At 40.1% G+C, this 52300-nt stretch overlaps 3 protein-coding genes across 3 annotated transcripts; 2 read left to right on the forward strand and 1 right to left on the reverse strand.

Annotated features, from left to right (window-relative positions):
- The first annotated feature begins 1906 nt into the window (after positions 1-1906).
- Positions 1907-22543, forward strand: LOC124132894 (V-type proton ATPase catalytic subunit A). The gene is made up of 15 exons (XM_046497049.2): positions 1907-1984; positions 7874-7967; positions 8947-9075; positions 10344-10433; positions 10745-10866; positions 11431-11568; positions 11991-12142; positions 12673-12835; positions 14319-14427; positions 15351-15588; positions 16288-16495; positions 16754-16813; positions 17809-17903; positions 18615-18786; positions 20023-22543. The coding sequence occupies exons 1-15, from the start codon at positions 1982-1984 to the stop codon at positions 20113-20115; spliced, it is 1866 nt and encodes a 621-aa protein (XP_046353005.1). The 5' UTR covers positions 1907-1981; the 3' UTR covers positions 20116-22543.
- Positions 22544-23564: 1021 nt separating this feature from the next.
- On the reverse strand, positions 23565-45720 carry LOC124132886 (etoposide-induced protein 2.4 homolog). The gene is made up of 10 exons (XM_046497038.2): positions 45616-45720; positions 42508-42797; positions 39973-40033; positions 37562-37628; positions 36046-36170; positions 34527-34643; positions 33690-33801; positions 33023-33134; positions 30244-30318; positions 23565-29142 (listed from the first exon to the last, which is right to left on the reverse strand). Exons 2-10 carry the CDS (start codon positions 42702-42704, stop codon positions 28995-28997), a joined length of 1014 nt encoding a protein of 337 aa, XP_046352994.1. The 5' UTR covers positions 42705-42797; positions 45616-45720; the 3' UTR covers positions 23565-28994.
- Positions 45721-45890: 170 nt separating this feature from the next.
- Positions 45891-51075, forward strand: LOC124132887 (40S ribosomal protein S25-like). The gene is made up of 4 exons (XM_046497039.2): positions 45891-45952; positions 47996-48085; positions 48678-48861; positions 50966-51075. The coding sequence occupies exons 1-4, from the start codon at positions 45950-45952 to the stop codon at positions 51040-51042; spliced, it is 354 nt and encodes a 117-aa protein (XP_046352995.1). The 5' UTR covers positions 45891-45949; the 3' UTR covers positions 51043-51075.
- The last annotated feature ends 1225 nt before the right edge of the window (positions 51076-52300 follow it).

Here is a 52300-nt window from a genome sequence, read left to right on the forward strand (position 1 = left end):
GCAACACACACTTATCAAAATCTTACTGAATGAAAAGTTAATTAATGTAGGCCAATTTGAACAATATGTTCGTGATACCAGGTCGTGTCAGCTAATGTGGAAGGACAGCGCAAAGTGTCACAGGTCGTATGTTACTAATTTACAGAAACTATCAGACTGGTGCTGACAGACCAAGTTTCATAATCAGGTTATTCTGGGATTCAAACCTCCATCAGCGGATCCTGGCACTACCGTCCGTCAACTGAACCGAGTCAAGTCGAACTCCATTAACCATTGGGTGTCTGTGATGTCCAACAGCTACCTGTCCGTCAACTGAACCGAGTCAAGTCGAACTCCATTAACCATTGAGTGTCTGTGATGTCCAACAGCTGGTTATGTTGGCACAGTGTGTGACGCCGGGATTCCGAGTCTGTTGTCGTTTGAGTCCGAACACACAATGGACTGAACATTTCACTTCAAATGGAGTTAGTAAGCATCAGATGTCTATGAGCGAAGATTCGGGCTTTTTTTTATCAACATACGATGTGAAATGGGGTTTAACGTGGCGTTCAAGATTATTGCATTTATGTATATACGAAAACACGCGCGCGCGCGTGTGTGTGTGTGTGTGTGTGTGTGTGTGTGTGTGTGTGTGTGTGTGTGTCTGCTTGTACTAGTCCAGAATATGCCAGTTTTCTAGTTCTAGCCCACTGAGACACCATACCCCACTCAGACGCAGTGCTAAACTTGGCCGAGGCGACCAGTCAACGTCTCTCCTAATACAGCATGAGAGCCATGCAGGCAGGGTAATAATAAATACGTCTTTCGGCATGATTTGTTTGTTTGTTGTTTTACACAGCACTCGGCAATATTCCAAGCCGCGGCCGGGGATCGAACCACTAACCTTCCGTCCTCGAGGCAGATGCTCTAACCACGAGTCACGGAGCCAGTCCTCTGTGAACGGAGTATACGGTATATATATCATTGATTAAAATAATCCCCACGCGCTTGAGGTTTCACACCTTGAATTTAGTCTTTTTGTCATTTTACCAAACAATCTGAAATGACCTCCTTCATCTGTTCGCCTCATCTTTACACAAGAACCACAGTTAAAGGGAGCAGTTCAATTCATTGTCGGGTGAAAAAAAGGTCCCTTAAGTTTGCAAACACACCACCATTTTCATCCTGTGATAGATGCTGTTCGTTTTCATAGAACATTTATGACGATAAAAGGTTTGTTTATTTATTTTATTACTTGAACTGTAAACCCTTGACAGCTTGATTTTGTCGATGGAAAACGTGCAGACCTGTGGAATTATATGTGTTTAACGTCGAGTTCAAGATTATTGCACTTACATAGCCCACCTAGATACCATGCTTCAGTTTAACACGGATACCACACCTAGACACAGTATACTGACTCCAAGCCAACAAGGCTTTGTTTTAGCCCCTTAATGCCGAGCACCAGGCAGGGTAACAACAAACACCATCTTTTAACGTCTATGACGAGATATGTGTTTTGGAAGTAAACCTAACTACGTTTGCTTCATGTTTGTTTAATGTTTGCTAACGAGGCATATGTTGTACATACTTGGCTGTCATACAATATTTCAGTGTATACAGTGACATGATATGTTTAAGAGCTATTATCGGAAATTTAAAACGACAACCTACTCAAAACACTGAACTCGACACATGCAGCATCACTCATTATATTCCCTAAAGAGTTCGCGTTCTGTTCCAAATTCGATTTAGTCACTTCGAATCTGCAGGTAACCTAGTTCTACACCGAATAAACCCCAGTATGTATCTTAAGTGAATACCACGGGAAACATTGTTATTCTAAGTTAAAAGAGCGTATCAACGTCAAACAGAATACCGTATGTGCTATTGACACATGTAATATGTTGTACGGCATATATAATATGTCAAATCGAGCCTCTCTCGCGTCATTTCCCGGAATATTACGAGGTGCAAGATCACATGATTTAGGAACATCAACATGGTGAGTTGGATTATCACGAGTGCCGGTTTTATTTTGTGAATCTACTGCTTTAAATCGTTGAAATATTGCCGCATTTCTTATCATAGTGTCCTGTTTGCTTTTCATGTCAAATACTTTAACATAATCGCATTTGAGAGAAAATCTAGGGAATACTTCACACCGCATCGCCGAAATCAGACTTCCTCCTATTTCTGATATTGATTGATTGATTGACCGTTGATTGGATTATTCTAAAGCGATCATTAATTATACCACGTCAGTGATGGTTTTAGGAAGTTTAAGCTTAAAGTCGAGCCGTTTATCCACGCCGCAGCTGTTACCAGCTTTAAAATATTCAGCTCAACGACATATGCAGGGCAAATAAATACGTATTCGTGGGCTGACGGTCACATTGCAATGACAAGCTATTGAGGATGAGGACTTTTGTGAAGGTCATACTTACAAATTAGAATGGATGTTTTTGAAAATTAATTTAATGAAGTATTTAATATGTTCACAAATGAAAAATGGTAGAGTTCATTTCAAATTTGAATGAGGTTGAATTTTCTCATTAAGGTTGTTTGTTTAAGATATTAACATTGCCCACCATTTTCACTATTGTTTATATAGTTAAAGATGTTTCATATTTTGAGTATTATAAACATTATTTGATTCCATAGTTTAATACACATCATGATTGATGATTGAGAAGTTCTTGTTAATTTACACTCATGCAATGTGGACATGCTCTGTCATGTTAATATATATAATTCAACTAGTTATATTATTAAACAAAATAATTACAGAATATATTAATGTGTATTAATATTATCCACATGTTGCCATAAAGGAAACTATAGAAAGTCATTCAACAAAACCTTGTTAATCTGGAAACCTCAGGAAACAACACAAACTCATCCAAATGATAGAGATTTATGGGCTCGGTATGTAACTATTTATAACAGATATATTGAAACAAATGAAACAAAAACACTGAAATACCAGATTAAATATAGAAGCTCAGATGGCTTGGATTAAGTTATTTGATGATCATTGATGTTGAGTGACAGGAGATCTGTGTCCTGGATCCTGTCTTACTGAAGGTGACATAGGTGCATTCAAACAGCTGCTCACATCCTTGAGGACTCGGTACATACCTACGCCCCTCCCTAGCCCTTATTGAGGTATATGTAGGGATTTGTCCAGACCTGTAGACAAACACTTAGTCAATGAAAACATTTCTTTGAAATAATTTTTTTTTTTTTATCAAATGAAGCTTGGTTCAGTTTGATCTAGACTTCCCTGGGCTTTTAGTGTTATATATATTCCACAGTCATGGCTCAGGACGACCAGACCTGATCAGAGGCTAGTATTTGGCCCAATGTCTGAAGCTAATGTCTGTAAAAATTCCCAATTTGGAATTAAATCTTTTATATAGAATTTAAATAAAAAGAGTCATGTTATCTGCAGAGGTGACTTGTATTTCACTGATACGACCAATAAACATGAAGAGGATTTAATGTGTAGTGTTACATTTGAATGAAATATTAACATGGTTAAAATACCCCTGAATTTGAGGAGGTGTTTTTCCTCAGTTTGTCAGCCAATGGCACTTCGTTGAAATCCTAGATAAATCCCTTATGTCTAACTGTAATTCAGGTTAAAAAATGTTGGTCCAAACCTACAAATGGGGGTCCCATAGAAATGACTTCTTGATTTCTAACTCAGCAAGAGTTTGAGCCTGCCCCTAAAGCTGAACATGCTATTCTGTCTACATGTTCTATAGGAACATGCTATTCTTTCTACATGTTCTATAGGAACAAGTTGTACAAAGAGCTGGTCTGTAAGGGTTCACACACCAACCATAATCCCTGGATACAATGTGTGAATACTGTAGCCATTGTCATGTGGGATTTTTAAGCCGCAGTCAGTAAATACAGGCTGTCACTGTTTGTGAAATACTACTCACTCAATAAGTTACATTTGGTACAGCTCATTTAATCATTTACGTGATGTAACCAGGGATGCGGAAATGTTAGACGTGACCCTCCCAGCAGCCCCTTAATTGGACAAGTAAATGTTTGCCTATATCTTTGGAAAAGTGAAAAATTCTCTAGAAGCTCAAGTGAAATATCGCGTATCAATGACATCTACTCACTGGGATTTCACAAGAAATATGTTTTCATATAATGTATTTCATTTTCTGATTATGGCTTTTGGTCTGGATAGTCGAATCTGCAACCCCCAAAGTATGGAGCGCCTTGCTTCCGATACTTGTTAAAGCTAGTAACGTAGACTTGATGCAAGTCGCTTGTTTAACTTGGTACTTCATCTATCAACAAAATGTTGTTAACTACGTTGTTTTCCCTGTACATGATATTGATAAGTCGACATTTTCAAATTCATAATGGCAACAAAGTTCTAAATGCTATTTCTTTGAATTTCTTTCTCTTCATTTTAAGGGTAGGGTTGGGTAGCCGAGTGGTTTTAGTGTTTGTCATACTGAATACCCAGGTTTTAATCCCCACTAGACAATGACAATGTGTGAAACATTCTTGGTGTCCCTATCTGTCACTGTTAATTTTATTAAAACTTATTCAAACATTAGCGGACAATTGAACAATTATATAAAATGTTGAAAAAATTCATACTGAAGGAGAGTGGATTAAAAAAACGTCATTTCATCTAATACAGAAAATAAAAGAACTGATGAATATTATTTCAAAATATTCACTCCAAGTACAAAATAATTGAGGTAAGAATCCTAACTGTTATGGTTAAGTCAAAAGATGATATCAAAGACTGTTCAACTGTTTTTCAAGCAAAGTGCATCTTCATCAAACAGGAAATATGTGTGTTTAAGCTGAATCCTGCAAGGAATTTTGCTCAAATATATATGTACTCCTTAAGAAGGACAGTGTAAGCTGGACTCACAGGCCGTGGTTTAAGCACAGCACGCTACTGGCCAACCATGTCTGGATGTACTTAGCCAGCTCTATGTAAATACATACTTTATCTGCCTAGCAGCGCAGGAGATCACTAGTCTTCAACTCCAGAAGGTGACTTTGACAAGAAAACTCTCACGAGTGTAGATACTGTAGATGTTGTAGTTGAAAAATAAACATTGATAGAGACATGGTTATCTGGCTGGGATTTGAGGGATACAAACATAGGTCACTGTCCCCGTTCTATTACAGAGTGTTCCCTGGAAAATAGTCGGTATGGGAGAAAATCTCTTTGTGACAGAATCAATCTCATTAAAATCAGATCTCAGTTTTCACTACTGCTAAACAAAGATCTGAGGATATCCCATTACGGGTCACATTTGAACAACCTTTCGCGAATTTTGACCAACCGTTGAAATGACTGTCAAGAAATCGACATTGGCCAATCAGATGGCAGCTTTCTCGAGTTTTTCGAACACTAGTTTCAAACTGGTGATTACGCTTCGAAACATATTTTGACGTATTCTCGATTAAAAAATTTAAAACTGATAAGATGAACATGCTGAAATGGCTTATAGATGGCCTAGATTGTATGGATATAATAATAAAACCTGTAACTGTCGTTCGGAATACCCCTTGTTAAATATATCGTGGTTGCCTGATTAGAAAACACATTCAGACTGTCACTTTCAGGATCTGGTAAGCGACGCTCTGATTGGTTGGATGAAAGGTTGTTCTGACGTGACCCACAATGGGATACCCTCAGATCTTTGTTTAGCGATAGCAAGAACTAAGATCTGATTTTAATGAGATTGCGACAGGATGAATTGGAATTTTAGTCAGGCTTGTGGCGTTTCTACAAATATTAAGGAGATTTGATATTCTTTACAACTTTGTCAAATAAAATTTAAATTTAAACCCAAGGTCGTTATTTTTTATACATTTGTGCAACCAGGGTGTGTTTGGTTTACAGCTATTAATACTCATGCTTCTGGTATGGAGCATAATTCGCTAGGCAGAGTTGTATCCCTTTGATGTGCCAGAATCCGATGACGTTAGTTCCAGTTCAGATCCAAAATTTGCCCTGATGATGATTCTTGGTGTGTCTACTCCATTCCCGTGGGGTGATATGCTGTAAACACAACGCGCCTAGTCATCCCCTCGCAGGCAACCAGTCCGACAACCTTTCAGTTGTATAACCTGCTACAACTCACAGTCTGTGTACATGAACACTTCCCGACATGTTGAATAAACACATTACTGTTACAGCAACATTTGTTCAGCTATAAACTGGAGATGTCCTAGATACAGCCCCCATTTTAGTAGCAAACAGATTGCCCATTCTTCCCATATACATTGTATCTCATTAACATTCATGCTGGAATAATGAATCCGCAGACTGGCTGCAGAAAGTCCTTGAAAGATTGTATTGTGACAGAATTATATGAGCTAAAGTTCAAGCAGGAGTCGATTTAACTGCTGGCCCATTGGCCCATGGCCAGTTAAAATGACAAAGGGCTTGCTGAAACGTAAAGTAGATGGCTGTCTGGCTAGTCAAAATTTCACCCCTTCTCTGTGTATGTTTGATTATTTTTTTTTTGATCATCTAGGTAGAATGACATTTTGTAATGTGTGCAACAACTTCTTTATTTGCTGATAAATCACCAGGACATGAGGCAAATGGAAGCCAAATTTAATCTCAGAGAAATTGTGTCAGTGTTTGTTCACATCATTTTGCTAAAGAATATCTCTTGCTGATTGTGTATAATATATATGAGAACAACAGTGAACAGAGTATTTAAACAAACAATATGATTTGTAAGCCTGGTAAGTGTGCCTTTGAGTCATCAGGAACTTAATTTAACTATGTCTTTGCCATTGGCGTTCTAATACAAAGGGGCGGTGGGGCAGTCTAGTGGTTAAAGCGTTCGCTCGTCACATTGGAGGCCCGGGTTCGATTCCCCACATGGGTACAATGTGTGTACAAAAGTCCCATTACAGTGTACCCACGGGGATATTGCTGTAATATTTCTAAAAGTAGCGTACAATCACACTCACTCACTCAAATACAAGGAATTTGAAACCCTATTGATGCTTTATCAGTGAAAATTCCACTCCAGCTAGGTCGTGATGGTATTGTTGTTTGACATGCAACATGTCCATTAAACAAGACAACAGTATTACTTGCTTTGCAAACAATTGACATTTTTGTGACAAGACCTGACCTTATTTAGATGTAAAAATCTATGTTGACATGAATTTTTCAACGCATTCAGTAACTCCTAGACATGTCATCACAATGAAATTGCATCACTATCCTTTGCAGACCATCGTGATGTCACAATTAAATGACATCACTAATCTCTCTACTGGTTAGCTGTACTTTTTACTCTCCAGACACTGGTTATTACTGTTTATAAACTGAAAAAGTTGAATGAATGTTTTCGGATGATGAATAGAATCTCACCTCAGAATTTTAAAACTTTTATGGACTTTTTTATCAAAAGATACTCCAATATTATGCTCTGTAAGATGCTCTGTGATTTTAGAAAACTTAGGGCATGTAACGTCAAGAATGGCCTGATGTACATGTACCAGTAACCATCTACAACTGGCATTCAAAGGTAGTCACAGGTTTACGACTGTGACCTTGATGTCTACAGCTGGTGACGTGACTCACTTCACTTCCAAGTGTTTCATTGACATCATAGCTCATAGTGTGTTGTTGTTTTTTATCACAGTCTGTAAATAATTAAGTCAGGACCAGACAATCCAGTGACTGACTTAATGAGCAAAGAGGGTATGATGACATGCAATCAGCCAAGTCACTGTGCCTGACCATCCAATCCATTTAGCATGTTTAGTGCCCTCTTAGACAAGCATAGGTCCCTGGGGACCAATATTCTTACCTATTTTTCCTACTGTTTTATGTGGTGATAAAATGCTGGTTATCGTGTATTTGCAGGCAGGAGGAATGGATAGAGCACGGCGCATGCCGAAGATTGCGGACTTTGAGAAGGAGTCCATGTTTGGATATGTGTACGCAGTATCCGGCCCTGGTAAGTGCAGGGGAAACAAAGGGCTGAAACAATCTGCTCGTCTGTCGTATTGATGAGTGGCAACAAGAATTGAAGAAACTCTCGTCCTACTGGTCGAGTACACATATTTCAATCTATCAATTCATCTCTTAATGTTTTCAATAAAATATTCAGGATAATTTCGAACATAAAATACGTTTTCATCCTTTGCACGATCTAAATAATAACATGAAATACATGTCGCTCATATCGTTCAAAAATAAATAGGAAGTGCGCTTGGGCAGCAGGTTTCGAAACTAAGTTTTAAAGGGAGATAATTTAAAAGATTATTTTTGTTCGAAGTGTCGTGTTACTTATGCTCAAAGCGATAGTGAACAGCTGATGATTCGTTTTGTGAGGGAAATGGCTGACATACAGAAGTTTTTGATCGGGGATGGTGGGTTAACAACAAAAAACTTAATTGAATTAACAAACAGGCCGAAAAAAGGAAAATTTCCCCCAAACAGTATGACTGAAAAAAGAAAACGAACTGTGCATGAGGCTTGGTTGAGCGGGTTTGAATGGGTTGAGATGAACGTAGGTGACGGGGACTTCTGTTTGCACTGTCTGCTGAAAATAATGACTGGGAATATAAACCTTAAAGAAATTTGACAGGGGAAGTGAAAATATTACAGGACGAGTACAAAATATTATCTGCTTGCCCTGCAGGACAAGTTGGGTTTAAGAATTTTTTCGAGTCCTGAAATGGATCAACTTTGTTATTGATGACATGAAATAGCCATCATTAAGTAATACACCCATTATTTGATGTGCATGGAAATTTGGAATTATGGTATCTAGAGGTCCTTGCTGTCGTCTCCTGTTTATTTGAATAAATATTTGATTCAAGGACCTCCTATGACAAGGACTCCATGACTTTCCAGCTTGATTTCGAGCACTATGTGATTTTGAATCTGAAGTGTTGGGAGTTTGTTGGTAACCATGGTAACCTGTGTTTCAGTGGTGACGGCCCAGCAGATGTCGGGCGCGGCTATGTACGAGCTGGTGCGTGTGGGTCACGCGGAGCTGGTGGGGGAGATCATCAGGCTGGAGGGGGACATGGCCACCATCCAGGTCTACGAAGACACCTGTATCCTTCCACCCAGTTATGTGGAGCAGGGGGGGGGAGTGCACTAACCAATGGGCGAGAAGTGACCACAATGAATACTAGTCATAGCTTCATGGGTGCTCCAAGCAGTGTCTGTGTTTATTCTCATGTAAATGCAATCAATTTGTTTTTTATTGTTATCACATTTTAAAAAAATGACAGTGAAAAATAGAGAAATTGAAATTTTTTTTTTGCCTCTGTTAGTGTTAAAGAAAATAACTTTTCATTACAATCACCATGATCACCGACGCAAGGCACTGAGAAAAAAGAACCTGCGAACTAAAGTGAAATACAGGCAGGCTTAAGGTGTTGTAATGACATGTGTCTATGTTCACCTAACTAATGAAATGAGGCCTAAGTCAAATGAACAATACTGAAATCAGTGCCAGCTCCACCATTACTTGATACTGCTGTGTGAGACTTTTAATGTAATCTGGGTGCTTATTGTCCTGAGTACTTGCTGGCCCAACTTGAGCAGGGCTGTCTGGAACTGTTGGTTATAAAAATCAACTTGCATCACCGGGCTTTGTTGTTAATGACATTGTAAATACTTGACAAGATTATCAATTAATATTTCCCTTAGCATTCCATTGTGAATTTTAGAATTTTTAAAGGAAACTTCAGTTCAGTCAATCAGTACTTGATAACATATTGTATTTCTGTACTATGCAATTAGTAATATCAGGTCACCTGCTTGATTTTATAAAGTAGCCACGTGGCAAGTGCTTAAATAATATTGGTCGCCAAGTAAAAATTTCAATCGCCGTGGCGACCTCATAAGTTGTAACTTTGAGGCCAGCACTGCAAGCAGTCTGTATGTATTCACGATGTAGGAATGTAGTGTGTACACAACCTGTGAAGTACTGACAAAGAAGGGCACCTGCGAGGTAGTCCTTCATGCCAGCACTGCAAGCAGTCTGTATGTATTCACGATGTAGGAATGTAGTGTGTACACAACCTGTGATGTACTGACAATGAAGGGCACCTGCGAGGTAGTCCTTCATGCCAGCACTGCAAGCAGTCTGTATGTATTCACGATGTAGGAATGTAGTGTGTACACAACCTGTGATGTACTGACAATGAAGGGCACCTGCCAGGTAGTCCTTCATGCCAGCACTGCAAGCAGTCTGTATGTATTCACGATGTAGGAATGTAGTGTGTACACAACCTGTGATGTACTGACAATGAAGGGCACCTGCGAGGTAGTCCTTCATGCCAGCATCTGCTTGTTTCCTCCTTGACTCCCTCAGCTGGTGTGACTGTGGGCGATCCCGTACTGAGAACAGGAAAACCTCTCTCTGTCGAGCTGGGGCCAGGAATTATGGGTAGCATCTTTGATGGTAAGTTCGGAGTCAATGTATCTCTTTCATCAATTTTGACGTAGTTTTGTTTGTTTTGTTGTTTGTTGTTTAACACCACATTCAGCAATATTCCAGTTATATGACGGCGGTCTGTATGACAGACTCCCCGTATTGGTTTAATTTGTGAAGACCCTTTCCGTGATGAAAAATTCCTGGAATAATGTGACTGGCATGAAATAACTTTCTCCCATTCACTGATTCACTCACTCAAAGTGGTGTTAAACTCTGATGTGATATTGCTGGAATATTACTGAAAGTAACGTATAACCTCACTCACCCACTATGTGCAGGTATCCAGCGTCCGTTGGAGGACATCTCAGAGCTGACACAGAGTATCTACATCCCCAAGGGAATCAACACGCCAGCCCTCGACCGCTCCAAGAAGTGGGACTTTGAGCCCCTCAACATCAAGGTGATCATACTTTTCTTTTTACTCTTATTCATTTTTTGCTTAAAGATTATCTCCCTTGTCTTGGAGATCTTGAACCTATGATGTAGGCCTTTTGATGATATTCTTGTTGTCATGTGATACTAAAACTAGAACTAAAATTTGGCCTAGAAATACATTTCTTTGACTTCCAAAAGTACAGGGGATATTATTGTGACGTATATCAAGCGAGGTAACCATGTTACTCAGTTGAAGATTATCTCCCCTTGCTTACACGTTTCTATCAGTGTTCAATTAAACATAATCATTAATCCTGTTTTATGCTTTAGTAATTTTTTAAGTTTAGTAATTTTAAGAAATTTTGGGTTTAATTGGAAATGAAACATTACTTTTTCTGGAATATGATTATATGCCTATTTGTGATATAAGTCTCAAATCTGTTCTTAATTTGTTCAAGTTAGCCGATGCTTTCACAACAGTTTTATACAGCTTTTAATTATTTTTTGTTTAACTGATGTTTGATTGATGTTATATGGTTCATAAACCCTGCTCCTGAAACAATTTCATACGTATTTCGTTCTTCATCAGATCGGGAGCCACGTGACCGGTGGCGACATCTACGGCGTCGTGTATGAAAACATCCTCATCAAGCACAAGATCATGGTTCCTCCGAAGGCAAGAGGAACCGTCACATTCATCGCCGAGCCCGGATCATACGATGTCAACGTGAGTTGATTTGTTTCCATGTTCGCTGCTCCCTATACTTGGGCAGTGCCTTAAACTTGCTGGCGTCAACTTAGCAATCCGTTGTCATGTGGATAGAGCATATCCATGTTTAACCTCACTCCTCTCATGTTAAGTTGTATCCCTGAAATGGTGTATGTGAAATGTTCCTCGAGATAATAACAATTAAAAAAGCGCAATATTTCTGACTCTCAAAACAGCTGACCTTTTAAAAATGATAAGACTATATTCCACTGATATTTTCACCTAAAATCTTTATCAAAACACTGATATTAATAGTAATTAAAATTTCCCAATATTTCTCAACTGATCTTTGTGATGATGATAATAACTTTTTCCCCAAATCTCTCCATGAAATTTTCTCAAGACTACTGAATGATAACTGTCTGATCGCCCACTTGCAGGAAGTGATTCTGGAGACCGAGTTTGACGGAGAGCGCACCAAGCACACCATGTTGCAGGTGTGGCCCGTGCGTCAGATGCGACCCTCCGCTGACAAGTTGGCCGCTAACTACCCTCTGCTGACTGGACAGAGAGTACTTGACTCACTCTTCCCGTAAGTCACATCATGACTACTCCCATATTTCAGCATAAGATAGGGTGCTGTTCACATTCATGCACATCCAACTGCTAATAAGAGGGATTGAGTGAGTGAGTGAGTATGGGTTTATGCCGCTTATAGCAATATTCCAGCAATATCCCAGCAATATCACGGCGGGGAACACCAGAAATGGGCTTCACACTTTGTACCCATGTCGAGAATCGAACACAGGTCTTCATCGTGATGAGCGAACGCTTTAACTACCCGACCGCCCCACTGCTAATAAGAAGAATAAGTCCCCAGCAAAAAGAACTCAGTCTGTGCCACAAACATTTGAGTCTCATAGTTTTCTCATATTTTATAGTTTCAGTAGATTTTGGTGTTAATATATGGAGTATTATTAGCAGAGATTATGAAATCAGATTAAGTTTTATTGGACTCGGGTGCTGGCAAGTGGCTGAAGTCTGAGACTCTGGAAGAGTTCCTGTTTTCTATGCATGTAATACATATGACACGTGAGTGATCTGTGTTTGTGTGTTCCCCAGATGTGTGCAGGGAGGAACCACTGCTATCCCAGGGGCCTTTGGGTGTGGCAAGACCGTCATCTCCCAGTCCCTGTCCAAGTACTCCAACAGTGACGTCATCGTCTACGTCGGCTGCGGGGAGAGAGGAAACGAGATGTCAGAAGTACTCAGAGACTTCCCACAGGTAATGATCTGTTAAGATGTATAAATTTTGTTATTTCTGTGCTTGAAGGTCAAAGGTCAAGGTCAGTATCCAGGTTGTGAGGTCATTGTAAGAGGCAAGGTCATGAGGCTACAATGGCTGCTGTAATACCTTGATGAGTTGCAGCTGATAACACTGTTCAAAATCCGACATGAAAGTGAATGGGTCTTGTCACAAGCCTTATGTTAAAAGTTTCAAACACTATAGGAGAAAACCTCAATGGATCCAGGGCCCCCTTTAAGTGTGAGCAATGCTGCCCGACATATCATGTGGGTATTGGAATAGAAAGTGGGTAATATCATCGTTTACTGGAATTATGTCTCCCCCAGAATGGAGGGAGACATATTGTTTTTGGCACGGTTCCCGTCGGCATCGGCGTCGGCGTTCCCACCGTTTCCGGACCATAACTCAGAAACCGTTTAATATTTTTTCGCGAAACTTTGTATACACATTAACCCAGCACTGAAGTGGTGCCTTTTGCTATTTAGAGATTTTTGACATTTTTATTTTTTCTCGTTTCCATGGAGATAACTTGAACATAGACTCTGAATGGGGGTAAGCTTTGTTTCCTGACCATAACTCAGAAACCGTTTAATATTTTTTCGCGAAACTTTATATACACATTAACCCAGCACTAAAGTGGTGCCTTTTGCTATTTAGAGATTTTTGACATTTTTATTTTTTCTCGTTTCCATGGAGATAACTTGAACATAGACTCTGAATGGGGGTAAGCTTGGTTTCCGGACCATAACTCGGAAACCGTTTAATATTTTTTCGCGAAACTTTGTATACACATTAACCCAGCACTGAAGTGGTGCCTTTTGCTATTACAGTTTCCATGACATCACATTTGTCATTGTGTAGAAGACCTGCAGAGTCAGATACACGGGCAATTACATCACAGAGACTTTCCTTTGTGCCATATAACATTGCTACATCATTTCTGATATGTTGGGGATATTAATATATTTGTGTCCAAACTCTATTAGAACTTTAAGTGGATTTTCTACAAATACTTCAGTAACAAGAAAACTGTGCTACTTAGATGACTACACTGTCAGGTGGGTAAATGATTGAGGGATTAGTGGTGTTGATTAGACGCTGAAGTGGTGCCAATTAGTTGTTTGAAATTTCTAGGAGTTCCATTTTGTATCTGTTATTTAGTAATGGAGGGTGGGTATGAAGAGATTGGGTTAACGTGAAGTAAACAAATGAATGGGGAGTGGGGGGAGACATATGTTTTTACGAGTAAAAACACTTTCTAGTTCACTGAAGGGGTGCAGTGTAATTTTTTACCCGGCATAATATTAAAAAAATGTTTTCCAAAATACTGAATCCGCTAGAGGGGGTGCGCATTATACTTGGGTGTGCACTATACTCATGAAAGTACGGTTATATGTTTGAAGTGAGATGGAGGGTTGTTCATGTTGTGTGCAGTGAGGTGATGGGTGTGACGTGGTTTCAGTTGACTATGGAGGTGGAGGGCAAGCCGGAGAGCATCATGAAGAGGACAGCCTTGGTGGCCAACACCTCCAACATGCCGGTAGCTGCCAGAGAGGCCTCCATCTACACAGGTGGGTGCAGCTCTCTCACCCCTAGGATACACTCTCTCACCCTGGGGGAAACAATCTCTCACCCCAGGGGAAACACTCTCTCACCCCGGGGGAGATACTCTCTCACCCAGTGGGAAACTCTCTCTCACCCCAGGGGAAACACTCTCTCACCCCAGGGGAAACACTCTCACCCCAGGGGAGACACTCATTCACCCAGGGGGAAACTCTCTCTCACCCCGGGGGAAACACTCTCTCACCCTGGGGGAAACAATCTCTCACCCCAGGGGAAACACTCTCTCACCCCGGGGGAGACACTCTCTCACCCCCAGGGTACACACTCTCACCCCTAGGGTACACTCTCTCACCCAGGGGGAAACCCTCTCATCCCCAGGGTACAATCTCTCACCCCCAGGGTACACCTCTAGGGTACACTCTCTCACCCGTAGGATACATTCTCCCATCCCCAGGGTGCACTCCTTCATCCCTGGGGAAAAGCTCTGTCATGCACAGTGTGACCCTGGGGTGTTGTTGGTCACTGTTGATGCACTATTACCCAACCCATGGAGATCTAGGTTAGAATTGGTCTTTAGCAACCCATGCTTGCCGCAAGAGCTGACTCACGGGATCGGGAGGTCTGACTTGGTGGATGCATCGTATCCCAATTGCGTAGATTGATGCACATGATGTCAATCACTGGATTGTCTGGTCAAGACTCAATTATTTACAGACATTCATCATGTAGCTGGAATATTGCTGAGTGCGGCCTTAAACAACAAACAAACAAACATGATATAACTGACATACTGTTAAACTTAACTCTGTCACAAGCAAATCTTTTGCAACACACAAGTGTGTGGGGTAGTCTAGTGGTTTAGGCTATTCCAAAACCCTTATCACTGACTATTGCACAATCTGTCAACAACCACTGTAATCTTTGTCGCCAGGTATCACCCTATCCGAGTATTTCCGTGACATGGGTTACAACGTGTCCATGATGGCTGATTCCACGTCCAGATGGGCCGAGGCTTTGAGAGAAATCTCTGGTCGTCTGGCTGAGATGCCTGCTGACTCCGGCTACCCAGCCTACCTGGGCGCTCGTTTGGCCTCTTTCTACGAGAGAGCTGGTCGTGTCACGTGTCTCGGAAACCCCAGCAGAGAGGGCTCCGTCAGTATTGTTGGAGCGTAAGTATCTTTGTTATATATTGGATAGTGTTGTCAATAGTATAATCAGTTCCTCGTTTGTGAGGCAAGCTCCTCACAGCGATAGTACGTTCCCGGAGCTCTCTATACTATCGCTGCCACCAGTCAAAACTCCCCACTGTGAAAAGGTGGCCACAACCATGCTTGGAGTTGAACTCGCAACCGAATGACCATTATGTTTACAAACAAGTGACGACTGTCGTGACGCCAATTACACTTATCGCTGCTAAATTACTTTCTTCGTTTGTCAATTTGAATTTTTGTTTCATTAAAACTATCGTATTATTGATATAGTAAGAATGTAAGGGAGAAGTTGGTTGATTTTCCGTTAGTCTGCAATCTCGAACCAATCTGATTATCAAAACAACAAAGTAAATTCATCTGGAAAACATGGTCAGTCTTAAACCTTTTCAAAATGAAATATGATGGCATTCCCAAAGACATAAAAAGAAGTATAAACGTTACTACATATGGGGTTGGAGGGCAAATTTCAAGATTCTTGTAATGGCCGCGCCCACACAGGTGGCAGCGATGTTACCGAGAGTGTAACGAAGGTGTCACACGCTTGGAAGGAGCTTGGTTTGTGAGGGTTAGAAGGGAGGTAACTGTGTTTGGAATTGTCCTGATTACCTCCCTTGGCTTATGATGTCCTCACCATCAGTACTCTCTGTCTGCTTGTAGCGTGTCTCCCCCTGGTGGTGACTTCTCCGACCCCGTGACCTCTGCGACCCTGGGTATTGTGCAGGTGTTCTGGGGGTTGGACAAGAAGCTGGCTCAACGTAAACACTTCCCCTCCATCAACTGGCTCATTAGTTACAGCAAGTACATGCGAGCTCTTGATGAGTTCTATGACAAGAACTTCCCCGAGTTTGTGCCACTCAGGAAGAAGGTAAATTAGCTAATTATACTCACTAAAACATTCATCTTGGATTCTTAGCTTAAAACCTTTTTTCTATTTAGGAAAAAAGTTTTGGAATGATTTTGTTAAAAATTTGATTTTCGTGAAGTTAAGTGAATTTTGAAGTATTTTAAACTTGAAAGTTTCTTCTAAAATCTATGCACACACATTAAAGAAATGTTGAAAAATATTACCATTACTTATCAACCATCTTCTCTAGACCAACATTATCAATCTTCTCTGTTACAGTGCAAGGAGATTCTACAAGAAGAGGAAGATGTCTCAGAAATTGTACAGTTGGTCGGAAAGGTAGATCTACAGTCTGTCCCTTTAGGATTCCACAGCAAGGAATATCCATTTGACAAGTGTTCCACTCTCCAGAACATTCATGAATAGATCTTCAACAATAAATATAAATAAGTTATCCATGAGGATCCGGGGTAGAATAGATCTTCAGCAACCCATGCTTGCCGTAATGCAAACTCATTATGCTTGTTGTAAGAGGCGACTAACGGGATCGGATGGTCAGGCTTGCTGACTTGGGTTATGCTTGTCATTGTATCCCAATTGCGTGGATCGATGCTCATGATATCCATCACTGGATTGGCCATGTTGGCTGGTCCAGATTTGAATATATATACAGACTGCCATCATATACCTGTAATATTGATGAGTGTGGCTCTAAACAACAAACAAACAAACAAACATTTTTGAACAGACGCATCTTTATCATTGCTTGTCACAGAAGTCAAGCTGATTGACCTGTTGCTGACTGGTGGCTCAAAGAAGTTGCAATTTGCTGTGCAGAGTTGCATCCCTTAGCTTTGTCAGAAAACACTGATCATGGGTTCAAATCCCTGTTCACTCTGTGCTTGGAGGTTTGCCAGCACTTGTGCCCATAGGTTTCACCAACAAGGAAAGACCTGTATCACAAGCTGACTCACTGTGATGTAACTGAACTACTGTTCAAAGTGTTGATCTCACTTTCTCTCTCTCCTTTTGGGGGCACGGGTGGCCCAGTCGTCTAATGCGCTGTGATTAGCTGTGCAGAGTTGCGTTCCTTGGGCACGCCAGAAACCTATGATTGTGGGTTCGAATCCCGGTTCGCCCTGATTATGTTTCTAGGTTTGTCAGCACCATACCCGTGCTCATGGATTTGACTGAAGTGGTAAATGTCTGAGACCTGCATCACTTCGGGCTTTCCTCCCACATTAAGCTCATAAGCCGTGATATAACTGGAAGACTGTTACAAGCGGTGTTAAACCCAACTCACTCACTCACTCACTCTCTCTTTTTGTACACAGGGCTCTCTGGCAGAACCAGACAAGATCCTCCTTGAGGTTGCCAAACTCATCAAGGACGATTACCTGCAGCAGAACGGCTACACTCCGTACGACAGGTGGGTGTCCCCATCCTCAGTGGGGATTCCGGGGCAGAATGGCTAAACGCCTCAGACATTAAGTTGTTTGTGGTCAACCTCAATGATGTCCTCCGGAATTCTCAGGCAGAATAGTTCTATTGCTTTAGAGGGATTTATATCAGATTCAAAACTATGTGCCCTTGGCAGACAAAATGGAAAAAATAACGTTCTTTTGTTCAAAATTGGGACTTTCTTTTCTTAAATTATTATCCTTATTTCTTTAATTCACCCAATCTAGTTCAATGCAAAAATGTCAAACTTAACATTAAAGCCTCTTGTTGTCAGTGAAGCCCATTTCTGGAGTCCCCCGCCGTGATATTGCTGGAATATTGCTAAACTCACTCACTCACTCTTGTTGTCAGTGACATGCAAGTCATCTCTGTATAGCCATAACATTTATAGTTATTACTATAATAACATAATTTGGGAGTTTTTACTGACAATTGCTTCAGACTTCAGAATGAAGGCCTCTGAGCAGGTCCTGAGAATTCCTTCTCCACTTTGATTTCTGTATAATTATGTGTCAACAACTAATTGTTCGCTCGTCACCCTGAAGACATGAGTTCGATGCCTCACATGGGTATGCTGTGTTGCCCATTTCTGGTGGCCCCTGGGGTGATATTGCTTGAATGTTGCTAAAAGCAGCATAAACCCATACTCACTCACTCACTCACTCGCTCTGTTCCCCAGGTTCTGCCCCTTCTACAAGACGGTGGGCATGTTGAAGAACATCATCGCATTCTACGACCTGGCCCGGCACGCCGTGGAGAGCACGGCACAGAGCGAGAACAAAATCACCTGGGCCATCATCCGAGACCAGATGAACGACATCCTCTACAAACTCAGCAGTATGAAGTTCAAGGTCAGTCCCACAATCTCACAGCCGACCAGGGTTAGAAGGAGACTACACTGAAGGGTGTGACGATTGTTGCACAGTGAATGCATACTCGTGTGTTTGATATGTATTTCAGAGCCCACCAGATCAGTTTATTTAACAGAATGTTAATTTATTACATGCCAGCATATTGCTGTACAATTTGCTGCAACACTCACACTTATGAGACCTAGTTGCAGAAAGGGCTGACATCTCGATACAACAAGGGCACATTATAATGGTCTCAAGCCACCATATGACACACTGTTTGATGGAGATGTATCGCTAGATCAGGTGTCCATGGCCTGGTGACAATACATCGATGACATAAGGAACTAAATGGTCAACTTCCCTTACTTCCTAAACTGACCCCCTTCGTGGTTTAGTGGATAGCGTGGAATTCAGAATGTCGGTGGTTTGATCTCCGTGTCATACCAAGAGACGTTAAAAGATGTTGCCTTGCCTGGCGCTCGGCAGTAGGGGCTAAAACAAGGACTGGTCATTTGGAGTCAGTACACTGTGTCTGAGTGGGGTATTCATGTTAAGCAGCGGCATGGTATCTCAGTGAGCTAGCACTATAAATCGGCATCAGTCCGGACTAGCTCTTTATCATTAGTACAAGCAGTGCCACCATGTTGCTATAAACGTGCAATAATCTTAATGTTAAACCCCATTTCACCTCACCTGCTTCCTAGACGCATGACCACACAATCTTCTGAATCTTGTACTGGGCTACATATTATAATACTATCACAATGCTATTTTGAAAATTGTAGCAGTTTGATGGCACAACAGAATCACTGTGGGTTCAAGACAAGGTTCGCCCTGATTATGTTTCTAGGTTTATCAGCACCATACCCGTGCTCGTGGGTTTAACCAAAGTGTTAAATGTCAGAGACCTGCATCACTTCGGGCTTTCCTCCCACATTAAGCTGACTCCCCATGATATAACTGGAATAATGTTCAAAACAGTGTTAAACCCAACTCACTCACTCACTCACTCACTCACTCACTCACTCACTCACTCACTCACTCACTCACTCACTCACTCACTCACTCACTCACTCACTTGCTCACTCACTCACTCAAAAGTTGTAAAGTTGTAAAGTTACAAAAACATCGCAATTATATTGATACCTATCCCAATGCTATTGCGGTGATGAAAATGCCATCGAAAACCACACCAATTGTGACCGTTTTGATATTTCCCAAACTTATTTCCAGGACCCAGTCAAAGATGGCGAGGCTAAGATCAAGCAGGACTTTGATGAACTCAACGAGGAGATGCAGACAGCATTCAGGAATCTAGAAGACTAGACCAAGGTCAAGGTCACCCGACATTGTGATACGAAGGCTGTGTTTTTAATGTGGACCATATTTCTCTGTTAGAATACAACATGTAGGTACTACACTAGTGAGTCATTTTGTGAATGTTTTACCAAAAGGCACGGAATCAAATGTTCAGCTTAACCATTCAGATTGTCAAGTCATATTTAGTTCTGGTTATTCCATATCTTTCAATCCTGTCTCTGCACAGTCACGGAGAGTTTGGTTAACCATTTCCGATCTTTAATCAAACTTGGCCTTACTTTGTAGCTATGTGTGTATCCAACATTTGAGAATATTTGGTAACATAGTTTCCATAATATACAACGGACTGTATTCCCGGAATGGCTGTAGATAGAGCGGGTATTTTGTAAATATGGATGTATTGATTGAATCAAGATTACGACTGCTTTGTATGTATAAATTGAACATCATCATCGCCAAATAAAACTACAGCAAATTACATATCCCATTTCAGCTGTGACTCGTAGTACGATGTAGGATATGTGGAAACATACCACTCAACGTTTGATAAGGATGCTGTGACGTTTCATTTTATGGACGAATACATATCTCACTTCCTCTCCCCATTCTGAAGCTGAAATTTGTCCTTTGTGAATAGCTGCAATATTGCTGATACTTCGGTTAGCAAAATTCACTCACTCACTCACTTAAATGCGACAGTTCCATGGCACTACTGTCGTCATGACAACATATCTAACCAGTCAGTCACATTCACCTGGATGTCCTTATAAAAAGTTGAGTGATATGTTACTGCAGGTAAAGCATTAATATGAAAATTTGCAAAATAGAAAATGTTAAAAAGAGATGAATTTTGAAAAACAAGCCATAGTAAAAGGTTACAGTGTCTCGTTAAACAAATGTCTGTTAAGAACAATTGTATTCTTTTGAATGAAATCCACTCTTTCTTTGAGTGAATGACACAAATTGTGAAGTCTTGTATTGTGATAGTGTATGTCCACACAGTTTAGAACAGAGCATGGAGTTTGTCAGAATTTCACCCCAGAGTACAAGAGTGTTGTTGAGAAGAATTGTTCAGTGAACTCACCATTCCATCCCATTATTGATTCTTTAAGAGGGGAATCCATTGTTTACATGGTATGTTTCTCTGAAAATAATTTTCAGATTGATATTATTGGACATTTTGTTTGTTTGTTGACGAATGTTTATTAAAGAAGAGAACTTTGTATTCTAAATGAGATATAATGTTCAAGTGTGAACTAGTTATGAATTTTTTTGTAATGTTATTACAATTTCTTTGATCTGCCCTTAACATGAACTGGTGATCTGTAACAAGATAGAATGTCTTGAGTAGGTATTTGATGACAGAAGTCAAAACTATTTCAATCTTATTTCAATTTGGCATGATGTGTGCAACTCATTTTCTAAATCAGGTAATATCTAGTTCAGGTGACAGATGCTCGAAATAAAAAAATGAACACCTTTTCACAGGACTTTCTGAATTCACAGGATTTTTTGAATTGGCAGGACGTGTTGACGCTGTCAGAGTGTTTGCTGATTACATATGTCATAATGCGAGTCCACCTTGAAATTTGTTTGACATGTGTCATTTGTAATCTATTTCATGAAGCACTTTGTTGAGACAAGTTTACATCAAGTTCATCCATTGGCTAGTTATGATCAATAGTCTAACCCAGTGTTATACGGAAGAAGTAAATGCATGGCCGTTTCATTTCGTTCATAATTTGATTTGATGCACACATTTTTATACACATACCAATTTCTTTTCCATTAAATGCTGTCGGATATTTATTTCTGTGGGTATCACTGTATAGTTCCAAGAAGATTTAATCCTGTTCTGTATGCAGTATTTTAACTCATGCACTATGTATATGAAAGTAGAAGAATCTTGTATGATTTGTTTCCTTTGGTGTAGGCTAGCTAGCTAGCTTGTGGATACGTTTAGCAGAAGGATTGAGCCTGAACAGGAAAGGGTCAGGACCGTTCACCATGGTCTCCAGTTTTCTGCCCCCAAATAATCCTGTGTCATCATGAGTGATTTAAGCAGAATCAGTTTTAGAACAAATTTGTCCTCATTCAAATCAGAGCATGGAAAGACTGTGAAAGTACTAGTCATGAGTAGTATCCCTTGGTTTGTCTTCCTGACGTGGTAACCCTCCTTGATAGTTGTCAATTTTCTGCTCACTGGAATGGAATTGTAAAGTGATAACATGGCTTCTCAGATTTTCATCAGTAATCTCTTTGATGACCTGTAGGTCATTAGCTGCAACAGTTGCCTCCCCTAGTTTGGGGATCGGCTGTGACCCACCATCCCCACCTGTCAGTCATGTGCCACCTATGCTTCTTGTTTGCATGTGAGGGCGGAGTTGACAGGCTATGATATTACCATTACCAAATAAATATGCTGGAAAACTAACATGATGTCTGTTGTTTTGAGAATGAAATCAGTGAGATTGAACTTGGTGTAGTTTGAAATATAAAAAGGAGTGTTGTTTTACGCGATGGGTCAGGCAGCAATATGACAGCTATCTCATACTAAAGGTAAATATTTGAGTCTCAACCAGGCAGCACAATGGTTGAGAGATGTTGTCTGGGAATAACTGCATCAGGATGCTTCATCCAACAGTGACACGTAGATATTTAATACTGCTAAACAAACTGTGGAGGGTGACAAGATGCACATGGAGTCCTATGTTGACTTGACACATGCACTGTAGCAAATCTTCCAAGGGGGCGGTCGGGTAGCCTAGTGGTTAAAGCGTTCGCTCGTCACGCCGAAGACCCGGGTTCGATTCCCGACATGGGTACAATGTGTGAAGCCCATTTCTGGTGTCCCCCGCCGTGATATTGCTGGAATATTGCTAAAAGCGGCGTAAAACCAAACTCACTCACACACACTCACACTGTAGCAAATCTTCCACTTGCTGTTACTGACGGCAAGGCTTATGCAGATATGCGGGTTCCATTTAAAGGTTGTTTCTTCTGAAGTGGGTTTAGCAGTACGTTGGTGCACAGAGAATGAGTGCCACCCCCTTTCATACGCCTGATGCCAAGCCCGGCGAAGCAGGATGCCATGAAATGTTTATCTTGTATGCGGATTTCAAAATTTGAAGCTTATTTTGAGTGTCAAATCAATAAAATATTTATCCCAAAGCTCATGAGCATGCATGGTCATGCATTCTACACGAAAATTCCAGTCTAATTTACTCGAAAGTTCTTAAACTGGATGCCAAAACAAATTAAGTAGTGTTCCAATTCCAAGAGGTTGAGGGTCGGCACCCACAAGGACCATAACTAGGGCAAAACTGGGATTAAAACAGCCACAATCAGCACATCCTGGGGTGGCTAAGGGAAACCACTCTGCAAAGAACCTTAGGCCACTGAGCCATCCATTTACGCATATTCACATCAGACAAAAATGAAAACAACACCATGAGTTCATAAAATACATTTTATATAGCTCTAAATAGCAGGATATAGTAGTGAAAACAGAAATATGAAATCTGTCACAAGCAATGAAAATATACACGTAGGCCTGCTATACACCACACAATGTTATAGTTAAATACATGGCTACATGTGTTAGCACCATCAAAATCAGGTAAAAATCGCAACAATCGTTCAAAGCTACAGTGACATGAAAAAGGCTTCCACCACATCTCCACTTCCCAGTGACTAGTTTTATCCACTGCGTTCTGTGTTCACTTGACAGATATTTTTGACAGTTGATAATATTACAAAATAGGTAGATGTTCTGACTGACAAAATCATTCAAATCTGGAATCAATGTTTGTCAACAAAAATTCATGAGACAAGATTCTTCACAATCGAAGGCATATGGTTCTTATATTTTACTTGGCATATGGAATCGCCAACCAGGTCTTAAGAGTGAGTATGGTTTTACGCCGCTTTTAGCAATATTGCAGCAATATCACGGCGGGGGACACCAGAAATGGGCTTCACACATTGTACCCATGTCGGGAATCGAACCCGGGTCTTCGGCGTGACGAGCGAACGCTTTAATCACTGGGCTATCCACCCCACCAGGTCTTAGAAACAAAAAAGGAAGAGAGACTTCTGAGAATGATATTTCTAAGTTGTCATAAGCAATTCTCGGAATGAACTGGGTTTAACCAGCCCCAAGCAATAGTGATCTTAAGTCATTACAGGATTGGTGACTCCATAGACCAACTAATACTGTCATACCAAGAATCACGATCAGGGGGAATTGAGGATTCTGGCATGCCTAAGGGACATAACTCTGCACACCGAACCTAAGATGACTGCCACGTGTGCCCATATACATATATCTGATAATATGTATAGTGTCTGTCATATGTATACAGTGAGTAATCATATGTGTTTCAGTATGAAGAAATCAATGAACAGATTATCAAAAAAAGTAGGTGGTGTCTTCATAATGACTTTCAACAAGTAACGTAAAATTACGTAAACATTAATACATCCAACAGTTATAACTTTCTGTTGGAATCGGCTGATTATTGCTTTGCCATTAATAAGGAAACAGCAAGTGATGAAATCATTCTTGCACATGCCTATATGTATATCTATGTACAGAAACAATCTGAGGTATGTCGGCAGTATTATGATCATTGTTTCACCATCACCAGTCGAGGGTATTTTTGTTTCTGGTGATTAACACCCATAGCACATCCACAAAGAGGAGGAGCTATGAGAATGTTCACCCAATCAGATTTCAGCGTTATTCTGTCGCTATGGATCCTATGTTTTCAACCGCGTCCATCATTCGTTTTTCACTCGTCTCTGCAATGTTTTGTTACAGAATCTAGTGGGGTTTATTTAAAATTCAGAAAATACAAACCAACCCAATAATCAACACAACCAAAATTATCATGTAATGGACAGTGTTATCGGTAGATAAATCAATCCAATTATCTTGGCATCACAATCCAATAAAAATCTGTAAATGAGGTCAGCTCGCAGGAACTACTTTCACTCAGCTTTGTACATCGTTTGGATGCCTACTTGCTTAAAGATCATCACATAACATTCCCTACATGATTAGATAGTGATTTCCCGGTGCGTGAGTGCTTATGTTAACAAACAAGCCTGGAAATCATTTGGCACTACATTTTAAATGGGGCAGTTCACTCAGGCTCTGTATTCCTATGCAGATTATAAAGCTACTAAAGTGAAAATAGCTATATGTATTAAACCTGGATTCTTTAAAGAATGAGATCATGATAAACAAATTATTAGCCGCCTGTCTTTCTGTATCATAAATATCACATTAGGAATACAAATATGTATACTCTCACCAGCTAGCATAATACAAATTTTATTCCGAATTTACAATATTATGATTCAAATACAACTTTTGTGAAATTTTTCTATAAACCTACTTTTTCCATAATTTTAGACCAAAAAAAGCTGCAAAGTTCAAAGTCACCGTAGACATTTTTGTTGCACATTGCAGACTTACCATGCTGAGATACAGACACCTGTTGACGTCACCCATTAATCAAAGTAAACAATATGCCAATTACAGCAGGGGTAATTAATGAACAAAAATACCTTGGCCGCTGTTGGCCAGCAATGAATAAACATATTCATAAAAATTATCATCACACAAACTAACATATAAGTAACATCAAGTTATAACAAAAATTGGGCCACAATATTCCTCGCAATACATGTTTTCAAAATGTAATGTTTATACAATGCAAACTGTTCATGGTTGGTCACCCTGTTAATTCCTAACACATCATTGACCTCATACAAACTTTTTTCTTACCTTGTGCTTCAGTTTGCCAAGGGTTTCTGGTCATTGTTGACAAGGCTCCCATCTATCTAAACTAGTGCCTGATTTCTCGTAGGCTGTCATCAGACAACACAAAATCTACCATTCAGCGGTCTACAGGTTTTGAGTGAAAACAAACGGCAAAATTTTGTTAAGTAATATTGTTACCGAAAAAAATGAACACAAAGTAATTTGTAATATTATACTAATAATTTTTATCAAACAAAACAAACTTTCAAAGTGTTGACATATCTCCATGTACATTTACAGTCATAATTAAGAATGATACGCATGAGCATCTATCAACGGAAATGGTACCGATTTGTACCACATAGTTTGGATGTCACCACTTTTTAGCAAAAACACTGAGTATGCGGACCCAGTCTAAGTTCACAGGACAGTTTCTGAGCAACATGACCTGGATCTGATACCCAGCTCATCTATGTCACAGATAATGGGTCACTTCATTTGTGTCATCCTAATCTTTGCAAAGACAGAAAAGACAACCCACAGATTCATCCAAGATTTCAAACTATGTGCCCCATGCCAGGCAAATTGAAGTAAAAACATATTTAGTCCAAAATCAAAACTTTATAAAGTTAATAGTTTCTTAAATTTAGGTGTTTGGAATTTAGAATTTAGATTGCAGCCAATGCAATGAATACAAAGTTTCTTCTTTATTAGCCCTGTAATCAGTTTGCTAGAAGTCCATCTTGCAAAGCCATGACATCCCTTGCAATTATGCTAACCTGAACAGAAGTTTTGTAATGGGCAATTTGGACATTTTAAAGATAAAAATTTGCTGAAGACTTCTTGTTGAGTGAGTTTAGATATAGAACCACAGTTATTCCATCACAGAACAGAAGGTGACACTTACTGCCATCCATTTCAGTATTACTGATATAGTGAGTGAGTGAGTGAGTGAGAGGTTTTATGCCGCTTTTAGCAATATTCCAGCAATATCACGGTGGAGGACACCAGAAATGGGCTTCACACATTGTACCCATGTCAGGAATCAAACCTGGGTCTTCGGCGTGACAAGTGAAAGCTTTAACCACTAGGCAACCCGACCGCCCCTACTGATATAGAAGTGCCACATTGTCCTCATAACACATGCAGCAGCTATAAAATGTTCCCTTATGGGATTTCAACCACAGACCTTTTAACGCCATGCTACACACACACCATAAATTACATACATGTACTAGTATATACATATGTGAAAGCAAGACTTAATGTACATAAATAAATAAAATATTTGTGAGCCAGCAATAACGCAGCTGAAGTTCGACACTGAACAACCAGTGGGAGTCTGCTGTTCATGGCAGCTCTTGTTCATCAACATCATGTCAAAATGGATAATGTATTTCTGCATTGCAATACAATCACAGGGCCACATTTGTGAAGTGAGAACCATGCCTCTAAGGATGATCCTAATACACAACTCAACATCTCATGGGGATATTCTGAGAGTCCAGGTTGGGGGACATCTTCCTGAGGCAAGGGAGTTTTACTGAAAAGTCCAGTTTCCAGGCTTGCTGAACTTGGCTGGAATTTTGTGGTTCAATCATAGTGCCAGCAGTGGTTAATATGAGTTATGTCCCTTCTATGTCCCCCCTACAGACCACTCACCTCTCATATCACTTCATATTGCTTAAAAAAAAATGGTGGCACCAAGTCAAGACAATCACATCGATAATATAGATTTGTTTTGCAACAAAACAGGTTTCACCTCGCAAAGTGCATCAAACCACTTAAAGACCTAGATTAAGATTATGAAAAGGCTTGGAAAATATCTGTCATACACGCTCTGCAAATCTTGCAATCGAATGAATTTGGCACAGCACTTGCCATGTTGTTTAGGAACAGGATGTGGATTTCGTCAGGGATCCTGATTGGACTATGCACAGACTTAATAGTCTTGCCAAAATGCAATTCCATTATTCCAGCAAAATTTGGCAATGGTGGAAACTGGACTTTTAAAGTCACTTAAGCCAGCAAGCCTGATCCCGTTAGTCACCTCTTACAAGCATAGTTACCTCTTATGGCAAGCGTGGGTTGTGCAGTCAGGTAAGAGTGTCGATACATTGTACATACATAGGGACTTGAACAAGAGTAACGAACATGTGCACAGTAGGATCAGGATGAACGTATGCCATGGATATCAGTGCAACATTTTCAGTAATTCTCACAGGGTATATATATCTGTATCATGCTAGTTGGCAATCAACACCAAATGTCCGACTGTTTCACTTTTGCTCGCAGCAATGTGTCATCATAGCAATGGGTTTTCGCAAATAATCCAAGATGCCATCTTTGAAGTCACAGGTGGTTTTTTGTAACATCGTTCCAGCATCAGACAGACAGCTGATGTCTCCATTTGTGATTGAAATCCCCCCTTTTATCAGAACACAAGGCCATGGGGAAATATATGGAGGAAAATATACCAGCAACACGGAAGTACAGATTGTCTCTCCCTCCTGCAATATTTGATACTCATTCCTTGTGATTATTTGTACATTTGTTTGTATACTGAGTGAGTGAGTTAAAGTTTAACGTCACATCGGCAATATTTCAGCCATATCGTGACGAATGTTTGTATACTGACACTGCCAACATCTTTGTCTGGAATGTGAGCTGACTACAGGTTTCACTCCAGGTACATCTATTTTCAGTGAAATAATAGATATTGTTTTGCTCTGCGACACAAAAGCAAGTTTAGAAGTACACATTATATGTAGGACATTGTTGCAAGACAATAAAAATATCACTCCTGGCTGAATAATTGAACGAAATGGAAAGGAAAGATACAGTATGTTTTCTCATTTTTCACATTACCCTTCCAGCTCAGCTGTCCTCTATATTTTCATTGCTTTTCCTTGAAGTTTATTTGAACTTTGAATTTGGCACTGACCGTTGTTCCAATAATTGACCTTGACCTATATCATCCCTTTGACCTTGATCTTTATCATCCCTTTGACCTTGGCATTCCATGTTTTGTCTTATCCCACGTCATCAAAGAAGATCAAAGTCACTCTCAGGAATTCTTACAGATACATCACAAGGTCAAGGTCAAGGTCAAGGATCACCTTGATTGTTTGGCATCACGGGTTGGTGTCCTCTTCGGTGTTGCTTGGTTACCAGATGGGTTCCTGGTTTTGTTGGTCATGGATCGGTGGAACACTGCATTTGTGATAACCCTCACTGGTGTGAACAGCTTTAATGGGAACTCACTACAAGGAGAATACAAATGAATGAATGAATGAATGAATGAATGAATGAATGAACAACGTTTAATGTTGCACTTAGTAATGCACTTAGTAATGCAATATGACAGCGGTTTGTATATAATCCAGTGATTGACAGCATGAGCATTGTTACACACAATCGGGTTGCAATGACACACAATCAACAAATCACCAAGTCGGACCACCCGATACACTTTATAACCCCTTATGACAAGTATAGGTTGCTCAGAAAGCATCATGCTGTATGAAGCCAACCAGACAATTGCAACTTGTTGAAAATAATGCCACTTCATAGTAGCTCATCTGAACATGCAGTCAACAGTCTAAAATGTCAACAATTACACACATTTAACAAAAGTTCTCAGCGTTCATTTACTCAAATAGTTTTGCTATTGTGAGTGAGTGAGTGAGTGAGTACCCCCGCCCCGCCCACGCATTGTACCCATGTCAGGAATTGAATCTTGATCTTCAGCATGATGAGCGAATGCTTTAACCACTAGGCTACCCCACCACCCCCGATAGTACTGAGGAAAAACTAACACAATAATCTGGTTACATGAAGAAAATATGTTATAAGGATAAACATAAACAAAAAAGTTCAGCTCCCTCAGTCTGTTAATTTCAGAGACTTAGCTCACAGAGCCAAATATGCACTTGATAGACTTCAATAGTATGTTTAAAACAGAGTCAACTAGTTTCTGCAGAAAATGTTCTGAAACCCATAATTCTGACCATCAACATCAAATCACTGCCCCACTACATTATCAATCTTCTCAGTGAGGGATCAAGGACAGATAACTCTGGTTGGTAACTATGGACAACGGGCAGGGGCACAGGTCATGTTTTTCCACTATAATGTATTGATTTTCCAGGCCAACAGGTGTATAAAAGATGACAGTGAGTTAGTATGGTTTTAACAATGTTCCAGCAAAATATACCATGGCGGGGTACACTGACTTTACAAATTGTACCCATGTGGAGAAACAAACCTGGGCCTTCGACTTAGCAGGCAAACGCTTTAACCACTAGGCTACCCAATGCCCCCACAACATAGGTGAGAGAACTAAAGTGTCAACTACTACTCACAATGGCTGAGCGGGCTCCTGAGCATCGTTGGCACTGATGATGAAAAGCGGGAACAGGATGGAGAAGATGCAGCCACTGAAAGAGACACTTGCGATCATTACAAGATCACAGGGATCACTATTCTCGTCATCCCGAATGAACTAACACATCACAAGTCTGGGGCCCGAGGCACACATGAAACTAAACATTATGAGTTCAGTGGACAAGCACTGATTATCAACTAGATTAGTGATGCAGGTATTTGACATTTACCACTTTAGTGTTTTTTTGCTTGTTTGTTGTTTAACACTGCACTCAGCAATATTCCAGCTATATGACGGTGGTCTGTAAATAATCAAGTCTGGACCAGACAATCTAGTGATTGACATCATGAACATCAATCTTATGGCAAGCATGGGTTGCTGAAGACCTATTCTCCACCCGGATCTTCAAGGGTCTACCACTTTAGTGAAAGCCATTAGTACTGGAACAGTACTGACAAACAAAGGATCTTACATGTAGTCAGTGAGTGAGTTGGGTTTAACGCCGCTTTTAACAGTATTCCAGTTATATCACAGCATGTCAGCTTTATGTGGAAGGAAAGCCCGAAGCGATGCAGGTCTTAGACGTTTACCACTTTCGGTGAAACCCACGAGCATGGGTATGGTGCTGACAAACCTAGAAACATAATCGGGGCGAACCGGGATTCGAACCCACAATCATAGGTTTCTTGCGTGCCCAAGGGACGCAACTCTGCACAGCGAATCGCGGCGCCTTGGACGACTTGGCCACCCATGCCCCCCTACATGTAGTCAGGATGAACTAGTTGGCTGATCCTGGCATAAGCTAGGGACACAACTCTTCACAGTTTTATTTAGGAAATCATGTCACTATCTCCTCTATCTCTGACTTAACTTTTGAAGCATCGTTCCCTTTGAAACTGCCTCAAAATGTAGCTATAGTAGAGACTGGGTCCAGGCTATTTATCACAAATGAATGGAGACATATAATACCCTAGATAGTCGAGGATGGGAGACGGGGGAATGGCCTTCACATACTGTACCAGTGTGGGCATCTATGTCATGACAGGTGAACTATTTTAGCAACACTCCAGCAAAAGCACAATGAATAAGCTTCACATGTTGGTGCAGTGGCTGTGTCTTCAGCATGACGAGTTAAATCCACTACTCAAGCACCCTGTCTGCAGTGCAACCCTGTTTATGTGGACACCTCTCTTTGTGTCATAAAAACTTTCGTCTGAACCCTTCAACTTGATTTCCAGCTAATTGAAAATTATTTTCATTGTAAGATGTCATATTTTAATGAATATCATCAGGCGAATCTAGACTCAGACATCTGAAGTTACGTCTGTTTGCAATAGGTCTGGAAAAGGCAAAGCGGTTGTTGATAGCATGACCAACTTTCCACACAGTCAGCCAGTGACAGAGCCTTACCACCTAGGTAGGTTTGGACAATAACCATGATTGAATTGGGTTTAAAACCACTTTATGCAAAATTATAGCAATTATTACGTCAGGCTCACCAGTGATGGGTATCACACATTGTATTTACGTAGGGAATCAAATCCAGGCCGTTGGTTTGACGATCAAACGCTTTAACCACTAGGCTATCCCACCTTCCAACAACTGGTATTGTCAACAGGGCTTGATTTAAGGAACAAGATCTAATTTGCACCAGGTGCATGCTGACATGAAAACAACATTGCACTCAACACAACCAGGTTGCACATGGTCCCATATAATTACAAAGTTGAAACATAGGCCGGGCTGCTGCTAGTGTCACATTAATTACTAACAAATTGCTGTAAAACGTGATAGGAACATGTGCACATAATCTTGAAGTACCCACGGTGTGATGACGTCAAGCCCAAGACCAAATAACACATAATACAGGGACTAGTGATCTAGCATGGAAAATAAACTTTAGATGAATTGAATGTGTTCAGAAATTGATTTTGTGAGGGGACAAGGAATTAGCCAGACACAATCTTTTTATTTTTTTACATGCAACACCAATCTCATTAAAATCAGATCTTAGATCTCGCTATTGCTAAACAAAGATCTGAGGACATCCCATAACGGGTCATGTCAGAACGACCTGTCATCCGACAAATCAAAGCGTCGCTTACCAGATCATGAAAGTGACAGTCGGAATGTGTTTCCTAATCAAGCAACCTCGAAAACGTTAACACAGGGTATTCCGAACGACAGTTACTGCCTGTACGACTGATTCCGTCAAAATCATCGTCTATCTTTCGCTTCCGTGGGAAAAACATTTGAACGGAAGAGGCGTTGCACAGTACGTGGGAAGCACTGCCATACAATCTCAACCATATATTAGACATTCCAGAATGTTTGTTTGTTCTTTCAAAATTTTAATTGAGAACTGTGTCAACATATCTTATAAGCGGAGTCTGAAATGGAAGTCGCCAGGTTGAAACAAGTGCTGTAAAGATTGAGAAAGCTGCTTTCTAATTGGCTGATGTCGACTTCTTGTTAGTCATTTCAGTGGTTGGGCGATAGTTCGTTCTGACGTGATCCGTAATAGGATGTCCTCAGATCTATGTTTAGCAGCAGCGAGAACTAAGATCTGATTTTAGTGAGATTGGCATGTACACATGAATATTAGGTTACATTTTTCAATAATAGGCTTCACAGGTGCATGTTTTATGTTGCTAAATCGAGCCCTGGTTGATAACAAGATATCAAAGGATTAGAGAAATACGCCTGAAGATTTTTCCATTTTTATGTTCACAGAATGTCCGCTGCTTGTTACCAACCTGATCACAGTGGAGGAAGATAGCGACGTCGCCAACGCCATGGGCAGGCCAAACCCAACAAAGTAGGGCCAGTTGATTTCTATCAATGATAACCGGGTGTGCACCTCTAAACCTGAAATGAAATTGTTTCAGATGAGTATTTACTTCACCAACACTCTGATCATTCACTTTCTGTATCAGAATCACAATGAAGGCAAATGTAGGGTTCGAATAGAGATTAATAGGATCCTGACAGGCCTAGGGGGCACAACTCTGCATTTGGACTATATATTCAATGTTAAGGTGAAAAACATCCTATGTGTGTTTCCTATTTCAGCCCATTCGGAAAAAGGGTAGGTCACTAAATCAGTTTCTTAAGACCGATATCGGTAAAACAGTAACCATGGTAACCGGCAGTATGAAAGTAAAAGCCATATTGAAGGCAATGACTGGTATACCTGTACAGTGGACAGGCAACTCTAAAAAATACCAGTTCCCCCCCCGATTTTTGTCAGTTCCAATTTTAAACACAAAAAAGACTTTACGAAATACACTGGATATTGATGGCTGACATATTCAATGATGTTATCCCTGAAGTAACTTAGTTAGATCTACAAGGGTCCAGATCAGGGTCGGCCGAGGGACTGGCAACACAAATGTTTGGGGAGGTGTATAGGGAGGGTCTCACCCATGTTGTACCACTTGTACTCGAAGGTGTACAGGGAGTAGAGCAGACAGAAGTGTAGCACGCTGACTAGTTGGCCCACTCCGTAGATCGGCAGAGAACTAGCCATTGTTGCCTGCAAATAACAAACACATGGCGTTCAACAGATGCAGGTGTGCAAGAAAGGTTACAGTAAATCAAAAAAATATTATTCAGTTTTCAGCTGAAATTGTTTTTTCTCCTAATCAGTTGGCTTATGAATCTGGTAATACAAAATGTCACAAATGGTGAATAAAATTAATATTTGAGATACACATGTAGTTCTCTAATTTCCATATTGAACAATTATAAAGTTGAACATATATGGCCCTTATAAATTAATTTCCAAGATTCTCTTCACCGCTGGACTTTAATTAATTTATGTCACTGGAAATGTTATCAAAAAGATTAGTGATGCACACACAAGCCCGCACGCAGACATCTACCCCCATCACCACCACACCAAAATCATTTCCAGCTTTGGCATGAGCCTCACCACAAACAAGAGCCTCACAGCATAAAAGAGCCTCACTACATACAAGAGCCACACAGCATACAAGAGCCTCACTACATACAAAATCCTCATCACATACAAGAGCCACACAGCATACAAAAGCCTCACTACATACAAAATCCTCATCACATACAAGAGCCACACAGCATACAAAAGCCTCACTACATACAAAATCCTCACTACATACAAGAGCCACACCGCATACAAGAGCCTCACTACATACGAGAGCCTTATGACATACAAGAGCCTCACACCATACAAGAGCCTCTCAGTGAATATAAGCCTCCAAGGCCTCCCATGGCACCCACCTGTATGAGGAAGAAAGCCTGGAGTGTGACACTGAAGAGCATGTCGGCTATGAAGGTGCTGAGTGTCAGACTCTTTGGCTTCCCTCTCATTTTTAAATATGCAGCATCTGCTATGTCCTACAACACAAAACAGGTCATATTCAAACTGTGATTTATAAAATGTATGTGATGATGTCAACAGTTGGGTAAAGTTGATTATGATTTGATAAATGTCTTGACATAAGCAATGATAAGACGAAGGCTGAGTGCCAGCTTACTAAAGGGACTTGCATTCCTTAACACTGACTTTACAAAGCCCAGCATTACTTTCTCCGAATAACAGCTTTTTTTCGTTTTGTATTCACCCGGTCAGTAACACAAATCAAGTATAAAGCCGTTCAGGAACATGCCATTCTTTCAGATGATGGTACCATGCTCATTGCCACATGGTTCGGAATGGTGTCTCCTTGCATTAGAGTGAATGAATGTTGATCAACACTGATTTGGTGGATTGCATTTCATGGTATCCCAATTGCATAGGTTGATGCTTAAGATGTCAATCACTGCATTGTCTGGTCCAGACTCGATTATATACAGACCGCCACCCTACAGCCGGAATGTTGATGAGTGCGGCATTAAACAACATACATTCCTGAACCAGACACACTATTATTATGCAAAAAATATGTAAACAATATTGCATGGATAACTAACACTGGCAGCAACTGAAATATGAAAATGGAAAAGCTTGAAGTTTGCTGGATATAAATACAATTGGAACATTTAGGGCATTTGGAGTCTTAGTGCTAAATAACGCTACATGTAGATTTGAGGACATCCCATTACAGGTCACTTTAGAACAAACTTTCAACCGACCAATCAGAGCATTGCTCATGAGATAACACAACAGGCATTCCGAACGACAGTTACGACTGAATGTTTCTGTTAAAATCATTGTCTATCTCTTGCTTCAAAGGGATAAATATTTGAAATGGAAGTGACTTTGCATGGACTGTGGTAAGTCCTGCCATACAGTTGCGGCCATCTATTAGACATTTTAGAATTTTCTTATGTTAATTTTTGCAAATTTTGAATCAACGACATTGTTAAAATGGCAAAGTTGCCAGCTTGACACTAGTGCTGTATGCTTGAGAAAGCTGCATTCTTACTGGCTCATATTGACTTCCTGTTAGGCGTTTCATTGGTCATTCAAAGTTTGTGAAAGGGCATTCTGTTCTGACCTGTAATGAGATGTCCTCGAGTCTTTTTGTGTCGAGGTAGCAAGCACTAAGATGTTATTTGAATGAGATTGATTGAGGACCAGGAAATGACCTGACTGAATGTCATCACAAACTGATGTCTTGGATACTTACTTACACTATCAGTCATGGGTTTGTCTGGCCCAGACTTGATTATTTCCATGGAGGTGCCATGTAGCTGGAATATGGTGACATGGTGATGTCCGCAACAACAATTATTCATTTTTCAAATGAGTCTTTACAAACATACAAATGTCAAGACACACACAGACATTTCTTACCTGGAACCAGAAACAGTTGATTACTTTTGACAGAACGAACAGCGGCAATACCCAGAGGGCGCTGAATGTCCATGACAGAAGGGGAGATAACCATGACCAAACAAGACCATGAGTCAGAGAACCACCTGAAAATTAAATCAAATCTTAAATCCATCATGAAACATGCATTTTAGTCAGACAAATAACTTGTAGATAATAGCAGGTCATTATACCTGGGCAGAAAAGATCCCAGTGCCCAAGGCTCTCTTGAAGCATGGAAGTTATCACAACAGCAGTGTTACAGGCGATTTTGTGCACTCTGGTAGAGGTTAAAAACACCAAAAGCAATAGGAGACACTTTGTCACAATACATTGGTAAATGTATCTACATTATCCCTAGTAAAGTTATTTTCTTTTGAGCAAACTCAGGTAAAATGGCCTACATGAAACATGATGAAAACGATTAGGGGCGAAACGATACATCGGTGTACCTTGAGTTTTCATGTGACTATAGGATACATGATACATGATACATGATCCATTAAGACGATACACTTGCTAAAATAAATTACATACTGGTTTGATGACCCCCAGGATTTCTGTCTTTCAAATATTGCAAAATGTGTTGTGATTAGCATTTCAAGTTCACTGCTAAAAGTAACCACTACGAATTTTTTCTACAGCCAGCTTTCTCTTTTGAACCTATACTGAAATATTTAAAGACAATAAGTTTCCATGCGATTTGACATAGATATGCAAAATAGCTCTGTGACCTGAGATAAAGCTCCAATGACCTGAGATGAGCTCCGTGTGCTATGCTATGACTTGTATACATATTAAACTAGATATTTAATAGATAATACTTAAAACGTTTTCGCTACCTAAAATTTTGGCTTATCTTAGGAAAAAAGAGGCTACCTGGAAAAAAGAACTTGTAGCCAAATGGCTACTAGTTAAAAAATTAAACTTTGAGGCCTGCCCACACTGACCTGAGACGAGTTCCGTGAACCTCACATTGACCTGAGATTAGCTCCGTGAACCCCACATTGACCTGAGATGAGCTCCGTGAACCCCACATTGACCTGAGATGAGCTCCGTGAACCCCACACTGACCTGAGATGAGCTCCGTGAACCCCACATTGACCTGAGATGAGCTCCGTGAACCCCACACTGACCTGAGATGAGCTCTGTGAACCCCACACTGACCTGAGATGAGCTCCGTGAACCCCACACTGAGCTCCGTGAACCCCACATTGACCTGAGACGAGCTACGTGAACCCCACACTGACCTGAGATGAACTTCATGAACCACACACTGACCTGAGACGAGCTCCGTGAACCACACACTGACCTGAGACGAGCTCCGTGAACCCCACACTGACCTGAGATGAGCTCCGTGAACCACACACTGACCTGAGACGAGCTCCGTGAACCCCACACTGACCTGAGATGAGCTCCGTGAACCCCACACTGACCTGAGATGAGCTCCGTGAACCCCACACTGACCTGAGATGAGCTCCATGAACCCCACACTGACCTGAGATGAGCTCCGTGAACCAGTAGATACAGGGCAGCAGCATGTAGTGGAACACGAAGATGCTGAGCTGAAATACAGTAAAGCTTCCAATAAACTCCTCACAACACTTTGGTGGTGTTAAATAAATTGGTTGGTTGATGGATCTGCCTAGCAAACATTTAACAAATCTGCGAAATAAATATCTGTTTTTCTGCCTGTCAAGTGTGTTAACCCTTTCTGTAAAAAAACAACTTCAATGTAAGACAATTATTAAGATCAATGTTGACTCAACTAAGTATTCCATGGACAAAAAAACCAGTTATTACAGTTGATTTGCTGTTTGCATATACGAGCATATAGTATTTGCCAGTGGGACATTTGTCCAATGCCCTAAAAAGTGGCCATTTCCCCGTAAACATGTATAAGCACCATATGGTATACCCCTTCAAGTCAACATTTCCCCACTGATCCAACAAAGCCAGTTCAATCTGACAGCCACCTTGAGTCGAGTCTGTAAATATCCCCATAAGGGGCCTGGTTGGTGTAATCCCAAATTTTTACAAAATACGAAATTTCATATACCAGAACCATAACTATGGTAACCACAAGCAAGTGCATCAATCTTGATTTCTCTCCCACATTATACTGATACATCATGCTATATTTAATAGTCACACACTATGGGAGTGAAATAAAAACACTGAAGACCAGCAGCACAAGTTATCTCCCCTGTGACAATGGCCCCTGTACCACTGTTGGGTTATTCTTACCGAGCAGATACCACCACTCCACATACAGAACATGAATATTATGTGCAGAACAAAGCCTCTGAGGTGATGCACAGGATGTGATGTGATGTGATGGGGCATGAGTCAGAACGCTGAGGTTTTACATTTCTGACCCACAATCGCTGAAGGTTTACACCCTAGCACAAACAAGGAAGGAGTGCTTCCCTGGCATAGACGTCATGGGAAATGGACAAATATGTCATAATAGAAGATGCATTAAGTATCGAGCAAAAACATATACAGGTCTCAAAGTTGCAACTGGTTTGGTCACCATGGCCAATATAAGAAGCCAGGTAAAAAATTAGGGAGCCAAACTTGAAGATTATAGTCAGTAGTCAGTAGATTACAAGATCATTAATTATTTTTTACCTTACAATTTCCATGTTGATTTTTAGTATTTTTAAATGAAACTTTAGTTCAGTTATTCTGTATCGGAGTATGTGTTAATGTATAGTATTTCTGCACTATGCGGTTTCTTTTTCTAAGTAGCCAAGTGGTGACTGCTTAATAATATTGGTCGCCAAGCGAAAATTTCAATCTCCATGGCAACCACATAACTTTGAGGCCTGTGATAGTCCTTTAATAAACCTACTAGAACAAGTACACAGGGACAGGTTATTTAATTGTGTGTATGTACCTCTCTCTACCCATCAGATAGTCCCTTAATAAGTCTACGAAAACTAGAACCCATCTCTCGCTACCCATGAGATAGACCCTTTGTGAGTGAAAACATAGACTGGGGGTCTTTCAGTAATGTCAATGTACACACAAAACAATAGATGTCAGTGCCCTAGGTTTCTAAACTAGTGTAACAAGTGAGTTATCCCCCTTGAGAGCATGGCCAATGTACATGCCTGTCCTCACAAACATGTACAAATAATGGACTACTTGAAGTTAGTGCCTGATGCAAATTGTTCTCTTCATAATTAACATCAATGGAGGAGTTGGTTATAACTATATCGTCCATGACAAATTCTGTGGCATTGACATGTTTCCATGTTTATTTACAATTACCCCTGTACCTGGTCCCCTAGTACCCGACCTGACTTGGGTCCCACTAAAAGGTCTCAAGTGTTGGATACCACATATCCGATTGTGAATTGTTTTACCAGAGCCCCAGCAAAAAATGTTTAGATACATGTATAAACGATCTCATCATTGATACACTGAAGTTCACCAAAGCTTTATCTTCACTCAAACGTATAAAAGAGGGTATGAATAGCCCAAAACAAATGTGAACATTAGCAACTTGTAATATAATGATGAGGTTTTATTGTTGTTGTCATTAAACAATAGATCACGTGACTAACCATGGGTCTGGGTAGTCCTCTGGGTACCTGGGTCTTACTCGATCCGGACCCACCCAACCCGATAATGCAAGGTCGACTGAAATCTGCACGTTGAAATCCATGTTGTTTACGAACCGGATGTCGATTTTGCTAAGCAAGTTTAATTGGACTATGCACAGACTCATTAGTCTAGCCAAAATACAACTCCACAATCCCAGTCTAGTTCGGCAAGTGGAAACTGGACTTTTAAAGTCAGTTAACTCCCTTGCCTCGGAAAGATGTGCACAGCCTGGCACAATACAAGAATATTATGACAATATGTGAGTTACCTCCCTTGTGTTAATATTATTCTTACCCAGCAGACGCCACCATTCCATGCACAACACATGAAAATTCGATTTGTTACTCTGGGAACACTGCAAAAGAAAGAAGATCATCTCAAGACATTGACACAATTATATAATGTCAGTATCATACCAGGGTATTTGATAAAAGTTCATTTCATTACACAATGAAAACAGTGAGTGAGTGAGTATGGTTTTACGCCGCTTTTAGCAATATTCCAGCAATATCACGGCGGGGGGACACCAGAAATGGGCTTCACACATTGTACCCATGTCTGGAATCAAACCTGGGTATTAGGTGTGATGAGCGAACGCTTTAACCACTAGGCTACCTGACCGCCCTCACACACAATGAAAACAGTGTGTGCGTCTGGCAAACCAGTGGTTGACAACTTCATCGGCGAGGAAAGACAACACAACAGTTATACTGACACAAAAAGCTGTATATAGATCAATGATCTGGACCCAAGAAATGTAATAAGTCAATGGCAAAAGTCAATGAGTGAAATCAACAAAATGGCAAATGAACCATAACAACAAATCAATACTATTCGTGATTGCACGAGCCTGATCAAACAAACATCGCAATTAGAAAAGCGCTGTAGCTCCTCAAAAGCGTTTCCCAATGATACTGAAAGTGCAATGCAAAGACATGCGCTGCCCAGAATTTCTGGACCAGACAATCGAGTGATTGATATCATGAGCATCGATCCATGCAATAGGGATCAATGACATGCTTCAACCAAGTTAGCAAGTCTGACCACCCAATCCCGTTAGTCACCTCTTACGACAAGCATAGTCGCCTTTTACGCCAAGCATAGTCGCCTTTTACGTCAATCCATGTATTAGAGTTCAGAGATTTACCTTTTACAAGTTCAACTGTGTGTTATACATTTGGGGGGCCACAAGCATTGAAATGGTGGTCCAAGGCTGACCACTGTGCCAAAGGCAACAACAACAAGAGTTTGCCACTAACGGGGCTACATACCCCGCCCCTGTTGCAGAATTTATGACATAATTAAATCTACCGGTAAACAAACCCTAACCTTTTTTAACCAAGGTGGAAAAAATAAAAATTTCTAAATTTCAAAAAAGCAAAAGGCACCAGTTCAGCATGTACCTGACAAACCTGCAAATTTTCATAAAAAAAATATTGAACGGTTTATTATGAGTTATGGTCCGGAAACGAACCCTACCCTCACAGAACCTAAGTCCATCTTGTTGCCATAGAAACGTAAAAAACAAAAATTTCTAAATAGCAAAAGGCACAAGTTCAGCATGTACCAGACAGACCTGCAAAGTTTCATGAAAAAATATTGAACGGTTTCTGAGTTATGCTCCGGAAACGAAACGTGACGGACGGACGAAACCCGTTTCTATATCCCCCACCAACTTTGTTGGGCGGGGGATAAAAAAGCATGTGTGATTCCTCATGGACTGTCTGAACATTGTCAGTGATAGTCTTTCTTATCAAAAAAGAAACATAAGATACATCAAACATGCATGCTTCAATCTAACCAAACATTCACACTCTCATGCACCAAATGGAATGGACGTTACTTTTGTCCATTCTCAATCTTTATGAGTAGGATGCAAAATTGTGCATGAAGTATGACCCTGAATGCGGTGCCAATGGCATATATAACATTGTAAGGCACAGTTAAAATATGTTCCTTGTGTCTGAAGATCACGCTTAGTAATGATATATTTTTTTTAAATCCATATGACGTATAAAACATGAAGCCTGAGATGAATATTCTACTGCAAATATTATATCAAGTAAATCAACACAAGTCAAGAAAAGTTAAAAATTCCTAGCGTTGATATTTGATATCGAAAGGCACAAGGATGAGAATCTCTTTCTCAGTTTGTAAACAATACTAACCAGTGTATTGAGTGTTTTAATTGAACAGCTAACCAGCTTCAGTGGCAGAGAGATTACAGATGACATTTCATTGTCACATCATGGTAACCGATGACATCACAATGGTTTGAAAAGCATTGTGATGCAATTTCACTGAAGCGAAATCTCTGAGGAGATATGGCTTAATCTCACCCAAGTGATATCTCCAGTGGAAGCCACTTTAACATTAGGGACCACTTGGCTTTTGTGATTAATTCAGGACACTCATCACAAGCACTGAGCCTTCAGTGGATCACTGCACTGTACCCATGTTTCCTATGAATTAGACCGCCTCTGCAGTCTAGTGGTACAGCGTCCACCTAGAGAATGGAAGGTCAGGGTTTCAATCCCCTGGCCACATCATATCAAAAGACGTAACAATGGTACTTGTTGTTACCCTGCCTGGCGCTCAGCATTTGGGGGCTATAACAAGGATTGGTCGGCTCAGGAGTCAGTAAACCGTGTCTGAGTGGGGTATTCATTTTACACATGCACATGCATGCACACACACACGCACACATCGCTAAATAAGTGCAATATTCTTGAACGCAACCTCCAATTATCTAAACTATCTTGATGACCAAGCAAACATTTTCCCTTGTAAACATCTCAAGATCAGTAACATAAGTGATAATATTCTCACTGTTCTTTCACCACATCTTTATGTTTGTTCTTCTCCAGTCGTCGGCGGGCGAGGGTCGTCAAAGGCTCATTAGACTTCTTCTCCGCTTCTTCTTCCTGGAGGTCAGCATCCAGATTCAAGACTCTCCTTGTTCCCAAAACAGCATCACGGAACCCCAGGACTAGTGAGGCCGCCACACTCTTGATGGTGTCCGTCATGATTGCAGCAGTGTTAGACAATCACTGGCTTGGGTGGCTGGTCGATGTCGATAAAGCTAGATGCAGATGTTTTGCCATCGTGTTAATATTGATCTGAAATTAGAAAGATGATCACAGTTCATTTCAAATCCACTCCCTGCATTAGCGTTTCATTATCAAAAGATTTCACCCAGAAATTTATAAAAGAAGATTAAAGGATCAACATATATAAAGGATCATATATATATTATACTGAAATTGTTCACATACAAACTAAGGATTATGCTATGTTAATCTAAAACTGTCACACAAATAAAATCAATACTAGACATAAAGAACTTTAATAATGGGACCTTAAGGTTAAGTTAGGAATTTATCATTATGTAATTCTAATTGTCTGACAAATTTTTGTTTGTTTTTTCATGGATCCAACCGACTTGTATGTAATCAATTCTGGAGCAGACAAACCAGTGGTTGACAGCATGATGCTGTCTCTGTAACCCTGTGGGTATGATAGAGCAGAAATAACAATGTCAAATGGTTAACTGATGTCCCTGACTTTCGATCAAGGCTTGTTCTTGGTGAAACCAGTCATTATCAAAACTTGTCAATAGTGAATAGTAGTGATGGGTATTGCCCAGACTTTCGTATTGCTGTGTATTGCAATAATGATTCATATTGCGGTACTTATCACAATACATTGCAGGTGTTCTTGAATCTGTAATTTGTTATGAACCTAAATATAAATAACCCACATAACACATCAGACTCTCCCTGCACACTTTTGACAACTTTTTACAGGAAATGTTTCGCTTTTTCTATTAGAGGAAACAGTTGCTAATTTATGACATTAAATTTTAACTTTGGCCACAAAAAGAAAATATGCAAGATCTTCAAAAAGCAATATATGCTGGTATTATATTCAGGGGAAACGATACATCAGTGCATGAGTGAATTGTGAGTTTTCATGCTAATACGTGCATGATTTTCAGTGATTATAGACACACTTACAACAGACAGGCAGGGATATGTCAGACTTTAACATTGTCGGCAATACTTTATTCACTCCTGTTACATTAATTAATATAATTATCAAGCCTTAAAGTTAGTTCAGTACTATTGCAATAGATGACAACTATCACAAAACTATTGCAATAGTGTAAATAGCCCCAATATTCACCCCTCATGTTAATCTAGGGATAAAGTGTACCCTTTTCCACCATCAAATGACATCTATATTTATGGGTGTCATATCATAATACTAACATTACTAGTGCTTGTTTGGTTAGAATTTGCGACAACGTACATTCACTTTCATTTGTTTTCATAAAGCAACTGTTGACATCACTTCTGTTTCTATCTCCTGACCTCAGCTGAAAATGTCTGAAAGCTATAACTACATTTCTCTGGAAACATGTCATGTATAACAATTTTATGTACACCAAACAATCTCTCACTGTTGGAAGAAGGACCATTAAGCTGGTTGAAATGAATAAGTATAATTCACATTAATTGTTCGTAAAAGCAGCCACTTATTAACAGGTGGGAGAGCGGACAATCATTGGCTCTTGATTGTTTGTTTGTTGTTTAATGCCGCACTCAGCAATATTCCAGCTATATGACGGCGGTCTGTAAGTAATCGAGTCTGGGCTAGACAATCCAGTGATTGACAACATGAGCATAGATCCACCCAATTGGGATCGATGACTTGCATCAACCAAGTCAGTGAGCTTGATGATCCGATCTCGTTAGTTGCCTCTTACGACAAGCATTGTCGCCTTTTACATTGGCTTTTGATGATGTGTGTTTATGCCCATTGAACAGTTGAATATTGGGATTAATGATAACCACAAATTCCTTCAAAGTTTCTGTTAAGGGTTAAATTGGGGTATAAGCAATGTAGGCCTGTGTACATCGTTTGGTTCTGGGTTTTTTATCGTGGCAGCTGCTTTTAATATTTTATTGTGGTAAAGGTATGTGCTACGTCACATCCTCTCCATTTATCATTTTGAGAAAGCCATGCCTGTCATTGTCCATCAAAATGAGTAACGAATTGAATGACAAAAAATGTTAAAATGGACTACTCTAATAGGATTACCCTCATTGGATTATTGGAAACACTGTGAAACGGTAACATTTATGGCTAACCCTAGCTCTAACCAGGCTAACCCTAAGGATCGAAAAGGGGCGTTGGACCAGAACTGCATGTCTGTTCCCTTAGATTGAAAAGGGGTGTTTGAATTGGAAAGGTGTGTCAGCTTCCCAAGATTGAAAGGGGATGTTGGATCACCAAGGCATGACAGATCCCTGAGACGAGTACGAGTGCATTTAAGTGTGAGCCACAGTAGCAGTATAGCAAGACAGCATGGTAGAGCTATAGTGTAGTAATAGAGCTGCTGGAAGCGGGTAAACTGCATTGTCGCCTATGTAGACACTGAATTATTGAAGTTGGGACATGGTATTGTTTCAATTATGTCTTGAGCATTAATTGTTTCAAGTTATAAACAAGCGCAAACCCTTTCATAACAACTTTGGAGAGGTTTGTATATTTTGTCAGTAGTCGCGTCATGAATCTGTAGTATGAATGAAAATTCGTAAACCAAAAACTCGCTTGGCTGAGATGATCTAAGGGACCTATAAAAATACACACATAGTGAGTGTCAACACGAGATATCAGTTAAAAGTGCGTCAATTAAGGAGTTAGGTAAACTGCATCGGTCCAACTGCACTCTTGTCAATTTCACATCATCTGTCTAGAATAGGATCAAGGGAAATATGAAATATGCGTCATAGCTCATATCATGATCACACTGTTTCAAACGCGACGCTAGAACAACTGATGTTTTAGTTGCAAATTGTGAAGCTCCCGTCAAAGATTTACATAAAACCATTATAACAATGTGACCCAATTGTCATTTGCGATGAAACGTACCAATCAAGGACAGCTGTATCAGCAAACTGTACGGGAAAGGACATTCTCTTTTCTGAGGTCCGTACAAGCAGCTGATTGTTGTTGTTGAATACTCTCACGCACATGTTCAGCGCATCGCTTACAACAACAAATATTCAAACATATGTCAACATAGATTTCATGTGATAAATTCAAGGCTAATGAAATATATTATTGGTGAAAATATTTAATTGTGTATATAGTTATGAAGACAAAGGTCATATTTAAGAAGCATGATTTCTTTTTTTTCTTGATAATGCGATCTCCGTGATTTGTCACGTGACCACAGCCTCTTTCTGGGTAAACTCTCCACGAAATGGTGTGTGTGTTGTAGAGTCCGCATAAAATTCACATTTTCTACATAATATGCTGTAGTGTCATCATTTTAACTTTCCTCATATATATAATGCATGGTTTTCTAAACAAAAGATGACAATGCGTGATATTCAACGATGCAAATTGATTCAGATGAGACTTAGAAAATTTAGGGCTGAGCACATGGTGACCATGCCGTTCAACATGGCCGCCAGAGTTTGTCTCGCTCAAGAGTAAAAGTCCAAAGACATCACTTTAATATTGTCCATTTGATACAATTTCTTTTCGTTGCTTTATTATTATTATTTAGTTACGACTAGTTATATTGCGATATCGAGTAAATGTATGAGGAGAGTGGTCTTTAATCAATCCGATAATGTTTTTAGTCGAAATGGATTTAGCCATCACTTGCCTTGACTATTTCCTAGGTAAGAATAAGGTTTACTGGACGCAACTGCCCGTCACCTCCCTAGTTATTAAGATGAACACTTATTGTTAAGCTTATAATCTTGTTAATTTGAATGAAATATTTCTGATTCTGATGAAAGTACCAATTGTGTGCCTGGGTGAGTGGAAAATAGTATATAGCTATCTTGACTGGAAATATTAATTTAGTATTTATCAATTAGGACTTATGTTGGAAAGCTACAAAGAAAGACACACAGAGTGCTGCATTTTTTAGAATTTCAATTAGTGCTATGCACAGGATCAAACTCTCTTAGCAGCTTGAAACAAAGTTGGACAAATATTTTTATCTGGTTAGCCAACACTTTACCATGAGACCAGAGGTGCAATCACAGTGCTTGTGATCAGCACTTGATTACAGTTATACTAGAAAACTTTATTCTGCAGAAAGATATATATTCCATTTCTTGAATGCAGCTGTCTGAATCCAATAACAGAAAGAATATCAAGACAAAAAGGAAACAATATGCCTCAACTGTATATCTGTATGATCACCGTAGATCTCTTAACAAGTGTCGATTTTCCTTGCTTTTGGGGTGATAATTCTCCAACATAGGTAGCATTGTTTGAACGTCACTAACTTGACTAAGAAGTACATTTTCAATTTACTACAAACATTGACCCAATTTTCCCTTGATACTTCTTTACACCATTGTTTTGAACTTCAATTATTAATTCTAATTAGTTAATAGTAATACATTCACACATGTTTAATCTACCTTAGTAGTTCATGGATTTCATCAAAACAATGTTTGTGATCACATTCAAAATATTCACTGTTCACACTCACTGGGATGTGTCATTTCAATTGGGTGCTTTCATCACAAAGGTTTCGCTCAAGAGTCATTTACATTAAACCTGTCCTTAATTGGCTAGTTTGTGAATACATGTGCTTCTGGAGTAATGCTTGTGTGAGGGGAGATGAGAAATTGCCTGTGCACATAATTCAGAGTAACAATTGATACTGATACCATTTGTTGCCCTCATCTGTTGGTGACAATGTAGGGTATTCAACTCACCTTCTTGTATGTCAGTACATATATATATTTTCTGATACTATAAAGAATGACCAATTACATTACAAATTAATTTTAATGTTGAACTGATATTTATGTAGAACATTGTATCCTGGAAGTCATTAAAAGATCAACTTTGTCGGGTCACTGAACGAGATCAACATGTTATATTATGAGAAACAAATATACTCTAGATACATTTGTTGTTAGTAATGTAAAATAGAATTGTGTTCATATAGTTTTCTCATGAAACTGTTGTATATATGAGTAGAATTTTGTGGTTTCTCATAAAGAAATATGTAACATATAAACTATACCTGTCATAGCACACGCACACGACAGATTAACAAGTGATATGAAAGGAACATGTGTTCGTTGAGTTGTATATTTATGAAATGGTACATGCAGATTGCTAAGATAATTTTAACCTGAAATGCAGACTCATCCGTAAAGCATATCTTCCGAGAGCATGATTCAAAGCATGATAAAATCGTAAAAATATCTTAATGCCATTTGTCACGATGAGGCTTTTGAATCCTATTTTAAAAATGTTTGTATGTTCCCAGGGAGCAAAGAAACCCGATCCCAAGGCCTCGTCCAAGAAGGCACCGGCCAAGAAGAAGGAAGGTGGAGGAGGCGGCAAGGCTAAGAAGAAGGTAATGAGCGCAGATATATTTGTTTGCACAGAATAGATCTTGTTTGCAGAGCAGTGAACTATTGGGACTGTGTGTGAAATATCTCCCAAGCAGTCTGATGATAGAACCGACTAAATGGGGTTTAGAAGGTGATGGTCTACAACTTGGAACATTGATTGGCGTGGCACATTATCCATAATCCGTATTCTTGTTTATTTGGAAAACACTTGATTATTCGCTGCATTGTTGCTCCAAAGTTGTAAAACTATTTCAGCTAATTGATACAGTAGATCAGGGTTGGAAATTAAAATTTCACCAGTCTACTGTTTTGTGGGTGTGGGTGGGGAGAGAAAAACTAAAGTTTGTTGAAGTCACCAAGAGATTCGAAAAATATTGACACAAATTACGGACATCTGCTCTCAACCGGCTTGGTTATAATAATGAAAGTGATGTGCCAAGCTGAAAACAATTTGGACCACAGGAATTTTTTATCTTACCAGATGTTTTTCATTATGACATTTTGCTCAAAATTAAGGATTGGAAGTGGAGATCAAGTATTAGGAAAGTAAGTAGTGCAGATAACTAAATTTTGTTTTGCTTTTGTCATTTGCAGAAGTGGTCGAAAGGAAAGGTCAGGGACAAGTTGAACAACTTGATTCTTTTTGACAAGGGCACATATGACAAACTGTACAAAGAAGTACCCAGTTACAAGCTGATCACCCCATCTGTCGTTTCTGAGAGGCTGAAGATCAGAGGCTCACTAGCCAAGGCTGCACTCAGGGAACTCCATGGAAAAGGTGTGCTGACCATTAAGTTGTATCTGCATTCATCCGGTGTTCAGTTGACTCTGCATAACTAGAACTTAAAACGTAGATAGCAGTATGGCACACTATTATTTGATCCCGAACAGGATTGTGGTCAAGAATTGGCACACTGGAACCTACTGCTGTCTTAAGAGGCAATCAAATAGACAGTCTGTGACCTGGTTAATTTACACCCCATTAAAGCCCATGGCTATCATATAATCAATCGCTGGTTTGTCTGATACAGACTCAACTATTTACAGGCCGTTTGATATAGCTGGAGTATTGAGTGTTTTAAAATCTTCAATTTCTGACGTATTGAAATGTCGCTCAACGGCAAAGCTTAAAAGCAAATGATTTTAAATTTGACCATCTCGGTTTCTATTGCTGCCCTTGTAGACTCAGATATTACTAGATATTTCTGTGACATTTCAGTCAAATGTATTCCAAGTTTTTTGAGACATCAGTCATGTCATGATGCTCATTGTTAGTCCCAGATTCTCTATATTGATTGATTCTATATTGTCCACCCCATGCCCATGATTGCTGTAAGAGGCGACTAACAAGATTGGGTGGTCAAGACTCGCTGACTTGTTTGATGCATCACATTGTATCCCAATTGCATGGACTGATGCCCATGACGTCAGTCACTGGATTGTGACTCGATTATTTACAAGCCGCTGTCATCTAGGTGGAATATAATTGCTGAATGCAGAGTTAAACATCAAGCAAAGAAACCCATGCATTACTTCGATCTTTTTCCTATGTTGGGCTGTCATGCTGTGGTATTGGTTAAATACTGCCCCAAACGCTGAAAAAACATCTCACTCCCCCACTGTGGGCCTGGTCGTTTTTAAGATGCCACTCGTTTGCCGAGATGTGTCACTTGGACATGCTAGAGGGCCCGGCCGTTTTTCAGATGCCACTCGTTTGCCGAGATGTGTCACTTGGACATGCTAGAGGGCCCGGTCGTTTTTCAGATGCCACTCGTTTGCCGAGATGTGTCACTTGGACATGCTAGAGGGCCCGGTCGTTTTTCAGATGCCACTCGTTTGCCGAGATGTGTCACTTGGACATGCTAGAGGGCCCGGTCGTTTTTCAGATGCCACTCGTTTGCCGAGATGTGTCACTTGGACATGCTAGAGGGCCCGGTCGTTTTTCAGATGCCACTCGTTTGCCGAGATGTGTCACTTGGACATGCTAGAGGGCCCGGTCGTTTTTCAGATGCCACTCGTTTGCCGAGATGTGTCACTTGGACATGCTAGAGGGCCCGGTCGTTTTTCAGATGCCACTCGTTTGCCGAGATGTGTCACTTGGACATGCTAGAGGGCCCGGTCGTTTTTAAGATGCCACTCGTTTGCCGAGATGTCACTTGGACATGCTAGAAGCATAAGCATGGGTTTGAATCGCAGTTCACCCTGAATGTGTCTTGGTTTTCCTACCCCTGAAGTGCCAGGTTAGAATAGGTCTTCAGCAACCGATGCTTACCGTAATAGGCGATCAAGATCAGATGGGCAGGCTCACTGACAATTAATGCTTTAAATAAACAAAACAGGATTAAACACATTCTTTGATTACCTCAATCTCATTAAAATCTGATACAATTTCTCGCTTATGCCAAGGACACCCCATTACATGTAGGACACGTCAGAACAACTATGACCACCCAATGAAATGGCTAACAGGAAGTCGACATTAGCCACTTAGAAAGCAGCTTTCTTGATCTTTGCTGTACCAGTTTCAAACTGGTGACTTCCATTCCAGACTACTTTTTAAAGTATTTTTAATCGGTCATACAGTCCATAACAGTATTGTGTTAAGCTTTATAGGTTGCATGATTAGAAAACATTCCGCTGACAATGTAACAACAGTTTAAATATTTCAGTTTTTGTACTACGTATTTGTATTGTTTTCTATCGTTGTCTATCGTGTAGTTGTCCGATTTTCGATCACAAATGTTATTACTAAATTTTGTTTGTGACATACTCCTCAATCCGACATAATCATATGCAACCATGGTAACTGAAATATTGTTCAAAACTGTAAATCTGTTTACTATTGTGTACTAGCGTCTAAACAGCTGTGTTTTTCCTTTCAGGCCTGATTCGCTTGGTGTCGAAGCACAGTTCCCAGCTCATCTACACGCGTGCAACAAAAGGTGGAGACAATGAGTAAATGTTGGATCTGTAAATAAAAAAAAAATCACAACTCATTCTTGTTTTCATTCTGTTAGATTTTTCTGATATAACTCGTAGCATCAACTATATATTTTGACATTTGATGAATCATACACGTTTACTTATTGCCAGATATCAATCAGTCTTATCAGCAGAAATATACATTTGGCCTAAGAGGCAAAACAGCATTCAAGAACGGTTTAAGACCTATTTCAGTTTGTTTTTCAAGGCCATATGACACATATTGCATGCATGTATATCATACAGCTGTATTACATTACACATGCGTCATGGTATTGGATAACATTACGTCTTTTCTAGTTTAGGAGGGGGGGGGGGGCACGGGTGGTCCTGTCGTCTTAGGCGCCGCGATTCGCTGTGCAGAGTTGCGTCCCTTGGGCACGCCAGAAACCTATTTTTGTGGGTTCGAATCCCGGTTCGCCCTGATTATGTTTCTAGGTTTGGCAGCACCATACCCGTGTTCGTGGGTTTCACCGAAGTGGTAAACGTCTGAGACCTGCATCACTTCGGGCTTTCCTCCCACATTAAGCTGACACGCCATGATATAACTGGACTCACTCACTCAATCACGTTCTCAAGTATTTTACGAAAAATAAGACATGGTTGTTTGTTAAAACTTTACAATGAGCATGTGCATCGGTATACAGAGGACATACAAAACTCAAGTGCTTTTCATCTAGACATTTGCAGAGAGTCTTCATCATCTACATTGCATTTTTCTCTACGTACGTTTTGAACACCAAATGTATTATATCCACTTCTAAAGTTTAACCAGGCCTTTCTGTAATTAAGTACATCAATATGTTGGACATACGGTTCAAACTGAAGTTGTGATCTCATGGTTAAATAAGTGAACGGTTCAAACTGAAGTTGTGATCTCATGGTTAAATAAGTGATCGTTTGTCTGTGACATGCGAATGCCAGTTTTCTTCAGCACGGTCAAGGATATGTTTCAGAACAAAGATAAATGCTTCATTTCCAACTCCCTGAGATTTCGAACTAGACCGCACATTTTTTTAACATGAAATGCCCAAATTAAAGTACTTCCTATCACAGGTATCGTATACATCTTTCCGAGTGAGTTAACTGACTATATATATTAGCTTTTTGGTGTATATATTCCCATTCCCCATCTTTGACGGTGTTCTTGCAAGAGCATCTTCCCTAGTGTTAACTGACTTTAAAAGTCCAGTTTCCACAGTCCGTTAACTCACCTGCCTCGGTAAGATGCTGCA

Source organism: Haliotis rufescens, unplaced genomic scaffold (genome assembly GCF_023055435.1).
Source record: "Haliotis rufescens isolate VD_foot unplaced genomic scaffold, xgHalRufe1.0.p SCAF_18, whole genome shotgun sequence".
In the NCBI taxonomy this organism is placed as follows: Eukaryota; Metazoa; Mollusca; class Gastropoda; order Lepetellida; family Haliotidae; genus Haliotis; species Haliotis rufescens.

Excerpts from the sequence above, each read along its gene's own strand:
- LOC124132894 (XM_046497049.2), top strand. Across the intron at positions 10,434-10,744 it reads TATGGGTAGCATCTTTGATG|GTATCCAGCGTCCGTTGGAG; the intron begins GTAAGTTCGGAG and ends CACTATGTGCAG. Across the intron at positions 14,428-15,350 it reads AGAGGCCTCCATCTACACAG|GTATCACCCTATCCGAGTAT; the intron begins GTGGGTGCAGCT and ends CTTTGTCGCCAG.
- LOC124132887 (XM_046497039.2), top strand. Across the intron at positions 48,086-48,677 it reads GCGGCAAGGCTAAGAAGAAG|AAGTGGTCGAAAGGAAAGGT; the intron begins GTAATGAGCGCA and ends TGTCATTTGCAG. Across the intron at positions 48,862-50,965 it reads CAGGGAACTCCATGGAAAAG|GCCTGATTCGCTTGGTGTCG; the intron begins GTGTGCTGACCA and ends TTTTCCTTTCAG.
- LOC124132886 (XM_046497038.2), bottom strand. The coding sequence starts at position 42,704 with ATGACGGACACCATCAAGAGTGTGGCGGCCTCACTAGTCCTGGGGTTC. Across the intron at positions 33,802-34,526 it reads AGGCTTTCTTCCTCATACAG|GCAACAATGGCTAGTTCTCT; the intron begins GTGGGTGCCATG and ends TGTTATTTGCAG. Across the intron at positions 33,135-33,689 it reads GTACAAGTGGTACAACATGG|GTTTAGAGGTGCACACCCGG; the intron begins GTGAGACCCTCC and ends ATTTCATTTCAG.